We start from the raw sequence: 72,089 nt of genomic DNA on the forward strand, positions 1-72,089 counted from the left end.
AATTGGAAAAAGATCAAAAGCGGTCACCATGGCCGAAATTGTTATCGGAGAAACTTGGACAGGAGAAGTGAAAAATGGGAAGAGGAGAAATGGAATGTGTGAGAAATTCCCCGCTGAGGCATATATATAGGGGGTCTGAGCATTTATTACTTGCGGAAATCGAAGCGGATGCATCGGTAACCGAAGAATTAAATGCTTTGACTGAGGCAGCTCGGATAGAGGGGAAGATTCTAGAATGGGAAAGATTGGGAGAAGGGCTCGATATGAGAGATCGGAAAAGGGTCATAATAGATCGGAAGAAATAAGAGATCGGAATGCACGAAGAGGATAAGATAACTTCCAATAACTCTCCACACAATCAGAGCCGAGGTAGTTAAAGCGTTGCAGGCGTGATCAAATCTTCACCGCACGCCTCATTTGCATAATTGCCCACATTGCTGACAGACGCCAAAAACAGTTATGACAGTCCTGTACATCACAATCCCCACCGTTAATTATACTTGCAAGGACGAACTCGGAGCCCTTGGATCAAAAACAGATGACAGGTTCGACGCATTTTATTCCCAGCCCTCAGATCCATCTTGTAAGGTAGGATCCTGAGCCGTTGGATTGGGAAGAGAAAGGACGGATATTCTGGATAGGATCCCAGCCGTCCGTTTTGATTCCCTTTAATTTTCAGACGTCAGATTATGTCCTTTTAAATCCAAACCTTCCTTCTCCCCAAAGGGAGATCTTGACCCTTCATTAGTAGCACCCGTTCCCTATAAATACCTGTATGCAATACTGTAGAGGGGACGGACAAAAAAAGGTGGTGATTATAGTGGAAAGGCTCTGAAATTTAATTCAGTCTTGCTGCTTTGCCATTCTAAGCTTGCATAAAAATTGAGAAACTTCAGAAACTAGTTTTGTCGAGTGTCTCCATTGATAGAGTTTTCGAACCCTGAAATCCTTCATTTTCAGTTTGTTCATCACTCTGCCATACCATTTCTGTTCAGCCTTGTCTTCATCGCCCCATCATCTACTCATTCTTCTCTCAGCTTAACTTCATTCTGACCAGGTAGCCGTAGCTTCGACTTAACTGCATTTCAATCTGGTTCTCGCAATCTCAAAGTAAACATTGGTCCCAAAACCATCAGCCTTCAACGTAACAACATTTGTGATCTCCAAAGCCAGTTTGATAACCTCGACCTCACACAGGTAAGTATCTAGACTGTCACCTTTCCGAATGCTCTCGTTTTACATTCTCTGCTTTTATTCTCAAAATTCTCATTAAGTTTAGTTATACTAAAAATTTCCATGCGGATCCTTCAGGCCGATAATTACTCTCTTGAGTTTACTTTTTCTATTCTCCAGTTCACGTTATTTATTTGTTCTTAGTTTTTATTTCCTTCGAATATGGGTGTTTCGGTTACAAGTAACTTCTAGGTAATTTAGCAAAGTGTTGGTAGCAATATCCTAACATGATAGTGTCTCTTAAAATAAGAGAATGAATAGGGAATCAGGAGAAAAGTCATGAGATCGAGCTACTAAGCGAGTCTAGGAAATAGCATAATAAAGCGAGATCGAGATAGAACCCCAGACTAGAAACCATAAAAGATTGGATGTAGCCAGCCAAAGAGTTCGGACAAGAGAGTCATATACGAGATCGGTGAAAGGCTCGGTCTTAAACCGAATACTTTAAGAGGTCGGGGGAGAGTTCTTACCTGATCCTCATTCAAATAAAAAACACGGAGATCGGAGGAGAGTTCTTATCCGAGATCCTTCATTAAAACCTTAAACCAAATACTTTAAGAGGTCGGGGGAGAATTCTTACCCGATCCTCATTCAAATAAAAAACACGGAGATCGGAGGAGAGTTCTTATCCGAGATCCTTCATTAAAACCTTAAACCAAATACTTTAAGAGGTCGGGGGAGAGTTCTTACCCGATCCTCATTCAAACAAAAACGCGGAGATTAGAAGAGAGGTCTTATCCGAGATCCTTCATTTAAACCTTAAACCAAATACTTTAAGAGGTCGGGGGAGAGTTCTTACCCGATCCTCATTCAAACAAAAACGCGGAGCTCGGAGGAGAGTTTTTATCCGAGATCCTTCATTAAAACCTTAAGCCAAATACTCTAAGAGGTCGGGGGAGAGTTCTTATCCGATTCTCATTCAAATAAAAAATGCGGAGATTGGAGGAGAGTTCTCATCCGAGATCCTTCATTAAAACTTCAAGCCGAATACTTCAAGAGGTTGGGGGAGAGCTCTTACCTGATTCTCGCTTAAATTAAAACAGGGAGATCAGAGGAAAGTTCTTATCCGAAATCTCCCACTCAAAACTCTTAATAAAATATATCTAGAGATCGGGAGAAGTTCCCTGTCCGAGCTCTTTTAACAGAATTCAAACTAAATGATAAGACACAAGACCAATTCACTCAAACACTTATTCATTAAAGGGCCATCTCACGAACTTGTGTTCCTGGGCAACCCAAGATAAGTGAAATATCAAATATTCCTTTATTTTGCACAAAGGATTAACATTATCACTATCCCAACCCCCTAATTACCCCTTTTAATTTATAAAAGAGCATAACATTAAATCTGTTTACCTTCATTGAGAGACGAGGCAGGGTGCCTAACACCTTCCCCGCCCGTATATGGACCCCGAACCTAGAATCTCTGCTTTCGAAGTGGTTTCTTTTAATTTATTTTCACATATGGTTTTCTTTAATTTCCCTCAAAATTAAAGTGGCGACTCCTCACTCTTTCCCACTTCAGTGAAGAGCTTTCGTCCGGGCGACTGCAAAATACCTTGCGACAGCTTGGTGACTCCACTGGGGACTTTAATTTTTTTTACCCTGGTTTAGAGGTCCAAGAATAGATTTAGTTATGCGCTCATATAAATTGAATTCGTGATTAAGAGGGGGGTTTAATTTGCAAAATTCGAAATCTCGATATGTTGATTTGTTATTGTTCTAACCATTTTTGCTTGTCTTATTTCCCACAGCAACTTTCGTAAAAAAAAAAAAAAAAATGTAAGAATCCCCCATGAAGGGAAGAGGTAAATATGTCCCTTCACACACTGAGTATTGACACAATGTCCTTACACACTTCAGCCCTATACCCGGGCTTTCTCACCCTTTAGGAAAGTAGGAGGGAGTCATGTAGCGGTACCCGTGGGTTTTACCCCGTTAGTATCTGTGAAGGCTTCTGCTTAGATTGAAACTCATTCTATTTACTGTGATACCCGTAGAACTCTCCCGTTAGTATCATGGTGATGGAATAGGGCTCTACTATTTACAGTAGGGGCAATTTGGGAACCTGTGGCTTTTAGAAAATTAGACCTTGAGCTAAACTATCACAATAGCTGGAAGCCGTAGCAAGCTACCTCATAAGATAGAACTATTCGATTAGATAGCACTTACCCGGTACTAGGATTTTCCCTATTTTAGGACAAAAGAGACATAATTGCTCTCACCTTACTCTGTTTGTGTTTTCTCATGTTCTATTTTTAAGGACAATTTTGAATCATACCGTTAGGAGGATCTGCATATTTTCCTACTTTGATAAATGTGTAGGTATCACCCCGCTATCAGTATAATTCAAAATTGCCTAAATTTATCCTGCTAACAAGTTTTCTCCACAGGCATCACAGAATCAAGGTCTGTAAAAGAATAATCATCAATTTTAACGTGGCATCCTCGAGTCAGTCGGCGGAAGAAGTTCCTAGACCAGAACAGAATGCTAAACCATGGTCCGGACCGCCTCATAGTTCAGTGCCCCCGCAACGTGATGTCACCAGGGCAGATACTAGCATGTTACCTCCATTAGACCTAAACAAAGTCGAGGTCAGAATGACTGGTCTCGAGGGTCTATCTAGTAGTTGGAGGTCGCTTCTCGATCACGTCAAGGCAAAGTTCGAGGAAAAATACGGAAGGATTGCAACCTTGGTACGGGTTAAAATCCAAGTTCCGGCACTAAAGGCCATGCTGTCAATTCGGAATCCCAGGTATGGGGTGTTCTCTTTCAACGACATCGATACGACCCCCACTATGGAAGAATATCAGGCGCTGCTAGAAATTCCTTATGTGGCACAGAATCGGATCTACTTACACCTCGAGCATAGACAGACCTGGAAACGGTTCGCACATATGTTGGGGATTCCTTCAGAAGAAGCAAAGGCAAGAGAAACTATCAAAGGGAACACACACGGATGGTATTGGACCTACCTCAAGAAGCAGTTGGACCTGTACGTCCGGGATAAAAAATGGGAGCAAGCTTCATTAGCATTAGCTTTGGGGATCTATGGCCTGATCTTATTCCCCGGGCCTTTGGGAATTATAACTGCGATGTCACGAGATATTAGGCGAGAAAAGCAGAAGGTCAACCCAATACTGGCAATCCTTGCGGAGACTCTGTTGACTCTTACTTACTGTAAACAATAAGGCAGGGGATCCATTAAGTGTTGTTCTCAATTGTTGCACCTTTGGATCATCAGTCACATATGCCCTATAGAGACAAAGGGGTTGACTTAGCACCCAGACTAGCCTCTTATTGAGAAAATGACCAAATTAGTAATCAGCCCAAAGGACGAGCTGCAGTGGCAAGAGCGGATTCTAAGCTTCAGCAGTCACAACTACTGCTGGAGGAAATTATGGGCGCCAGGTCTACCTATTTTGTTCAGCACGGGGAGTAATTGTTCAGTATCTTTAATCGGAGTAACCGGATATACGAGTTACGTCCCAGCATTGGTAATGAGGCAGTTCGGCTCAACTCAGTCCGCATTCAGTATTGAAGAATACCATCAAGGTCACTTCTACCATGAGCTCGGTAGTGAGGAGGAATTGAAAGCAGCCCGTAAATCCTAGGAGAGCATCACTATGATGGAGAGATTGCCTAAAGGTCTGGGTGCCACGGAAGATTATCTTAAATGGAGGGCCAGCAGGAATCAAGGACACCCAGCTGCCGAGCCAACGGAACTCGAAGGTAACATCCCCCATCGGAACTTCCTTTCAGAAGAAGCTAACGCTCGCTTGGTCGACTCTCTACAAAAAGCAGATACCGAGAACCAGCAATTACAAGAATAGGTAAGGCAGTTGGAGGACCAACAGCAGGTCCTCAAGAGAGAGGTAAAAAGGCTCAGGACTGAAAAAGTAGGGTTTGAGGAGCAGGAAATGCAATGGGAAAGAGAAAAGATCTTTCTCCAAGACGCAATAAAGGAAGCAGGAGTTTGGAGTAACGAATTGCAAGAGAAAATGAAGTATCAAGAGATACTCATGGAAGATTATAAACAAGAGGGTAAAAAGAAGAAGCTCTAACTGAAGGAGCAAGCACAGCTTATCAATGATATTCTGAAAGAGTGTGTGAAAGAAAGAAAGGAAAAAGAAAGACAAGCTACTCTCCATCAATAGCTAAGAGAAAATGTAGACCAGCTGGAGAGAATGATAGCACAAGGGAAACAAGAGCTCTTGCCAGAATCGGAATATGCCTTGAAAACCTTCGACCCCGCCAGACAAGAAGAAAGACTTTATGAATATCTCAAAAAATGTCATTACATTATAAAGAATCTCCCTGAGCCTAGGCCAATGTAAAAGAATATTATGTATGAACTATTTGATCAATAAAATAGCTTTGGGCTATTGTTTAGCAAAATTGTGAATGAATAGTATGACTCCCGTAGGAGCTATCCTCGCTAGGGTTATGCGAAAAGTTGAATGCGCCATATGGACAAGTATCGTTGACACGCATTCAATCTAGTCATTCACCATAGGACTATCGAGCGATGCCATGATAAAATTAATGCAATTATTCTTCTGTAGATCCCATTCTTGGCTTTCAGATGCCACTATATCCTTTGTTCAAATTAGGACCTTTAATTTTTAATGAAATTTGAAATTCATTTAATGATTTTTCACACAGGAAATCAACATTGCTTCAAGCAAGCAAGCCTGACCAAACAAGCAATTCGACCAAGACGAGTATACTTAACAAGATCATGAATGAAGAAGCTAATGGAAGACCAGGAACAAGTCCAGAACCTACAGGGACAAGTTTTTGAATTAAGAGACCAAGTCTCAGAACTCATGAAACTGATGAGGGAGATGTCCCAAAATAAGCCTGCATTAGAGCCAAACTTGCCACTACCTCACCCACCTCTTATGACGGTTGATTCTCACCAAGCTTCAACCTCTTTTACTTTTCAACCACCTATTCCAGATCCGACAATCACTGTCAATCCGACCCCCTTAAATAATGACCTACCCTTCCCCTACTACCCGACTGTCCCAAATGCCGAGCCACACCCTTCAATCCCGATCCCTCCGGTTCATTCTGCCCCTCATTTCCCAACTGGGGGAATATCTCATGCAGTAGGAGGAGAAAGCAAAATAAGAGAGAATGAGAAGTTATCTGCTTTAGAAGAGAGATTAAGGGCAATAGAGGGACTGAATATGTACGGTTCAGTAGATGTATCGTCGCTGAGACTGGTACCAGATGTGGTAGTACCACCCAAATTCAAGGTCTCAAATTTTGACAAATACATCGGGAACTCAGACCCCCACATTCATCTGGCTACTTACATTGCCAAGATGTCCGCCCTGACAGAAGATGATAGACTCCTGGTCCACTTCTTCCATAAGAGTTTCTCAGAAGCAACCCTGAGATGGTGTATTCAGTTAGATAGGAGCAAACTGCGCTCCTGAAAAGATTTGGCCGACGCCTTTCTGAAACAGTACAAATTTAACTGTGACGGCGCCCCCACGAGGAGAGACCTCCAAAATCTGATGCAGAGAGAAAGGGAAGGCTTCAAGGAGTATGCCCAGAGGTGGAGAGAGAAAGCAGCGGAGGTCTATCCTCCGGTTACTGATAATGAACTCTGCTCTTTGTTCATTGAGACATTGAAGGCTCCGTATTTCAATCTGATGATTGGAAACACCTCCAACAGCTTCTCAGACATCATTCAAGCTGGCAAGAGGATTGAAACTAACCTCAGGTTAGGACGATTGTAGGAGTTAATTGAGAATCCTGCAAAGAAAACTGCCAGTTTTGGCAAAAAGAAAGAAGGTGATGTGCACTCCATCACCTGACAAACCCAACCTTCATTCCCTCAGAATAATTTTCGGCCATATTCTCCTTCTCATGGCCCGACAATTACAAACATTCCACCTCCTTTTCCAAGTTATCCTCATCAACGTCCACAGTATCCACCACAAACAGCTTACCAACCCCGACCACCTCCTCAACCTATTCAATCAAGACCACCCCAAAATAATCCTAGACCACAGAGAAACCCTGATCCACCTCTTCCCCTCCCACTCGTAAATATCACGATACCTCATCTGTATAAATCAAATAGTGCCAATTCCCCTTGATCCAATTCAGCTACCATACCCCAGGTGGTATAATGCCAGTGCCCGATGTGAGTATCATGGAGGGGCACTCGGATACTCAACTGACAACTGCGGGGCCCTTAGGGGAAGGGTACAGGCCCTGATTAGAAATGGGTGGTTGAAGATTGAAGGGGATGGCTCCCTCCCCAACGTCACTTCAAACCCTCTGCCCAATCATGGTACAAGCAGTGGTGTGAACATGATAAAGTCCAGGGATGAAAAGTCAACCGTGGAGATGGATCGACTGATTCCTCACTTTGAGGAAATTTTTGTTATGGCAGTGAGGGAAGGCTACCTTTTCCCTCAAGCATCAGGATCAGAAAGGGGTACGGGATGTCCTTACCATGGAGGAGCAGCTGATCATGAGCTGCGCAACTGTGAGGGATTCCGGCAAGAGGTCCAGAACTTACTGTCCCTTAAAATTTTGAGATGCCAAACGACGTCGAAAGTGAAAGGCGAAATAAATGTAGCCAGATTCAGCCAGAATGCCTCCACCTCCAATCCTAGATTAACCTTCTCTGCCACCAATCCACCAACACCACCACCACCAGTAACAGTCATTCGAACCCCGCCTCAGCTCCCTGTCACAAACACTCATGCTGTGCCTTGGAACTACAATTTCCAAGTCTTTACTCAAGAAGCATCTAACAGTACATCAGCTCCTAACCTTACCTATACTCCACCCTTGACAACTCCTAAACCGTGCTTCGTCCCCCACGAGCACTTCAGAATGACTTACACCGGACCCTTCGGCAATGTTACCCCCCAACCAAACCCCAAACCTGTCACAACCAGTAACTCCTCCCCACCTGAGCAAGAGATAGAATTTATAACTCGAAGTGGGAGATGTTACGGGAATGACGAGAAGGAAAAGAAAAGAGGGAAAGTAAAAATGGGAGAGCCACAAGAGAGCACGGAAGAGGAGGTTGAGAAAGTTGAGAGAGGAGAACCTGCTGGATCAAGTGGAGAAGAGGAATTGTTGCTTCAAATAATGAAGCAAAGTGAATATGATGTTGTTAAGCAACTGAGGAAGACGCCTGCTCGGATTTCATTATTGTCATTGATCTTGAGCTCTGAAGTCCATCGCCAAGCCCTACAGAAGATTCTGGATCAGGCATTTGTAAACCCCAATATCACACCTGGGCAATTCGAGAAAATAGTGAGACAAATTCAGGCATCCAGTTTCGTCACTTTCTCGGAAGAGGAGATAGACCCGGCTGGCTTAAAGCACACCAAGGCTTTACATGTGACAGTAAAATGCAAAGGTTGCATAGTTGCTAAGGTCCTAATTGACAATGGATCTGCGCTTAACGTCTTGCCCAATGCCACCTTGGCAAGGCTACCTGTCGGCCGATCAAACATACGTCAAAGTGCCATGGTGGTAAGAGCCTTTGACGGCACAAGGAGGGAGGTACTGGGAGACATTGACTTACGGCTTCAAATCAGGGCATGCACTGTCAACGTCACATTCCAAGTGATGGACATTGAACCTGCATACACCATGCTGCTAGGGAGGCCTTGGATCCATTCAGCAAATGCCGTACCTTCGACCTTGCATCAGAAAATTAAATACATCATGGATGGCAGAATCATCACTTTGAAGGGGGAGGAAGCCATGCTGGTTACCAAGCTGTAATCGCTTCCTTATGTGGAAGCAGCTGAAAAGTCCTTGGAAAGTTCTTTCCAGGCTCTAGAGTTGCAAGAAGCTATTCTGAGGGATGAAGGGGCTATAGCTATGGTTGCAAAGGTGATGCTTAAGAGCGGATATGAGATAGGCAAGCGGCTAGGCGCCACATTACAGGGGATTGTTAAACCCATACCGGCTATCTAGAAGATTGGCCGTTTCGGCCTGGGATTTGAGGAAGATGCTCTTATGGATGGGCGATTTTGGAGGAAAAACATGCTTCGGGATTAGAGATTTGACCAGAGAGTCGGGAAAATGAAGGTTGTCCCGAAAATCACAGATGTATTCACCAAACCAATCCTTGAGAATCCCGAGAAGGGTGAAGAATCACCCGAAGAACCATTTGTTGATGTCATACAACTGGACTCCCTATATGAAGCCCTAATCTCGCCAATTGATGAGGGGCAAGAACTGGATAATTAGGAAGTAGAGGACCTTCCTGTGCTTAATCTTGAGTAAAGTACATTTTGTTATCTTCACTTGATCATTTTGTCCATAGTGATAAGTGCAATATTGTAAATGGACCCTTTTCTTATGATTCAAATATTAATGAATTAATAGCGCATTTTGCATCCAATTCTCTTTTCCTTTTTCTCTTGAAATCCATTCTTATAATATATTCCACTTTCATTTCTTCAGGACCATTCATCAATTAACGCCTAATAATTTAATAGACTCAGAAATTCCTCTTGTTAATTTTGAAACTCCCATAACTGCCATTACTTCAAGTGATTCTGAAGAAGAACTTGCAGAAGAAAGGGGTGAAAGAGATGAACCTTCCCTAGTGCCTTGTGGGGACAAAACGCACACCATAAATCTAGGCACAGAAGAAATGAGAAGGGAACTTAAGGTTGTGGGGAGTGGAGAATTAGAAGATATGGTCAGTTTGCTCAAAGAATTCCTGGACATATTTTCATGGAGCTATGACGATATGACCGGCTTAGACCCTCACATAGTGACGCACAAAATTTCCCTAATCCCTGGGACAATTCCGGTAAAACAAAAGTTAAGAAGAATGAATCCCGACACCCTGCTCAAGGTTAGGGATGAAGTCAAAAAGTAGTATGATGCCGGATTTTTGGAAGTGGTCAAGTACCCTCAGTGGATAGCTAATGTGGTCCCGGTAATGAAGAAGGACAGGAGAGTCAAGGTGTGTGTTGATTACAGGGATCTCAATAAAGCAAGCTTGAAGGATGATTTCTCTTTCCCACACATAGACGTGCTAGTAGACAATGCTACAGGATTGGGTAGATGTTCGTGTATTGATGGGGCATCTGGATACAATCAAATCCCCATGGATGAAGGAGACAAAGAGAAAACTACTTTCATCACTCAGTGGGGGGTATTCTGTTATCAGGTCATGCCATTTGGGTTAAAGAATGCTGGGGCTACCTACCAACGCGCTATGGTCACGTTATTCCACGATATGATGCACAAAGAAGTGGAGGTGTATGTGGACGATATGATCATTAAATCCAGGGAGGAGGAAAGTCATGTACAAGTGCTGAGAAAAGTATTCGAGAGACTCAGAAAATATCAGCTGAAGTTGAACCCAGCCAAATGTGTGTTTGGAGCTAGATCTGGAAAGCTGTTGGGATTCATAGTGAGTGAGAAGGGAATAGAAGTAGATCCAGACAAAGTTCGAGCCATTCAAGAAATGCCATCCCCAAAAACAGAAAGGGATGTGCGCAGTTTCTTGGGGAAGCTAAACTACATTTCAAGATTTATTTCCAACCTCACTGCTAAGGATGAACCCATCTTTAAAATACTCAGAAAGAGCAATACCTCTCAATGGGATTCAGTTTGTCAAGAGGCTTTCGAGAAAATTAAGCAGTACCTGTCAAACCCGCCGATATTGGTTCCTCCGGTTGTGGGAAGGGCGTTGATTCTATACATGCCAGTCCAACAGAATTCAATGGGATGTGTTTTGGGGCAGCATGATGATACGGAACGAAAGGAGAGGGCCATTTATTACCTGAGAAAGAAATTCAATGATTGCGAGTCAAGGTACTCTTTCCTAGAGAAAATGTAACACCCTACCCCTCTGTAAGGCATAACATGATCCCGTAATATACCTAAAGAATTACCAACTTCGTCTATTGATAATCCATTAAATACACTACAAGGGATTTTAAAAACTTTTCTTACTTCTTTTACAGTGGTGAGCACTGTTTATAGGTGTTAAAAACTTTTTTGAACTGAAGTGAAATAGCTAACACATTTTAAGAATCAACAATTTCTGTAAAAATTTTGGCGGAGTACCATCTGTATTTTGAACAAAACAGTTCTTCAAAAACATGTAAAAAGCACTTCAATATATTTCTAAATCTCAACTCCAACAGTTAAACAACACAATATATTTCTCAAGTCAATTCCACAATAATTTTTCAGTATTTTCAAAGGATGAGATAAAAGAAATATAATACAAATTCTACAAGTCAAAATAACTCATACTTTACTTTACAACTTCAATGTACAATTTCAATTTACAACTGCTCAAAATCAAGAACAATATATACATACAGTGAACATACATTACAGTACAAAATGCAAAATGTGGTATACTCAATATACCCGATGATCTCTCGCTGAATGTACTAGCAGCCTAGTCTGCTACCCTGTCCGTCTGTCTACCTGCGATAGCAATGAAAAGCTATCGCTGAGACAATGTCTCAGTGGTGCACAACATTAACCAAATAAAATTTTAAATCACAAATGATAAGTCATATAAAGAGTGGATACTTAAAACCATAGTTAAACTCAAGACAATGAATGTCATAAGGAATTTAAACTCCATTTCACAATATCACAATAAATCTCAATAATCAAAACATAGTTAAATTCAAAAGACAGTGAATGTCAATAAGAATTTAAACTCCATTTCACAATCTCACAATACATATCAATAAATCACACACAGCTTAATCATGTTCCAAAGTTCAATTCATCCCAAAAGCCGATGGCTAATGAGGTATTCAATTCATCCCAAAAGCCGATGGCTAATGAGGAATAACATAGCTAGCTAGCAAAAATATGAGTACTCATTCAATTCGTCCTCAACAGGCACACACCTCAACACTTCAGCCAGAGAGGGAATTCAATTCATCCCACTAGACAAGCTAGCGAGGAATACAATCAATATATATGATAGCTGTGGTTTCAAACCATTTACAATGCTTTTCAATCAACAAGTATCCATCAAATATCATTCAAACAATTTTTCACAGTTTCAAACCATTTACAATGCTTTTCAATCAATAAGTATCCATTCAAACACATTTCCACAATTTAAAACAATAATGTACAAATAGTCATAATTCATTTCAATTGAAAAAAATTCAAAAGAAATAGCTGTTGTGCACAAACCTCTGATAACTGTCTCCTGGCCTTGACTCAGTGTTTCCTTCCCTTTCCCTGAGTCTTTGCTAATTGAGAAACACAATTTGAAGTGTTTCAGTACTCATTTAAACTGTCTCTAACGATAATGCTTGATAATTAATTCACTGAATTCTATTATTTGCTTAGTCAACCTAATATGTCGACCCTCGGTGCATTCTAGGTAATTTAGGTTTTAATATTACTAATATGTCACATTCAATAGTCTTTTAGGGTTGATACATGTTACCAAATTTATTTCCATGTATATTGCGTTTTCTTGCAATTTGTTGGATTCCGGGATACTAGTTTGACCTAGCTGGACGACCTAGTTCCCTCGATTTTCGGGTTTCGATCAAAACTACAAACTTGTAGGTCTATGTCTTATTGCACGTGGAGCAAAATTTCAGGCCATTCTGAGTTTACTAGACCAAGTTATGGTCATTTTACTATTGCTGGTCAAATTGCATCAAAATTGGTCACTTTAGGTCATTTTAGGTTCGGTCAATTTTTGGACCCGAACTTATGCAAGCTTTTTTACTTGCTTATGGTCATTTCTGGGCTTTGGTGTCTTCATAAGACTTGTAGATATGGGTCTTAACTATTCATGGTCAAAATTTCAAGTCAATTGGACCTGTTTTGAGTGAGTTATGTCTAAAATACTAACTGCTGCCCAAATGGTCAATTTTCAGGCCTTAATTGCACTAATCCGGATTTGGTCACTTTTCAAGTTACCTTCCAAGCAGAATTTTGGCAAGCTTCCTTCATGAAAGTTGGCACATTTTGTGCCTAGTTTCACCTCCAATTGGTCTCATACCAATTGGAGCCACACTCTTAAGGTTCTAGGCCTAAAACACAAACTGCCCTATTGCATTTTGTTCATACTCATCAAAGATCACCTTTAACATTTACCAAACTTCACCTTCATGCCAATTCTGGTTTGTACCCTAACCTAAACATATTTCACAACATATTATTGATCATTTTGGCAGCTTACAATCACATTCAACATACACCATAAAGTGCAAAATTTGTCAAACTCAATTACAACAATTTAATCACCTAATCATGCTCATTTACATGTCCACTATCATAACATATATCTTCACCACTAACTTACATACATATTTGGTAAACTTTAAGACCACAATTCATTAAACAACTTCATGAATTCCAGCATCCTTCAAAGAGTTAACAAGCTACCACATTTGTCAAGCCTCCATAATTACCTTCAAACTCAAATTTCCACTTGGTCCACCATTACGTATGCATGAAGTTAACTTACCAACACTTTAAATCACATTAGTCAACATTAATTCTTCACAATACATGTAATAATATTTCATTTAGTGTACAATTTCATGGCTATCCATTTAGGCATTCACGCATAGAATTTTAAATTCAATAAAATTTCCAACTCAAGTGCTCAACTTTAACATACACCAAAAATTAACCTACTAAAACTTTTATTCACTTTAATCAACATCAATACCCATCAATTGCATGTGAAAATAATTCAAACTCTTTAATTACCATGGCTGCCTAAACTAGTGCATGATAACAACTCACCAAAACCTCAAAATTTCTTCATCAATTTGTTCATCTCAAGCTTCCCATAAACTTTACTTAAGAAATAAATCAATTTAAACACTTACCTATTGTTGGGGCTTGTTAAATCTTCACTAAACTCCCTTGATTTTAGTATCTACTTCTTCCTTGTGAGGTGGGGATCAAAATTAGTGAAGTAACTTTGGTGTTTGGAGGTGAAAATGGAGGAGATTAGGAAGCTTCAAGCAAATCGGCCATGGAGGATTTTCAAGCTCTTCATTTCGGCATGGAAGGAGGAATGAAGATGATGAAGTGTTTAGTGGGTTTACACCTGCCCACTTAATGTTTAATTTAATCCATAGTGCTTCACTCACCTAAGATAATGATTTAATATGTTTTAAGTGTTAATTACCCAATTTGAACCCCATTTGTGGCTATTTACATTAAGTACCACTAATTCAACTTTTCATTATATTTTCCAAGTGTAATATCATGTGTTTTTAATGGACATTTAGGTCAAAAGACAATTCGGGGTGTCAAATGATCACAATGCCCCTGTTCGGGTTGCATTCCCGATTTTTCGGTAACACCGGGTTTTATCAGTTTTTCGATTAATCACTTTTCTTTGTACTAATTAATTAATTTTTATTTAATCTTTCTTATAGTATTTATAATTAAATATGTGTCTATTTAAGTCATAAAAATATTTTCAAGTGTTTCCATGATCGGGGCTAGTCAACGGTCCACGCCGTGACTTCCAGTCTTGATCACCCATCTTTAGGGTTCTCGCTCGCTTAACTTGGTTACATTTCTTTGCTATTATTTTTCCTTTGTTTTCTTGTATTTTCTTTTCTTGTATTTCATTATTTCATATCTCCTCACTCATATCGAAGTGTAGTTCTAGGAATCCTAGCTGTCCGAACAACACTGGTCACTGGAACAGTAGAACGCACTACCGAACATAGGGGTATTACAGAAAACTTATTGCGCTGTGGCCTGGATGGTGAATCGGCTTAAACACTACATGTTGAATCATAAGACATGGCTCATCTCCAGGATGGATCCTATCAAGTATGTATTCGAAAGCCCATTTTTGCCAGGAAGGATAGCTAAATGGCAGGTCATACTCTCTCAATATGACATTGTCTATATGACCTGGAAAGCAGTAAAAGGTAGTGTAATTATTGATCTCCTAGCAGAAAACCCTATCCAAGATTATGAAGCCTTAGATTTTGAATTCCCTGATGAGCATGTCAATAAGGTCGACGGCGAGGAAAAAGAACCAGCTGATGTATGGGAAATGTATTTTGTGGAGTCAATTTGTGCAGTAATGGGATTGGGCGGTCTTTGGTATCCTGACGGAAAACACTTCTCGATAGCTATCAAGTTAAGGTTTGACTGCACTAACAATATCGCGGAATACGAAGCCTATGTGATGGGTTTGCAGGCTACCATCGAAATGAAAGTCAAGAAGTTAGAGGTATATGGAGATTCAGCTTTGATCATTTATCAAGTCAAGGGAGAATGGCAAACCAAGGATCCGAAGTTAATCGCATATCAGAAGTACCTACTGGAATTGATCAAGAAATTTGAAGAAATTTCTTTCACTCACCTCAGTTGGGACAAGAATCAATTTGTGGATGCCTTAGCCACCCTGGCTATCATGGCTCAAATGAAGGAGGGGTAGACGACTCAGGTATTGCAGATCAAAGCAAGGGGTGAGCCAGCTTATTGTTTCATGGCTGAGGAAGAAATTGATAGCAAACCCTGGTACCATGATATCCAGGTCTACGTCAAAACCAGGGAATACCCTCCAGGGGCAAGCAGAAACGAAAGGAAAATGATTATGAGATTAGCTTTGGGGTACTTCCCCAGTGGTGAAATTCTGTACAAAAGGAGCTCTAATGGCGAACTGTTGAGATGCGTGGATGCAAAAGAAGCAAAGAGGATCCTTTTTGAGACTCATGAGGGGAATTGTGCAACCCATGCTAATGGACATATGATGGCCAAGCAAATCATGAGACAAGGATATACGGACTACTATGGAGAAAGATTATATCGAGTATGTTCGGAAATGTCATAAATGTCAAATCTATGCGGATCCGATAAATGTTCCGCCTCACCAATTGTTCAACCTCGTCTCACCTTGGCCTTTCGCAATGTGGGGTATCGACGTAATTGGTCCTATTAACCCCAAGGCATCTAATGGACATAGGTTTATCCTGGTAGCTATTAACTATTTTTCAAAATGGGTCGAAGCGACGTCATATGCCCACATCACGCAGAACACATTTCTCAAATTTCTCCGAAATAATATCATCTGCCGACATGGCCTCCCCAGCGAAATCATCACTGACAACGCCAAGAATTTGAACGGTCCGAAGGTCCAAAGTTTATGTGACCAATACAAGATCCGACATCTCAATTCTTCACCATACCGTCCCCAGATGAATGGAGCGGTGGAAGCCGGTAACAAAAATCTCAAGAGGATCATTTGGAAAATGACCATTACCTATAGAGATTGCCATAATATGCTTCCCTACGCTCTTCATGCATACCGGACCTCAGTAAGAACATCAACTGGGGCAACTCCATACTCACTGGTTTACGGGATGGAAGCTGTTTTTCCTATTGAATTAGAAATTCCTTCCCTAACGAGTCAGAATGGATCCAATCAAGGTTGGACCAATTGAATTTGCTGGACGAGAAAAGACTAGCAGCAGCGTGTCATGGGCAACTATACCAGAGAAGAATGGCTAGGGCATTCAACAAAGGCGTTCGCAAGTGTGAATTTCAACTAGGAGATGCGGTCACGAAAAGGTGCTCCCGAATCAAAACGATGCCCGGGGTAAATGGTCACCAACTTATGAAGGACCTTACGTGGTTAAAAAGGCGTTTTCTGGTGGTGCCCTGATCTTGACCCATATAAACGGAGAAGAATTTCCAAGACCCGTGTATGCCAACACTGTCAAAAGGTATTATGCCTAAAAAAAAAAAAAAGGGTAGGGGTGGAAACTCGAAAGGGCGCTCCTAGAAAAATGTGCGAAAGAAGGCGAAAACCCAGAAGGGCGCTCTCTGTAAAATGAGTGAATGGTGAAAACCCAAAAAGGCACCCTGAAAAAGCGATTAAAAAAAAACTAGGGGTGAAAACCCGAAAGGGCGCCCTTAGAACCAGAAAATGTGGAAATAAGGAGGGATACTGGACCAAGGAAAGAAATAAACCGCCACGGTATGAATGTTCGTCAATAGAGTACTTGAAATAATGGCAGTTAAGAGGCTTCGAAGTCAACTATAAGGAATCTGTGAGATCCATTCTTGTATCCCTTTTTCTTTAAAACTGTACCTTTATCTCTCAAGCCATAATAAAGTCATTCTTTCACTTCAATCTATCTTCTTCACACATTTGCATTTTAATTTAATATTTTGCTTACACTGAGATTTATCTTTCTCGTATACTCACACTCTAATGCAGTCTTTTATGCGCTATTAATCTGTTAAAATTTCGTCATAAGATTAGGATTTGGATAATGATAAACTCATGTACTTTGCTAAGAGATTTGCAGGAAAAAAAAAAACTAGGGGTGAAAACTCGGAAGGGCACTTCTAGTCAGATGGGCAGAGGGGAAAGTGAAAACCCGTAAGGGCGCTTTTCGCAAAATAAGAAGAAAGTCAAGGACTGAAAGGGCATCCTGGGAAGTGGGTAAGAAATGGAAAGTGATAGGTTAAGTCTTGCGACTCGTCTTCCATTAATCATTTATCTTCGGGATCCTGTTAAGTACACTTCGTCGCGGAAGAACTTCTTGTGTCAGGTTAGGCTTGCTTTGTAAGCATTTTAATTTTCAACATTTAAATTCCTGTCATCAACCTCTGGTTTCTTGATCCAAGTTGATTTTAATTTTCGTGCATTTCCAAGTTGATTTTTAGCATTTTAATTTCCTGTCATCAACCTCTGGTTCCTTGATCCAAGTTGATTTTGATTTTCAGCATTTTAATTTCCTGTCATTAACCTCTGGTTCCTTGATCCAAGTTGATTTTAATTTTGGCATTTTAAATTCCTGTCATCAACCTCTGGTTCCTTGATCTAAGTTGATTTTAATTTTCAGCATTTTAAATTTTTTGTCATCAACCTCTGGTTCCTTGATCTAAGTTGATTTTAATTTTCGCATTTAATTTCCTGTCATCAACCACTGGTAACTTTATCAAAGTTGATTTTATTTTTCACATTTTAATTTTCATTATCAACCTCTGGCTCCTCGATCCAATTTCATTTTAATTTTAGCATTTTAAATTCCCGTCATCAACCTCTGGTTCCTTGATCCAAGTTGATTTTAATTTTACCATTTTAAATTTCTGTCATCAACCTCTGGTTCCTTGATCCAAGTTGATTTTAATTTTCGTGCATTTAAATTTCCGAGTTGATTTTAATTTTAGCATTTTAAATTCCTGTCATCAACCTCTGGTTCCTTGATCCAAGTTGATTTTAATTTCATGCATTTAAATTTCCGAGTTGATTTTAATTTTCGCATTTAAATTCCTGTCATCAACCTCTGGTTCCTTGATCCAAGTTGATTTTAATTTTAGCATTTTAAATTCCTGTCATCAACCTCTGGTTCCTTGATCCAAGTTGATTTTAACTTTAGCATTTTGAATTCCTGTCATCAACCTCTGGTTCCTTGATCCAAGTTAATTTTAATTTTTGTGTATTTAAATTTCCGAGTTGATTTTAATTTTAGCATTTTAAATTCCTGTCATTAACCTCTGGTTCCTTGATCCAAGTTGATTTTAATTTTAGCATTTTAAATTCCTGTCATCAACCTCTGGTTCCTTGATCCAAATTGATTTTAATTTTCGTGCATTCAAATTTCCAAGTTGATTTTAATTTTAGCATTTTAAATTCCCGTCATCAACCTCTGGTTCCTTGATCCAAGTTGATTTTAATTTTAGCATTTTAAATTCCCGTCATCAACCTCTGGTGCCTTGATTCAAGTTGATTTTAATTTTAGCATTTTAAATTCCTGTCATCAACCTCTGGTTCCTTGATCCAAGTTGATTTTAATTTTCGTGCATTTAAATTTCCAAGTTGATTTTAATTTTCTGAGTTGATTTTTAATTTAAATCCCTATCATCAACGTCTGGTTCTTTGATCCAAGTTGATCTTAGTCTCCAACTTTAACTTCAAAGTCAGATTTTGAGTTTCGATATTTTAATTTTCGATACCCAATCCCCCAAAATATGGGTATGAATATTTACATAATTCCTATACGGAAAAATTTTATTCCCTTCAATAGAAATTATGTAAAGAGGGGCAGTTGTCGACACCATATTTTGGCCGTTCATCGAAGTCAATGAAATTTGAAAATCGACCCCAATGACATTCTTGATTTACAAGTAACTTGATTAGAAATAAGCGATCCGCATCTAGTCAAATGCTTTTCGATCTCTCAACAAAGGAGATCACACCAATATCAGGTCCCCATGCCATCCAATCTCATTTCTGATCTCTTGTCAAAGGAAACCAAACTAAATATCAGGTCTCCGTGCTATCCAGTCTTATTTACGATCTCTCCTTTATAAATATTGTGGAAAATCCTTTAATAAAGTTAAGGTTTGATCAGATTTAATGGTGTTTAGATCTTAAGTGTTCAAATCAAGTTTCCAATTTTAATGATCTAAAGTTCTATCAGGTGTTTAGTCTCGGCTTAGTCAGATCTCATGGTTACAATGTTCTTGACTTCTTACACTTAGATTAATAATCATTTATTAAGTTTGATGTCCTAATACGTTCAAACAATCAAGCACTCATACAATTTGGATACTTTGATCTCATCAAGAAATTGAACAAAAGGGATTTCATTTCATATCAAAATAAAGGTTACAAGTCATTGGTGGAGGGTCACCTGACTTGTTCTCAGTACATTGACATTTTGCTCGGTCTCTCTCTCTCTCTCGGTTTCCTCCTCACTCTCCTCTTCGTCTTGAGGAGCGGATCCACCATCCATGAGAAGTCTTCTCGGGTAACGCCTCTTAAGCTCGGGAGAAGATCGTGGGCATTCACATAGGCACCGGCTTCCTGCGTCACTGACCTCTTCTTCTTTCGCTCGATCTCTTGATGGTGAGCAATGTCGTGATTCGAAGTGCCGAGCTTCCCCAAGTTCACGAGCTTGATCGGCCAACTTATCCTCATAGGATTTCATCAGACCCGATTTGACAATGTAGTCATGGGCGGATGAAAGTTGGGCTTGCGGCGAAAGCTGCGTCTGAACTGCTTTTAGAATTTCTTGCCTCGGAAGACAAGCCTTTTCACGATTATATCTGGTTCACGGGCTCTCTACGCTCAAACTCATTGTCTGGGCCAGGAGATCGTCAATGCTACTCGGGGTCAGCTTGTTCCGATCCTCCTAGAGGTAGATGGAAGCTCCCAGAACCTTGGCCAAGCCCAGATTCTCCCGAGCTGATCGGTTCTTCTTTAAGGAATGAATGAGGACACAGGCACCTCAAGGCAGGGTCCTCACGAGGTTGGGAAGGCCTACCTTCCGCACTAGAAGGCGGTGGAGGTGGTGGCTCTTCTTGTCGAGGGGAGAAGGAGCTACTTCTACTCGAGGCAGGTTGCCTTGAAGGTCGGGCGAGTCTCCGGCACTTCTCATGAATCCCACCTGGCGTGCGTGATGCGCGGCGATTTCATTTCTCGTACCTTGAGAGACTTCTCTTTTCGCTTGCGGCTCTCCTGCGCCTTCGCCTCCGGCCATTTACGCACGGAAAAATAGTTCTTGAGATTACCTAAGCGGGAGACTAAAGATTTAGGTTATACGATCCGGTCCGAAGTCGAGCGCATTTCATAATTTTTATTCGCGATCATCCGCATCAGCCACCATCTCAGTTCAGCCATAACAGCATATAGGCATGAATACTTTAGAGTGGCCACCTGAACTTTTAATTCCATTACCATGGCACCCTCGTCCCTGCTCAGGGCGATCTTCTTTGGAATTGATGGGCCTAGATCTTTGCCATTTACATGGGAAACCCTCAAAACGTTGAAATCTTGCTCCTCAACATAAAGAAGTGATTCTTCAAAATTTTCAGTGAAGAGGTGAGATCGATAAAAAGCCCACAGTGTGGTTTGGCTTGGAAGAATCAATACTCGTCGTCCTTTCGACGAGTAAGTCTATCTGACTCAAGAAAACCTTTCTTTAGGCTCGAGCTTCTTAGCTCGGCATAAGCCTCTGAAAGCCACGAATTCGCCATGAGTGCGGATGTACTTGGGCTATACATACGTGGTGGAACTTGAGCGTCATTGAAGAAGTTGTCAAGAGGAAGCCGAGCTCGACTTTTAATTGCTCTTCATATATTATGATCGCGTCATTTTCTTCAAAGAAGTGAGCGGCTCGAGATCGCCATGGCATCGATAAGCTCGTATGAGTCGGTCCAAGGTGTACTCTTGACTTATCATTGCGGTCGTTTCTTGGAGGATCGACGGCAACTCATCCACGGAAGACTTTCTCTCCTAGAGGAATGTGTTCATCTTGATTATGCAGCTTGACCACGGGCTGAAGCGAGTTCGTAGGAGGCTCGGGCACCCACTCGACCTAATCACCTCGACTTCATCCAATGACCACGAGACATGGGCGGAAGGGCGGCTCAGCGCTCTCGACCCTCGGCCGCTCATTTTCAAAGAAATGAAAGAAGTTTAACTAAGAGAAAGATCAAAACCCTTACAGAAATGTGATCGACGTCGGAAAAACATGAAGAAATGAGAGAATTTTGGAATCACTGCAAAGTCTTGAAAATGACATAAGGGAGCAAGCGATTAACCTTCCCTATTTATACTGTCGAGCATTCAATGCTCACGATGTCCCAAGCGACGCATCGGTTAGCGGAATCCACCGCTTCACGACACGTCGCGAGAAGGTTCAAGAAACACCATAAATAAAATACAAGGAGATCGGTGGCTAAGATCGTGGATTCGACGGATGTTGAGTTCTGATTTGCTAAGGGTGATTTAGTTAGGAACGGATCGGATATGCACAGCAGAGATCGGAAAATAACCAATGCAATAATAAAATGATAATTGTCAAAATAAAATTTCATTTCTAAAAGATCAGATTACATCATTTGGGCGATCTCAAGAGATCGGATTACATCATTAAGAGCCTCTAAAGGTTAGATTATATCATTTGGGCGATCTCTAGAGATCGGCACTACATCCTACCTCGCAGGGACCTATGTCAAAGCCTAGTCTCATGGCTGAATCAAAAGACGTGTAATCAGAAAGCCAGCCGTAGGCATCGGATAGATGTACAGCTTAGACGGAGTGACTATGACTCTCATGATGATGAGGAGTCATCGTAAATGTCATCGATCGAGAACATGATCGCGCTTGATGTGATGAGGAGCCAAATGAACTTCAAAAGGCGGTCACCGATATTTAGAGAAATTAGCGGTCCTCGCGAAATCGGTTCACCGATTATATCGATAGACCGATTCGAGATCAAGACGATCAACATTTTTTATCTTGATCGGTAAATTAGTCCGATTCTTTCACTGTCATCAGATGTGGTTCTCATGATTCTCCGATCACCGGAATCATAAACTTTCAGTCGAGGAACAAAGAGAACAATTGGAAAAGATCAAAGCGGTCACCATGGCGGGTAATTCTGGAGAAACTTGGGCGGAGAAGTGAAAAATGGAAAGAGGAGAAATGGAATGTGGGAGAAATTCCATTGAGGCATATATATAGTGCGAGCATTTATTACTTGCAAACCGCGGATGCATCGAATCGAAGAATTAAATGCTTTGACTGAGGCAGCTCGGATAGAGGGGAAGATTCTATAATGGTAAAGATCGGGAGAAGGACCCGATATGAGAGATAAGAAAAGGGTCATAATAGATTGGAAGAAATAAGAGATCGCAATGCATGAAGAGGATAAGATAACTTACAATAACTCTCCACAGATTCAGAGCCGAGGTAGTTAAAACGTTGCAGGCGTGATCAAATCTTTACAAGACGCCTCATTTGCGAGAATCGCCCACATTCTTGTGACGCCAAAAGCAGTTATGGCGATCTGTACATCACAATCCCCACGGTTGATTATACTTGCAAGGATGAACTCGAGCCCTTGGATAAAAACAAGCAGCAGTCCGGCGCCTTTTATTCTCGGCCCTCGATCCATCTTGTAAGGCGAGGATCTGGCCGTTGGCTTGGGAAGAGAAAGGATGGATATTGGATAGGATCCCAATCCCATGCTTTGATTCCCTTTAATTTTGACGTCGGATTATGTCCTTTTAAATCCAAACCTTCTCTCCCAAAGGGAGATCTTGACCCTTCATTAGCGACACGCTCCTATAAATACCTGCATGCAATACTGTAGAGGGGACGGACAAAAAAAGGTAGTGATTATAGTGGAAAGGTTCTGAAATTTAATTCAGTCTTGCTGCTTTGCCATTCTAAACTTGCATAAAAATTGAGAAATTTCAGAAACTAGTTTTCTCGAGTGTCTCCATTGATATAGTTTTTGAACCCTGAAATCCTTCATTTTCAGTTTGTTCATCACTCTGTCATACCATTTCCGTTCAGCCTTGTCTTCATTGCCCCATCATCTACTCATTCTTCTCTCACGACTTCATTTTGACGTAGCGGTAGCTTCGACTTGCGCATTTCAACTGGTTCTCGCAATCTCAAAGTAAACATTGGTCCCGAAACCATGAGCCTTCAACGTAACAACATTTGTGATCTCCAAAGCCAGTTTGATAACCTTGACCTCACACAGGTAAGTATCTAGACTGTCACCTTTTCAAATGCTCTCGTTTTACGTTCTCTGCTTTTATTCTAAAAATTCTCATTAAGTTCAGTTATACTAAAAATTTCCATGCGATCCTTGGTGATAATTACTCTCTTGAGTTTACTTTTTCTATTCTCAGTTCACGTTATTTATTTGTTCTTAGTTTTTATTTCCTTAGAATATGGGTGTTTCGGTTACAAGTAACTTCTAGGTAATTTAGCAAAGTATTGGTAGCAATATCATAACGTGATAGTGTCTCTTGAAATAAGAGAATGAATAGGGAATCAGGAGAAAAGTCATGAGATCGAGCTACTAAGCGAGTCTAGGAAATAGCATAATAAAACGGGGATCGAGATAGAACCCGGACTAGTAACCGTAAAAGATCGATGTAGCCACCAAAGAGTTCGGACAAGTGAGTCATATCTGAGATCGGTGAAAGGCTCTGTCTTAAATCGAATACTTTAAGAGGTCGAGGGAGAGTTCTTACCTGATCCCCATTCAAATAAAAAACACGGAGATCGGAGGAGAGTTCTTATCCGAGATCCTTCATTAAAACCTTAAACCAAATACTTTAAGAGGTCGGGGGAGAGTTCTTTACTGATCCTCATTCAAATAAAAACGCGAGATCGGAGGAGACTTCTTATCCGAGATCCTTCATTTAAAACTTAAACCAAATACTTTAAGAGGTCAGGGAGAGTTCTTACGATCCTCATTCAAACAAAGCGGAGCTCGGAGGAGAGTTCTTATCAGAGATCCTTCATCAAAACCTTAAAACAAATACTCTAAGAGGTGGGGAGAGTTCTTATCAGATCCTCATTCAAATAAAAATCGGAGATCGGAGGAGAGTTCTCATATGAGATCCTTCATTAAAACTTCAAGCCGAATACTTCAAGAGGTTGGGGAGAGCTCTTACGATTCTCACTTAAATTAAAGCAGGAGATCGGAGGAGAGTTCTTATCAAAATCTTCCACTCAAAACTCTTAATAAATATATCTAGAGATCGGGAGAAGTTCCTAGAGCTCTCTTAACAAAATTCAAACTAAATGACAAGACCACAAGACCAATTCACTCAAACACTTATTCATTAAAGGGCCATCTCACGAACTTGTGTTCTGGGCAACCCAAGATAAGTGAAATATCAAATATTCCTTTATTTTGCACAAAGGATTAACATTATCACTATCCCAACCCCTAATTACCCTTTTAATTTATAAAAGAGCATAACATTAAATCTTTACGTTCATTGAGGATGAGGCGGGTGCCTAACACCTTCCCCACCCGTATATGGACCGAACCTAGAATCTCTTTCGAAGTGGTGTCTTTTAATTTATTTTCACAAATGATTTTCTTTAATTTCCCTCAAAATTAAAGTGGCGACTCCTCACTCTTTCCCACTTCGGTGAAGAGTTTTCGTCCAGGCGACCGCAAAATACCTTGCGACAATTGTTAACATGCTTTCCTTTTTTGTTTTAGAGTAATTTGCCATCCATTTCTAAAATTAACTAAAGTATGGTAAAAACTAATGAAAGTGCTGTGTTATTAATAAAACATAAACTCGATTATTAAGACATACTTCCATGGAACAATCATCAGCACAAGTCTCTCAATTTTCCTATTTCCTCTGAAGATTGGAATTAATGGGTGACATATTTTCATGGTTCATCACAAATGAAAGCTCTTGGCTGTGGCACTTGAAAGGATCGTTTAATTAACATTCCTGGCTGTTCCATGTTTCTACAATCACAATAGCATCCAATTGACTGTTCCTTCAGATGCTATATACGCCAAACTACGAACCAGCCATGGCTAAAAATAACTCTTCAATGACATAGTGCATAACTCCTCCCAACTCCAAGGTAATAGCACCAATAACAAACAAATTTGAAAATCATCACATTCTGAATGCAATGTCAGCATTCATCCAACAGAAAATGCAAACTCGGATTTTCAGGTAGATTTGGAGTATATCATTACAGAGAAGTTCAGGTAAAAATTATTTTTTAAAATTGGCTGTGGGGGAGCGGGGGGTAAAACTACATAGAAATTGATTGCATAACTAGAAAAACATGTTTGAAGTGAGAACTAGTAGAATGCCCCAAGACACCTACTCTGTTGCCTGCACAGGTTGAGAAGCTTCAGTTTGTTTCAGCGTTTCCAAAGCAGAGATCCTTGTATCCAGGGACTCATGAAGGCCTTTCACCTGATCAAAGGCACAATAATACAAAATAAATTCCATATTAATACTTCTCCATGCACACAAAAGACCATCCAGGTCTTCTGACCCGCTAAAATACCTAACACTATAGCCCTAAGAATGTCGGAACCCCTGAAGGACAGATCAAGGTCCTTGAGAAACATGGTTCAGGTTATGTCAACAGTATGGCATGCTCATAATTCAATTGATCAATGGAAAATCCTGTTCACTAAAGATAACAATAATGTTCTCATAGTTGTTAAAAAAGAAAAAACTAACAAAATTAACGTTTAAACAATAACGGGCTTCCCTTCTCAGTCAATTATCTCACTTTTCATGTAGCATGGAGACATTAAATACTTATATGCAGTATATATTTGGGGGCAAGGCTTAAAAACTGCCATCTGGATCAAAATGTTATATGAATGTTAAACATATAAGGACATGCATTTAAAATTGTAGCATCCACTAGACAGCAGACACGGTTAAAAAAAAAAATAGCAAATAACATTTGGGTACTAATCTAAATGTGCAGCATATAATTCTCATCAAAGAATGCCAGCACTCCATCCTACTAAAGATGTCATATAACTTTGAATGAGCAACATCAAGAGATAAACACTCACATGATTATGGATGGATATATAAGAAATAAAAGAGATGCAACTTTGGATCTGTCACCCTAAATAAATAAAGCTACCTTGTAAAATTATGCAATGGGATTACAGTTATACTGTTCTGTGAGTCTTCCATGCTCTTCTTTTCAACAAGTGTTGCTGCTTGTTTTAAATGCAATCTCAATAATGAAAAAAGATTGACCATGGAAAGAGGCAAATTTTCTTACACAACCACTAGGAAAGCAATAAAACTGGTCCACATTTTCATTGCTAACCTCACAAGCACAAAGAAACCGGTATTGCTAAATTCGTCCCGGTCACAATGCCACATTCAAATTGATTTGTCAAAGATAAAGTATACTCATGTGTCTTTGCCTATAACTAACTCTAAAAATTTTATGATGAAAAAGAATTAGAGACAAACCAAATTGTCCCATAAAAGATTCAGGGTTACATTTGTAGTAATTAAACCAAGCAAAAGATGGATTATAACTATAAGAATTTTTGTAAGCCGCGGTAAGGAACACCATGGGACATTTAAGTCAGAAAACAAGATTGCAGCAAGAAGAAGAACCGCAACTTAGGTGTATGAACTCCACAGAAAAAAAGGGGGAAAAATAAACTTAAAAATCATTGGCAAGCATCCCAAACGCAAATAACGCAAAGCAGGATTTGAGCATAGATATTTCACATTTAATTTAACTTGAAAGCTATGGATTTTCTATTCAGACCTAAAAAGCAAAGAAGATCAAGCAATGTGGCTTACAAAAATTCCACAAAACAGTCCATTTTAGTTGAGGCTTCTCAAATCTCCACATTCCTTCACCAAATCCATCAAATTCCTCCAATCCAAATAATAAAGAGCTCCCCAACCTAAAGCCAAGCCTCTCATTTCAGCTGGCTAGACGTGCATAAGGCAAGGATCACTCCAAATAGGAATAACTCAAATGTCTATACCATACTATTAGGGGAAAAATTAATTAAAAAAGAAAAAGAAAAACTACCATTATAATTCTGGGTTTACCTTAACTTGTTGAATCAATACAAATGAAGCCTTCTAGCGAATTAAATGGCTCTCCAGAAATTGAAAATCCATAGATAACCCAACAAAATTGACAAGTTAATTTCAGATTACAAGGCAAAATTACTGTCTTTTGTTCTCAAACGCGAAACTAAAAACAAAAATCCTAAAACCCCACATCTTAAATATCAATCTATTAATGTTTTCAATGCAAGATGTTTGAGGCTTCAAAAAATGCAGAGAGAACATGGATTTTTCCGTTTTTCTTCTTGGGTACTAACCTGTTGAGAAATGGATTCATGGGCAACCTTGTAATCCTTATAAAGAACGTAGAATCCCAGAAGCGACGCCGTCGCTGCTCCGGCGAAGAATGACGCCAATCTCACCCTCAATACGTAACCCATCTCTCTCGACACTCCCTCTGTCTCTGTCTCTCTTCTCTTCGATTAAGAAATGGTTAAGCTTCCGCATGGTTTCACTATTACTTTACTTCTTCCAAATACGACGTCGCACAAGTTCAAAAATGTGTAATAGCTCCTGACAAACGGTGTCGTTCTACCTTTCTTTCATTTGTTTCCTTAACTGAAACGGTGTCGTTTTAAACCATCTGGCATGCATTTCTGATCTTTTGTTAACTTGCGCCAGTCTTGCTAGTATCGCATATAGTCACAGTGTACTTGTCTCTATCTGATTCTATCTATCCATACGTTTCTTTTCCTCTCTGTGTAGTCTTTCTTCTTCCTCATCTGCAGAACAGAGAAGGGTAGGGTTAGGGTTTTAGTGGGTTTTGAGTTTTAGTTTGTGAAGGTTAAGAATGCAACAGACACCACAGCCAGAGATGATGAACCCTTCACTCAACATTACAACTGAGCAGATTCAAAAGGTAACATTCACGTTTCTCATTTGCTGTGTAATGGGTTTTATCTTATACACATAGAGAGATTTTGTGTTTGGTTATATTGTATAATGGGTTTCGCTTTTGCATGCATTGTAGTGGGATCCTTTATTGTGTTTAGATTTTGTTTTTAAATCAGTGGACTTTTTATTTTTTTAACCTTGATTATCTTCTGATTGGAACTTTCAATGCCTTTAATCCACTAAATTCCTGATTCTTTGTTGTTGAACGTTTAGATTTTTTTTTTTTAAAGGAATAACTTTTATTGTAATCCAATTTGCAAAGGAAAAAAAATCTGTTTAGACTTGTGAAAAACAAATATCAATTATGTTCTTCTGATTAAGGGTTTGTTTGATTGAAATGGAGCATCTGAATCTGATGGTAATACTCTTTGAATATTGTTAAAATGTAGGAAGCAAGTTTTGCCTAGGAAGGAAGGATCCCATCGATACAATATATCTTATTCATTTGTTATTGGGCTTGCTTCTCAACAGTTGGAAGTGGGTATTAATTTAATTGTGAGGTTTGCCCTAATTAGATATGAAGAGGAATGGGTCTCAATTACATTTTACTAATATGTCACACCACTGCTTACAAGCTGTTGGTGTTTGCCAAATTGTTTTGCTTTTTGAATAGCTTGAATTATGAACTGGCTTTATCATGAAAACAGTGATTCAGTTCTAAAAGCTAAAATTTTCTCTTAGTATGATTTTGTTAATTCATTTATTCAAGAAAGTAGTTGATTTTGAACGCTTTGAACAGTACCACTCTAATATTGGAGAGAATGTAAATCACAATTTTTTTGAGAAGTGTATATCACAAATTTGATTATTACTTTAAGATGATGATGTTTTATTTATGATTTATGCAGTACCTGGACGAGAATAAGCAGTTAATTATGGCTATACTGGAGAATCAAAATATGGGAAAGTTTGCTGAATGTGCTTCGTGAGTGACGAACCAACTAGAATGCTCACTTTTCTTTGTTTCCATTATGGTACCCAATGGTGTGATTTGCATAATGACTTTATTTTATGTGAAGTTGATGTTTCTAGTTTTGTTTCCATTATTAAAAATGTTTGTTAGTTTATTTTTAATATTTCTCTTGTTTTCCATCACCTCTGATATTTTTCATCATCTTCTCCTTTGTGCATGAGAAAAAAATTCCCTAATCATATGAACCTTTCAATACGTGCTTTAATTAACTTAGCAAGTGATTTGCATGACTTATCCATCAAGCATGAGGAACTTCATACAACAGATCAGTCACTAGTTAGTGTTCATCCTATATGCTTCCTGATTTAGTCACTTCTCTCTCTCTCTCTCTCTCTCTCTCTCTCTATGTATAGGGGGAATAATCAGGGATTGTATTCCAAAAATGGCATATTGTAGATTGTGCAAGAACATGCGTTAAACTCATTAGTTCAGTGATTGTTTGCAGTAGTCTCGTATTTTGAAGATATTATTATGTTGGGTTTGAAATTATGACTTGCTTATGATATGATATGAGCAAAAGTGCTTATTTGAGATATTCAATTTAGGTATTATATCAATATTCATTTAGTTGTTCCAAAACAAAAATACTAAGGGGAAGAGTAGTTGAATGAATAATATGTAAGAGACGGCAATTCTACAGAATCTGTCAGCTGCAAGCTCATGAAATTAAGCATGCTAACACTCTTTCTTGCTTAGAAAGATCTAAAGTCCATTTTAAAATCAGAAAAATATTGTTAGCATTTATTCTGCAATTTCATTGTACCTTTACATGGTTTTTGGCCATATGACATTGCACAATGATTCAGTTATCAAGCCCAGCTACAGCAGAACCTGATGTACCTAGCTAGAATAGCTGATGCCCAACCACAAGGGACACCAATGCCTTCACAGGTGAAAATGCTGACACATGTACCCCAAAAACTCTTTTTTCTTTCTTTTTGATGTTGGAACATTTGCTTATGTTGAAAATTGCAGACATCCCCTCAGTCCACAGTGCAACAAGAGCATTACATGCAACCATCTCAAGTTGCAATGTCTCAGCAACCAATATATTTCACTCCAAAACTACCTTTCCAGATTAATGATCAGCAGCAGCTGCCACTGCACCTCCAGCAGCAGCACCTCACCCAGCGGCAAATGAGAGAGACCCAGCATGAATAATGGATGTACTGACGCGTGAAAACAGATGATACCAACTCATGTAGCCATTTAGGCCATTGTCCTTGAATGTTTATAGTTTTGTAGGACTTAAAGTACTGATACATCTTTGTAGGCTAGTTGTTTTCTGTTCATGCGAAAAGGCAGCTTATTTTTACCCCTAATGTCCAAGCATGATCTCACTGGAGACATGCTTAAGCTGCTATACTGTAAGCAACAAACCTAAATATCGTTGCCGTCCATAATCCTACTTTTCTGGACAAGGCATTAGTTTTCTATGTGCTTTTTCAATTATTTTTTTTTTATTAAAAAGAAAAAGAAAAATCCAAGTTCTTGCCTGTGCAAGTCAATTTTTTGTTCATCCAATAATTAGAAAATAAAATATTAATTCAAATAGTGAAAATTATATTTGTTTTTGTAATTAAAATAGTTTTATTGCCTTTATAAGTATAAATTATTTTAAATCATTAAATAGATTAAAATCGTTATTAATACATAAAATTGATAAAATCAAAAGAAAAGGATACATTTGCAGAAAACGCAATTTCTTTTTCATTTAAGCATAATAATTTTGTTCAATAAACATAAATATTTTGTATTTATGATAAATTAAGTCTAAATGAGAAAAATCATACGAAATGCTATTTGCTAGGCGCTTCAAGGAAAAAGAATAAGAAAAGCTACGCCAGTTCAGAAGAAAATCACTTCCATTAAATTTAAAAAAAAAAAAAGAAAAAAAGAAAAAAGAGCTATCAGATGCACAGATGCAATTTTGCGCATGAATATCACTGCAGAGAGTCCAATGTTCCATTTTGGATCACAAAACACACTCAACAAATGTTTTCTTTTTCCCAAAAAAACATTAAATTAAAAGGGAATCAACTGAGCAGTCCAATAGATAATTTCTATAAGCAAAAGCTGACTGGCGATTTCGATCAGCAATAAACACATTCCATCGCGGATTATCCCTATATATGCTCCATCACAACCCCTGTTAACATCCATTTTATATTTATCTATATGATTCCACATTTCCTCCTGCCGCACAAATTACACAGTTGATTAGTTCTAATCGATTGAGCTGAGAAATCCATAACCAGAAACAAAAAAAAAGAAAAAAAAAAAAAAAAAAGCAGCTACTAGCAGCAGACGCATTTACAGCTACCCTAAATGATGAATGACGCAAAAATTGGAAAATATGTTTAATTATTGATTAGATAACGAGAAATATAATGAAAATGCCAAATTCAAGCGTGCAAGTAATTTAATAAACTTACTATCTTCCAGATGTTAATGCAGCTCCAGTTGTCCTGCAATAATTCAATAGCGTTAAGCTCAATAATCCCTTTAGCCACTGCTACATGAAACTACATGCCCATTCAATAACAGTTCCAGTATTTGGAAAGAATGAAACCATACCTGCCCTGCTGCTTTCCAGCAAAATTCAAGTTAGACCTCCCATGCATTGACCCCTTGCTCTGGTTGCTAGATATGCTTGATCTATCAAAATCTGCTCCATTCATTTCCTGAGAATCTTTCGATTTACTCAAAATTTTTACATTTGAGATACCCCCAGCAGTATCAAAACTAACACCATTAGGCTGTTTTGAATCAATTGATGGAACTTTCTTGAGTCGGTGAGACTGTGCCATTGGAGTAACAGCCACAGAAGGAAAAAATGATGAGTATGGAGGAGATGCTGCTGCTGCTGCTGCTGCTGCAACTTTAGCAACCGCTGCTGTAGCAGCTATCATTTCTTGAGCTCCTTCTCGAAGTTGAATGTAGTCGCCCTCAATAAAAAATAACTGAAATCACATGGAATTCTCAGATATGACAATGAGAAAATCTATGTAACATACAATTGCAAATTCCAGAAACTCACTTCTGGGTGACCAGCCACAAACTCATCAAGCTTTCCATACTTTTTCTTGTAATCATGCCAATGTAAAGGTGCAAGCATCTTGCCCAGCCTATTAGGTAGCTGTATTTAGACACCAAGTAACTACTTCAATTCTTGAAGGATATGAAAAGGGTTAGGATGGACAATTTATTATTTACAGACACAAACCGTTGAATTGATCCGAATTCTACCGCCAGCTGGAATTGTGCGAACCATGCAAGCCAACAGAGATCTTTCATCAAGAAGGGCAGTCTCTGAAGTTTTCCCTACGGTCACCATATTTGTCTGCCCAGTTGAGATCAATGATTCAGATAATACTACAGTACCATTATTGATAGTGCCTTCACTGGCATTAACTGAATGCATTGATGTTTCGGACAATGATGCACTGACAGAACTTTGTTGTTCGTCTGTCAAAACTTGGCCATCTAATCCCTGATCACTAAAGCTCAAAACATTTTGCTCCTGCAACATTTCAAGTTCATCCTGAGTTAGGTCTCCGAGCAACTCACAAGCTGCTTTCTAATTAGACAAGCAACCAATGGTATCAGAAAAGCAGAAGGATATTGAGCAAACCTTTGCTTCACTGTTTTGATCAAGAGAATTCAGTCTTAAGGAATCACTAAATTGGGAAGAAATCTGTTGCAAGCTCTGCTCAGGTTGGGAGGAAACCACGTAACTTCTATCCATCGACTCAAGGACCTGCAAAAGAAAGCATTTTAGTATACCCCGTCAATGATGATTGCAAAAATATATCACAGGTAGATAGCAACATGTAAATATGCAAAACCTGTGCTTCCCCAGTAGACGATGAAATTACAGGATCAGGCTCCGTCCCTTGACTGTTGTGAATGTCCAGATAACCAGGATGAAATCCTTGTCCATTAACAGACACTTCATACTCATACTTTGCATCTGATCTCATAAGGTTGTGATCAGTTTGGGATGAAGTCAGTTGATTCGGTGTAGATAATTGAGCACCCTCTGATGCAGCCTGAGAAAGATGAGAAACGAAAAATATTCTTAACATTACCACAGATGGACAACTTACTTGAGATTGCATATTCATCAGATAAGAAATGGAAAAGAATACATATTATGATACCACAAAGTCATATATAAAAGGTGGACACAAAGGATATTTCAATCTGGTAATACCTGCTGGTTCTGCCACTGTGGAAGGGATGACATTGCTGGTATCGAGTTAAAATGCCCAACATGAGATTGAGGAACATGTGATGGCATAGAATGAGGAATCCTGTTGATGCAGAATGAATGGATGCAGTGCAGTCACCTGTCCAGGCGGAAGGTAGGTAGGCATCCCAAGTAAAGACGACGGTGCAATGGGGACTCCGCAACATGGTTGGTCTAATGAAGAACACAACAATATTGGAAATCATTAATACAGCATTAGAATAGGGATTTTCTTTGCTACTCAAAAATTAGTCTATCAAATAATAAAACAATGCTTTTCACTTGTCCATGTAATATTGTTTGCTGATCGTCCAGGACTTAAGCAAACAAGCATTACAAGAAGCCACTCAGAATATGCTAAGTTGTCACCTAACAAATTTCTTGATTGGATTCTCCACTTAATAATTTCAGTTTGTATTTTCTACTTAAGAAACAATAAAATGCCCCTACATATTCTTTTTAACCAAAAGGTCACCAGAAACAATAGCTACATCCTAAGAACCACCCTATGGAAAAGTAGGATACTTTAATGTGATAAATTAGTAACATTTCTTACGTTTCCTAATCACTTTGTCCCTCTATTATTTAAAATTTAGATAAGCCATTATCCAAATTTATATTGCCCATCTCCTACCTCCTCCCTCCCACAACCCCTCTCTCTCCCTCCCTCTCTCTCTCTTCACACTTGCATTCCTCATATTTGACCAATTAACTCCCTGCATGTCTTTCTATTTATCTACGGCCCATCTCTCTCTATCTCCAAACTTGCAACCCTCATATTTTGATCAAATTAACCCCTTCATATCTATCATCCATCTATCAATTGGTTTACAAAAAGAACGTGCAAACACAAAAGTGTCGGAAACAAGGCGTTAGTTTAACAGATTTAAAGAAGTTAACACCACTACAACAACTAAGCCTTAACCCCAAACTAGTTGGGATCGGCTATATGGATCCTTTTTCGCCATTCAACTTTATTTGAGACCAATTCCACATTAATATTAAAAAATTATAAATATTTTGATACTACTTCCCTATAACGTCATTTTAGGTCTCCCCCTTTTTTTCTCACTCCTTCTACCACTAATTTATCACATGTATATACTGAAGCATTTGATTTTCTACATGGGACATAATAAGTTAACACCATGACTCATTAATTATTTCCCATCATCCACACTCACAACCATGCCATAATTCATAACTTGTAGAACTCTTCCAACCCATCACCAATCTCTTCCTAAAGCTGTGTTGCATGTACACTAGATTAACCATTAGTTCCACTTCTTGTATACCAGATAGCCTACTCAACTCAACTAAGCCTTTATCCCAAAAATTTAGAGTCGGCTATATGGATTCGTTTTCTCCACTCTAAACGATTTTGGGTTAAATCCTCATAAATGTGTAATGTTTCTAGGTCATGTTGTACTACTCTCTTCCAAGTCAATTTAGGTCTACCTCTTTTTTTCTTTCTATCCTCTAACCTAATATGCTCTACTTGTCTAACTGCAGTCTCCGTATGTCTACGCTTCACATGACCAAACCACCTCAATCTCCCTTCTCTCAACTTATCTTCAATTGGCATCACTCCTACCTTTTCTCTAACACTCTCATTACGGACTTTATCTAATCTAGTATGGCCACTCATCCACCATAACATTCTCATCTCTGCAACTCTTATCATAGACTCATACGACTCTTTCAGTGCCAACACTCACTACCAAATAACATAGCTGGTCGTATGGTCAGATAAAGAAAATTTTCCTTTCATCTTATTAGGAATCTTACGATCACATAAAACTCCCGTGGCACGTCTCCACTTCAACCATCCGGCTTTAATCCTATAACTAACATCCTCCTCACATCCCCCATCTACTTGAAGGACTGAGCCTAGATATTTAAAGTGATTACTTTGGGACAGTACCACTCCATTCAAACTAACTCCTTCCCTATCACCAGATTGGCCTTCACTGAACTTGCAATGCATGAAGCATGTATAATAAAGCAAAAACAACTAAGTTTACAATTTAAACTATGTCTACCTCACATTAAGCTATCCAAAAATCTCATTAAAGTATATTAAATCACTAAGGCTCCGTTTGTTTCACGAAAAATAAAACTTGTTTGTGGAGAATATTTTCCAAGATAACATTTTTTGAGAAAATAACTTATCTTCTATTGTTTGGTCACAATCCTAAAAAATGTCTTAGTGTTCCCTTTGATCAGTAAAATATTTTCCATTAACCAATTTTCCTAAATAACCCAAGTGCCAAAACATGCAACAAATTTTTTCTAATAAATATTTTGTCAAACAAACAAAGCTTAAAACATAATAAAATTCAAATACTCTAATATACAAGTAATATTTGTGCAATCACCCATTCATATACATAAGTATAGAAGTTCTAGACTTGTTATCCATAAAAACTTGAAACATGAGGCACCATGTGACACTTGCCTGAGAATAAGCCTCATGCACAATGTGACCGTACTTAAAACTATCAAAGGTTTGAGCTAAAACAGAAATGAGGAAACTAATCTCCATGTTTAAAAAGCCCAACCAAACTTATAATATTTCACGAAGCAACAACAATTACATATTCATTTCTATGGCTTAGCTTATGGGTTGGAGGCAACTAATATGAGTGAATGGTCTAAGAAGGTAAGGCAACTATTTTATTTTTTTTTTTTTTTTTTTTTTGGGGGGAGGGGGGGAGAGAGAGAGAGAGAGAGAGAGAGAGAGAGAGACATGTAGTAATGCAATTTGCTTGAGTGAAGATAAAATAACAAGATTTGATATTGTTCACAAGCCCCGACATACAATAAGTGATGGCAAATCATGGGAAGGTTAATTTATGCTCAAATGAGGAACAACCATGAACCTCATTAAAAGCAATTATGGAAGACTTAAAAACCAATGTCACAAGGCATAACAAGAAGAAATTAAACTAGAAAAACTACTCTAAAATTATTCATTATTGAAAAATAGCAAGTGGCACAAAATTTTATAATGAGCAATTAACCGCTAGACATAAAATAAGTGTCATTAGACAAATCCTTTGGAATATTCATTACCATTATAGTTATTACCACAGATGATTTGAACTTAGTGAACCCAACACAAGAACAAGTGAGAACCCCACCCACTCCAACAGCTAAGCAAAACCACATGAGGTCAGTGATTTGTTGCAATGTGGGGAACATAACTTTAATGTAGAGTGTACTTAAGGTACTGTTGCAATTGAATTTGGAAGTTCCCCACCAAAAGTTTTCTCCTTCAATGGTCAATAAGACACCCAAAGCATCCAAAGTACAATCTTCCTGGAAGACAACTAAAGCGTCTTTTGGCCTGCAGTCCAAGCCCAGCCCCAGTCATTCAATCAACTGGACTAATATTGGTGATGCTCTTTTTGTCACTTTATCTGGTTTTCGTATCAATTATTGTAACACCTCACTAATCTTATCCACCATTCTCTCTCTCTCTCTCTCTCTCTCTCTCTCTCTGACATTTGCCAAAATCCACAAATTAAATAGCACCCATAACAAATTTATTAAGAGGCTAAAGTTATAGTTGAGCAACACAACATGCATGGCAAGGCAACCAGCGAATAAAAAAATCTATGGAATGCATTGAAATGTTGCCAATATATCATAATCATGTTTAGTAGAAGAGGAGAGCTATTCACAGTGTATATCCATAATAAATGGCAATGATTATTAAAATTTTCACAGAAGCTCATACTGACATTGATATCAGATACTTCTTTTCAGTGATAAAATAACCACAATGAAAAGCAATCCTACCTGGTTTGAAGCATTATCTGCATTCCCATTTGAAGTGGTCCATTGTCAGCACTTGTTGCACCATTTGCATTAACATCTAATTGGTTTACATTGCTTTGACCAAACTTTGATATATCCTTTGAGCTTGTCTGGGATATGCGCGACTCTTCAGGGTAGGTTCCACTCCTTTCTTTTGCATCAGCTAGCTCAAGATGAAGCTGTTGTACAGTATGCAAATGAAGTCTCTCCATTTCTGCTAACTGACATCAATAACCCAAAGGGGCAAATAAATCAAACTTTGGCAAGAAGACTAGCAGCATCACATTGTTTATCAAGTAGCAAGTACTAATCAGATCTATACTGCATGAGTTTAAGTATACCAAGGATTAAAACAAATATCAGAAGCAAAATGAAGAAACTGATTTGCCAGCCAAGAAAAAGATGAAACCGTTGCCACTTATAGACATACAGATTGAAGCAAGCATACAGGGCACACAAATGTAATATAAAGCCAACATCTGATTAATGCCAAAAGAATCCATTGCAAATCAACCTGTCTTTGACAACCGAGCCATAGTTGATTATATTGCTCTGTGCGTTCTCGTAATTCAACTTGTAATGAGTGGTTTGTAGTAGATTGCAAGGCATCCATCTCCTGAACGCGTGCAATCCATACTTTCAATTGTTCATCCTTCAAAAATATGGCCTCCTGATTAGCTCTATGCTGAAAGATGAGATCAATATCAGACCTCCTGATTCTCACATTGATAAATAATTTAATTGATCAGCAATTTGATAAAGGAAGAATCTAAGAAGAATACAAATTGCTATTCTATTAGTTAAAATTTTCAATAAACACCACAAATTATACTCTTAATGGAGAACCAGATATGTAAACTTCCAATCAATAGACCTGTTCCTGCAATTCAAGAATCTGCCTCTCTTTATCTTGAACAAGTTCTTGAAGGTCACGTATTTGCTGTATATGCTGTGCCCTTTCAGCTTCAGAATGATCCCGCTCTCTTCTGCAGAAAAAACAGTCCCAGTTGATTCATACAAGATTAAAACAAGTTTATTACCAGATTGGCTATTAACGATCCCTATTCGCTGCCTTTGTGACCATATGAAAGTAATGCAGTAACAAAATAATGGGGGCCTCCATAATCCATATGTGAGAATTTAGAAAATTGAAATTTTATTGTGTAGCTTTGAACCAAGTAGACAGAATAAAAATAAAAATAAAATGCAACCAACGATAGAAGACATAAAAGCATAAAATAACAGCGCCTAAATATAGAGATGCATGGCCTTCTTGGGAACCTTTGTTTTGGCCATATTGTTTCTATATTAGGATCTCTAACAGAAGATGGGGATTGCATCAATCATAAAAAATGAAGTAGTGTTACTTTAATAGAAACAACTTGAAGTTGGAATTCCACTTACGCATACCTAAATGTTGCCAATTCTTTATTTTGCTCTCTGAGAAGATCTTCCTTGGCCCAGGCCTGCAAAAAATAAGACAAGAGACAATAGTGCACATAGTTCACCAAAAACACTTTCTCTAAAATCACAACAAACCCATGAACAAACCGCTTCATTATCCAATTTAATGGCATGCAATTCTCTATCTTTCTCTTCCATTCTGCTTTCTAATTCATGTATGGCTTGTTCCCTTTCAAGAAGTTGTTCCTGCAAAAAAAAAAAAAAAAACACAACTGTAGGGTGAATGTCATATGAAACAGAAACAATCAAGTTGTCACAAAATTTCATGCATAATGTACCTCATTGGCATGATGCTACAAAATTACATGCAGCAAACCATACAGATTTAGTGGATATGGAGCCAAATTCACACATCTGATCTAAGGGTTTATGTCAATACACCATTATTACTTTAATTTAATACCTTATTATTACTTTAATTTAATACCTTTCTCCTCAAGTAAAAATTACTCCAATTAACTCCACAAAATGACAGGTTTTAATTGCTCAATACAATTTTGTATGAACATACAACTTGGAAATTGAAACTCAAAAAGTTTCAACCTTATGTTTTGCAGCAGCATCTTCATACTCTTTGATTTGAGCATCAAATCTGTTCCGCATTTCCATGATCTCAGATCTTGAGATCAGCTGAGCTTTAAGTTCAATCTCCATATGTTGTAACTCTTCTCTTTGCCTGGTAATACTATGAATTCGCTGCTGCATAATGTCATTGTCCAAACTACCATCCACATTGATCGAACAGAAGTCAACATCAGCAGGGGCTCTTCCATGCTGCACCTTGATAAACATAAAAATCAAGTTCACTTTCCATTACCATCAAACCAAAATCCTGTTGAAAGCAACAATATATTACCTCATATATTGTTCTCTCATCCGATTGCCCCAAATTTGGCCGTTCCAATTCCTGTAATTAACCAGTCATTAAGTTAATGACCAAGAAATCAACACATGTTACACATCCTAACATTGTTATTAGTTACCCAGAAAATGCCAAAAAAAATAAAGAAATCGAACTAAAGATTTGAATATCAATTTTATTGGCTAGTTGATCATAAATACAAAAGGAGAACATTCACTAAAATGAATTTAAAACATTACGTAGCAAAATTAGTAAAGTACCACCTCATCACCGGCGTTCCGAACGGAATGGTGGTCGGAAACGACACGCCACTCCTTCCTAGACGATGGCATCGACAGAGAAGCACCGCGTGGGGCGACGACACCGGTCGCAGCCTCCATTAAATCGACAGAAGTCTACGATAATGCTCCAATTCTCCTCCAGTATCTAAGCACGCAGCAGAAAAAAGAAAAAACCCTAGGTTGTATGAAAAGATCAAACGAAACCCTAAAATTATAGAAATTTACAATAAAAGGACCAATGGAGAGAAATAGAAATTAAAATGGGATATAGAAGGAGGCATAGACAGTACCGTAGGTGAAAATTTGGGGGTTTTGTATAATTGGAGGGTTTTGCAGGGGCTGGGAGTGTAAATGGTGAAAAGTTGACGATAGAGAGAGAGAAAATGAGAGATGATTGGGAGAGAAATTTCGATGCATGGGAGGCTCCCGCCATTTATAGGGCAACTTCATCTCTAAGACATGATAGTTTCACGCGCTGTACTTCCGCGTTTATCTCACATTTTCTGTTTTCAGTTTCGCTTGCTCGCCGGTCCTGGGTCAAACTTAAGTCTTTCTTCTTGAGCTTGATTTTGTTTTGGAAAGTACCAAATACATGATTTGATTATTATTTACAGGCACCATTGCTAAAATAGTACCTTAATAATAGATCATGAAAATTTACCTTTTTAATTTTAAAAATTAAAAAAATATTTTTATTATAATCAATCAAATGATATAATTATTTTTATATTTAATATTTAATTTAATAATTATTTTTATTAAATATTTTTACTTTAATTCATTATATAAATAATTAATTATTAATAACTAATATCTAATGATTAATTATTAATAAAATAATTAATAATTATTAAAATAGTCCTACTAAAATAATTAATAGCTATTAAAATAATTAATATTATTTAATAAAGTTATTAATAAAAATATATTTATTTATATAGATTGTTAATTAAAATATATAAATCTAAACATACTTGAAAATTATTTGAATAATAATAATTATTATATTTGAGATCAATTTGATTAAATTATAATGAATTTTAATTGAGTTTAGAGTTAATATGAGTATTGTAAATATCAATCTATTCAGATACGTGATTTTTATAGATATTTACTTATTGTAATTTAATATGTTTTTTAATAAATTAATTTTTAATTGATGAAGAAAATATTTATTTGAAATAAAAAAAAACTTATTTAAAAAATTATTATGCTATTTTAAAAGTGTTATGATTAAGGAGTTCCCAAAACGTAGCAAACACCGCAATAACAAGGTAAGACTAACCGTGGTAGAGGTCTTTCATTTATGTCCTCATTCTCGCTTAACTTCGATACTCGCGAGCCACATGCAACGACCACAATTTATCTCACAAAAAAATAATAATTTATATTTTTTTATTTAATTTTTCTTCGCCATAAAGCTTCTAATCACGGTTAGAGTATCACTTCTTGACACTAGATTCTTACAATATGAACATGTTATAATTAAGACGTGTCTCACTACTTTACATGTTGAGAATATAGTATTAATATTTTTCTCAAACTATAATCTCTCATTGAGAGATCCTCATCTTAGCACAGTTCTAAAGTCTAATTCACAGACGCAACACAAGTAACATCATCTATGATGACTGTAAATCTAGATTTAAATATTTTTTTTATTTTGTATAATGAAAATTTTATTTTTTAATAAAATAATTTCTATAATAGTTCACAATAAAATAAAAAATTCACATGTGTTGAAAATATGGATAACCTTCTTTTAATTGTGAACTGAATTACGGACATATCAATGACACATATGATTTCAATATAAAATAATTGTATACCGGTATGGCCTATCTTCTTAAACAAAATGATTGGTAAAAAAAAAAAAAAAACTTCTAAAATAAAATGATTGGTGGAAAAAAAAAATTTAATTTTCTATTGGATTCTCTAACTCTAATATCATGCGCTTCGTTTGAATCTCTACCCGTTTAACTTTTGTGAAATTAAAAAAGAACTTAACCACTTGACAAAATTTGAAAAGAAATTTGTGTATTAAAAAATAAATTTATGCTTGAAAAGTAAATTAATCATTACAAAAATATAAATATTATATTAAAAAGATAAATTGAGCGCTCTATCGAAAATTAAATATATGTATTAAAAAAATAAATTAATTATTTTACAAAAAAATAATTTAATCACTTAAAAAATATAAATATGTGCCTGAAAAGTAAATGATAATCGTAGAAAATTAAATTATTATTTTATAAAGTAAATTGTGCCATGAAAATCAAATGAAATGATTGTTTAAACAGTAAATATGTGCAGGAATTGTAAACTAACATGGGAAAACTAAAAGTAAATTCATAAAAATTAAAATATTGGCAAGAAAGCTATAAATTGTATTGAAAATAAAAAAAGATTAATCACACGAATTAATGTTTACACAAAACATATAAATTACTTGCTTAAATTAAAAATAAAATACTAAAATTGAAATTGATACTACACTGAAACATAAAAAATTACTTGAAAAATATATAAAAATTATTGAAACTAGAGAAAATTTAAACTGTGTCTATCAAATATTGATCAATTTATTATTATTTTTTGAAACTTAGCACGTCAATTTATAGATAATAGCATGTTTGGTAACCAAGTTTGATTGTTATCACTTCCGCCACTTGCCACACTTTTATCTCCACTAACCCACTTCCTGAAATCTCCTATAACCACCAACAACCATCCATTATCTCTTATAACCATCTACTAACATCACTTTGTCACTTTCTCACAACTCCATTTCATACTCATTTTATTCGGTAGATATTTTAGACATTAAATATTTGTAATTATTAATAAATAATATCTATCTATATGAATAATTATTTAATTGATTTAACTGTACATAATTAATATCCACTGATGCTAATCTTCTACCAGCTTAAATTATGGGGCAAGTTACATTAAATAGATAATTTAATTTAATATTTTAAATGCATAAATCAACTGTAGCTTAAAAAAATTAAATAAAATTATAGTGTAAACATACTAAAAAAAATTATTTTCTCATAAAATATTTTTCGCATTTAAGTTATTTCTTGAGATACAAACAAACCAGAGAAACAAAATTGAGAAGGCTTTTTTTTTTTTTTTTTGGTTAGATTTTGACATGGATTGGCAGATATGGCCGGTCCGATTTTGATCAAAATAAAACTGATTAAAATTAAATTATAATCGATTAAATTTAAATTTAACATTTATTTCATGAAAAAAAAATTCGTGATAATATTTTTTTATATTTTGTAATATTTTGGGTACTTATGAAAGTGAATAACAAAAAATATTTTATTGATTAAAGAAAAATTAAGTCGTTTTTAAGTATTTTTAAAAGAATGAATCATTTTTCAATTTATAAAATTTAATAATCTCATTAAAATGTGAAAATATTTATACATGCATAATATAAATACATACTATAACTTAATTTTATAACTTTTTTTCTTTCAGGGGAGAGAGGGGATCGAACCAAGGATATAACTCCAGGTTCATAATGTCCTTACCATTGGCCTAAAGCTAAGCAGGCTTTTAACGCTATAATTAAACAATAAAAATATATTTTTCATATATAACTCATTTTTCACAAAACAAATGAAATTCATTGAAATTGTATTAAATTAATTCAACTTCAATTTGGATTAAAAATCAGATTTTTTTTTTTACTTTTTAATTTAATTATAAGATTTGTCAAACTAGATAATGTTGAAGGCATGCCAATTTGGACATTGTTGTACCAAAGCATTTTCTAGGCTTTCGAATGTGAATATGTGATTATCGATCGCAATACGGCTAGAATAATTAGTCAAATATTGGGATTCCTTTCATTTCAGCAAACAATGGATGAGGATGACCCACCCATCCTCTACCACCAGCGATGACTTCAAAGAGGAATGTGGCCACCTTCAACGGCAATCTCTGTGTCGTTTCTTGCTTAAAAGATCCCAAGCGATTGGGGTTTCCCTTGGCCAGTCAATGTGCGTTATTCCTTGTAACGCTAGCTTTATTTCCTTCTCAAGCTTAGCGAAGCGAACCAGCCCGCGTCTTCAAATATTTCTCTCATCTTCTGCTTCTCTCTTCTCTATGGCTATTGATTTTTTCGCCGGTACAAATACTTGGATTGTAAAATGTGTCTAAGCTAAATTCTTCACCGTCCGATGATCTTACTTTTTTTAATTTACTCGATCAAACTAACTAACTAATTAACTAACATTACCACCACCTCCGTCTCCATATCCGACGATGGGCCTTTGCTGTAGCAAAAACGTATCCGCAGTCAAAAATGATGGAATCACACCCGCCACCCACTTTAAACCGCCGTCGTCTTCACCTCCAACTGAACGTCCGGTGGAGACACCGTCTTCCACTGATTGTAACCCATTCGCGGCTAGCCCATTCCAAAGTCCTCTTCCGGCTGGAGTTCCGCCGTCTCCTTCCGAGGCGGGTACTCCAGGAAGAAAGTTCAGGTGGCCTTTGCCGCCTCCGTCTCCGGCTAAGCCGATCATGGCGATTATGAGGCGGCGAGGGCAGACTAAGCCGCCCAAGGAGGTGCCAATACCAGAGGATGGAGAGGGAGGTGAGGGCGAGAGGCAGCTGGATAAGAGTTTTGGCTACGCGAATAATTTTCCGGCCAAGTTCGAGTTGGGGAGGGAGGTTGGGCGAGGGCATTTTGGTTACACTTGCTGGGCTATGGGAAAGAGAGGGGAGCTCAGGGGACAGCCAGTCGCCGTCAAGATCATTTCCAAAGCCAAGGTGCATGTGCTACTATTTGCTATTACTACACCTTTTCCCCCTAGTTTGCGGAATTGAACGAGCTAGTCAATGGAGTGTTACGTAGTTTCTAGTTAATTTCAATGATTTCTAGCCAAAATGATTGACCTTACATTGGGATTTATTTTCTAACACTACCACTAAAAATTCCTGTTTTTGTTAAATTCTCAAGAATATTGAGAAGTTTCGCTTGTTGCAACTTGTTGGAAATTGACGTTGGTGACAAATCGTCGAAGGGTTGTCTTGTAGAGTATTAAAGCACATGGCTTGTGGTGGAGCTTTCCATAATTGTTGGGTAGTGTTACTGTAATTTATTCTGCTGAAGATAATGCGCACTACCCGAATGCAGAGTTTGCTGAAACTGTATAACTCAGCATAGTGGATTCCACAGAGAATGACAAATGACAGGAATACCTAATAATTCATTCCTAAGTAATATTAGTTTTTAAAGAAAGCTAAAAAAATCACCAATTATTATGGACACTTAGATACTTCCGTGTTGATTGGGGAAATTGTTACATGTGAGACAATTATTATGATGATATTTAGGCTCCATTTATTTTATGGAAATAAATTATCAGGATTTTTTTTGCTGTTTTTGAGAAAATTAACTTGTAATTTTTTTTTTGACAAAAATGAATTATATTTTCTTGTTTGATTGGAATATTGAAGTCAATGGTAAATTATTTTTTTGGTGTTCGATATATACAAAAAAATAATTTTCTATTGAACAATTTTATACACTTCAAACGCTAGTCCATGAAACAAATGAAACCTGAGATCAGAATGCGGGTATAGAATTTTCTATCTCTATTGAATGTTTTTTGTGAAGAAAATGTTGTTACTCCTCTAATGCAGTCCAAAAATTTTAATAAGGTTGCTTGTGAACTTGTAACTTCATTCCTAAGATATAAGGGAAATGTGATGGCTGTTGAATAGAATGCACTAATTGATATCATATCTGCTTGCCAGAATGATGCAGTGTCCTACAAGCATGGACTGACATTTTAATGCAAAATGCTTTTTGGCAATGCTGATTATGTTGTTGAAGTTTGCATCGTACTGTGATAAAGCTTCCAAGTATTCTTTATCTTAGTGGAGCTAACTGTATTTTTTTACTGCCTCATTAATACCAGTAATTGGCTATCTCAATAAGTGGATTGCCATGAGTTTCACTTTATGGTGTTTTGGTAATTAAATGAGTGTGAAATGCAGATGACAACAGCAATATCCATTGAAGATGTTCGTCGGGAGATAAAAATAATGAAAGCTCTATCGGGGCATAAGCATATGATCAAATTTCATGATGCTTTTGAGGATGCCAATAATGTCTACATGGTCATGGAGTATGTATATATTTATTGGACTTATTTTTATCAGTAACTTCTTGTGTTCTTTTCCTCATTTTAACATCTTAGAATGGTTTTGTTTAGATTTTTGTTGTTATTTTATATTTTCTACAGATGAAGTTGATAGTGATAATGAGCTCTCCATTATATGCTTGCTTTCTACATCATAAGAAAACATGAAAATATATTCTGAAGTATTACAAATCTTGTTATTTGCAGATTGTGCGAAGGTGGAGAACTACTAGACAGAATTTTATCAAGGTAATACAGGAATATGTAGCGTCACCTCCCTGAGAACAGGAATATATTTATTCTCTAATACTGGCGTGATTTATCATTTAACTGTTGAATTGTGTGTTTGATACTAATCTCGGTGACTTACTTGTTGTAGAGGTGGAAGATACACAGAGGAAGATGCTAAATCTATTGTTGTGCAAATCCTAAGTGTAGTTGCCTTTTGTCATCTTCAAGGTGTTGTGCACCGGGATCTTAAGCCTGAGGTATAGCAGAATAAACATGTGCACACATATGTATGCTCGTACATAATCATATTCACATATGTGCAAGAAATTATATGTTATGGAATGATAAAGCCAGATTTATGTCTTCTTCAAGTTGCCATGATTGTGTCTCCAACTTTGATTCTAGCTTTTAACAAGTAACCTGTGCCTACTTGCAGAATTTCCTTTTTACCACAAGAGATGACGATGCTCCCATGAAGATTATTGATTTTGGGTTATCAGATTTTATTAGGCCAGGTAATGTGTGTTATTCATAAGCCTGTTTTTGGGTCTGGTGGTTATGAATAATGTGATGTCTAAAAATCCCATTAAACCAGTTAGATTTTCATCTTTTATATGGGTTGACCAAGTACTTCATACGCTGTATATGGTTTTACTCTGGCTTATCATTATGACATTCAAATGTATGTTGAATTTGATCATTGGATAATGAGGTTGAATTTTCTTTAGAATATTGTTGTCATATATTGTGCTTGTGGCATAATATATGCACAGTACGCACATGCATTTGGACACACATATGTAGATATATTTGTTAAAACATGGATTTTTGTTTCTGATATGCACATTTGCTAACTGAAGAATTTTTAACAACCAGGTTTTAGAACTCCATGATGCCAAAACGTTTCAATATTAGCCTTATTATTTACTCTCTTTGTCTAGATTTAGCCATCAGTTGGCTGATGGTTAACCCTTGCAGTCTACCATTCATGCGAACACACAAAAAGATTTGGTTGTTGCTTTAGGGAAACAAGGAAATGATAATTTTTTTAGTCCAATTTCTATTGAAAATTTGCAACAATTCATTTTTAATTATGTACTCCTTGACATTCAATTTTCTTTAATTCATGATTGCTGTATATTCAACTGTATGTTTGTGAACAATATATTCAGCTATTTTATATGTGCAGATCAACGTCTCAATGATATTGTTGGCAGTGCATATTATGTTGCACCAGAAGTGCTCCATAGATCATACAGTGTTGAAGCTGATATGTGGAGTATTGGTGTCATAACATATATATTGTTATGTGGAAGTAGACCTTTTTGGGCTCAGACTGAATCAGGAATTTTTCATTCTGTGTTAAGAGCTGATCCTAATTTTGATGACTCACCTTGGCCTGTGGTATCGGCAGAAGCTAAAGCTTTTGTGAAAAGGCTTCTGAGCAAGGACCACAGGAAGAGAATGACTGCTGCCCAAGCTTTGAGTAAGTTACTTATAAATATTTCAGATACATCATTTCTTCAACATTCAACTATTGAAAGTTTGAATGCTCTCTCCCTCTCTCTCTCTCTCTCTCTCTCTCTCTCTCTGGAATTTACAAATAAATAAAATGGTACATCCTATTTGCTGATGATGATACTTTATAGCTGTTGTTGGTGATGATAATTACATGTATATCTGCAGCTCACCCATGGTTGCGAGATGAAAATCGACCTGTGCCTTTGGATATTTTGATATACAAGTCGGTTAAGTCATATGTTCGTGCCACACCATTGAAGCGTGCAAAGATCAAGGTATACACAAATATACTTGTAAAAATAGGTGTCTTTTCCCACCCTTCCAAAATAGAAAGGGAAAAGAAATGAAATTCATCGTGACAATCTACTTCATTGGCTGATATGTGCAAAGTATTAATTAATAGATATGGGTTGGCGTACCTTTTTTGGGCATTCATTCATTGAGCAAAATGATGGATATGGTGATTGAGACTAGTTAGCTTTCCACATGATAATAATTATGTAGGACTGAGGATAATCCTCTGTAATATTATTCTTTGATATTTTTATTATGGTTGCAGGCTCTTTCAAAAGCTATTCCAGAAGATGAGTTTTTCTATCTCAAGGCTCAATTTAGTCTTTTGGAACCAAAAGATGGATTTCTTTCTCTTAATAGTTTTAAAGCGGTTAGTGAATATAATTTTTTGAACATTTATTTTTCTCTACAAATTTTCTAAAGAACTGCCTATCATTTGTCATGTGATATAACATCTCTTGACCTTCAAATGTGTGGTAAATAAGTGCAGGTGTTAACGAGACATTTTACTGATGCCATGAAGGAGTCAAGGGTTATTGACATTTTCAATGTGGTGAGGTTTCTTGATCTATCTTATGGATAGGATATCTTTAGCAATGTAATTTGACAAATTTGGTACTCAATTGCGAACCAAAAAAGGAAAAAAAGAAGTGATAATTCCATAATTCAGCATTTCAGTTTGGATTATCTTTAGTACATAATTCTTTCCTTATTAAGCTCTTGTGAGTGTTCCTGTTCTTTGTGGTGTTGAACAAGTCAGTTTAATTGTCACTTAAGGGGAACATTTAACCAACCTGTTTCTTTTGAAGGAGTTAACTTTTCTATTATTGTTTATTCTTTGTGAAGATAGGAATACAAAGTACAAATAGAAGATATACATTATAATCAATTACAATGCCAAACTATATTTGTATAATGCAAAGTAATCAAATAAACAACCAGATAACCTCTTGATTCCCTATATCTTATCCTTGAATAATGCATCCTTTGCCACACCACAAGACCAAGGCCTTAATAGTAGTTGCTTCAACTCTTCACTATACCTTAAGTTCCAGTATTAGAGAAGGATATTTGGAAATGGATGACACTTGGACACTTAAAAATAGTGAGAATATCTGTAAAAATATACCCTACTCAATATACTTGCATGTGAGTCCAAGAAACATTGGCAGTTAGATTAGATTGTTGACTATTCTCAGACTTCTAGATATTGTCCTAATATTTTTCACCATCACTCAATTAGCTGCTCTAATAACTTTAATTGCTTTGCTGCTTGAAGTTGGCATGTAATATGAGATAATGGAGATCTTATCTTTTTTTGTTTTGGAGGACCATAAAACATACTTGTATTTACCTTTACTATTCTCTTGTTTCCTCTGCTGATGGCTTTGATATCAAATTGGATGATTTAAGAGCTGCAAATGATATGATTTGCATGAGGCATTGTGATACTTTAGCCCCTAAAAGTTAATGCTATTTTCAGATGGAACCGCTCTCCTATGAAAAAATGGGGTTTGAGGAGTTCTGTGCTGCTTCAATAAATACATATCAACTTGAGGTCCTTGAAGACTGGGAAGATATTGCACATACAGCGTTTGAGTACTTTGAAGAAGAAGGAAACCGGGTCATTTCAGTGCAGGAATTGGCTCTGGTATGTGCATCTACTGTTTGGAAATTAACCTATGGTTAAGTTCAGTTTCTAATAACCTCATCATGATGATCTGTGTAGGAAATGAATTTGGGCCCTACAGCCCATTCTTTAGTCAATGATTGGATTAGAAGTTCTGATGGAAAATTGAGCTTCCTTGGATATATCAAATTTTTACATGGTGTGACTCTTCGTAGTTGTAATACAAGACAACGATAGCATAGTCAGAGATACAGAATAGTGGACAATATCTTTTTATTTTTTGGGTTAATGTTACAATTTTTTTCCCTTCCAAAATCTGATTAGCAGTGTAAAATGGAAGGTCTAGACGGTATACATTGTTGAGAGTCTGATATTCACCTCAATATGTTGACTTTTTATGTTAATATGTCAGCTTGATCATTGAACACATGTGAAAGAAGATCACCATAACCTTATTTGTAAAGATGAATGTGTATACTTTACATGTTCAAATCTTCAATACAAAATGCAAGTTAGATTCTTGATTTCTTTCTAGCTTAATTTCTGCTCAAAGTTGTTATATATGAATATTCTAATAATTTTATGGCCTATAATTTATCCAAAGCTTGGCTTTGACTTGCTGGATATTAATTTAATGGAGTTTGTTGAATCTGCAATCTCAGAAGATCATGATTGGGGGTTTTAATGTATCATAATTTTTTGAACTCTCATCTCATAGATGGCATTTGAACTTGAAAACCCTTTGCTCGTCACTCTCTTTACACTCTGTTTGGAAGGAGTTTGAGGAGGTATTTTTTAAAGATAATGGAAGGTATGGTGTGATAATATACTCAATCCACCAAAAAAGTAGGAATTTCTAGAGTTTTGAAACCACAAAAAAAATCTAAACACTCCTAGAAAATTTTGCTCCCAAACAAGTCTCTCATATACACATTATTTTAAAAATCAATGCCTTATTTCCAAAAACTCTCTGAGTGGTAAGGTGTGAACTAAACTTGACCAGTGGCCGGTTTGGTTGGTTTCAGGTTAAAACCATCAGTTTTGATCCCTGAAACCAGATCGTAGAGTCCTTTGAGTTTTGATTTTGATTTTAATTTGATGAGCCAAATCAGCTTGATTTAAGAGATTAAAAAAAAATCAATTTCAGTTCTATTTGGACCCCATGAAGTTTCGGTCCCATTTTAGTTAGGTTTGAATCAACTTCTTAGTGATTTGAGCTCCATAGTGGACTATGGCCGGGTCTAGTGTGAGCAGACTATTCCAATTACGGTTGATTGGCAGGTCATTGTATAATTGTTTAATGGTTGAGTCATACAGCAAAAGTAGTTAGTTTCATTTAAAGATGGGACTTTGCAGCCGCAGTTTGAAAGAAAGTAAGATTGTTTCCACTAGCCAAGTTGATAATATCATACGTATGAATCCATTAGTCAAAGCAATTTTCTATTGTGTTTTGGTAATGTGGATGAGAAGCACGCTTAATTAATACCAGTTAATTTCCCTTGCAAATTGCCCTTTCAGGATAGGGGAAGATGTGTATATATATACACCTGTTTGAATAATGAAATTTGAATAACTGTTTTTTTTTAAAATTTTTTTTTTATTTTTTTTTATTTATTTATAATATATATTATTGTAATGATGTTGAGAGATTCAAGGATGGTCCCCTTAACAGCCCAATTTGCATACCCATTGCCATGTCCAACGCCTTGATACATGGTGTTCCCTCATAGAGGTTTACACTATTCAATTCATCTGATAGTAAATTATAAGTCTAATTTACTTTATTTTATAATTAATATTAGAAATAGCAACGGTTGGATTAGTGGCGGATCGCTCTCCCGTCCCATTCCATAAGAGTTTGGAGTCACCATGGAAATTTTTTCATCAGAGAATAGAGTGGGATGTGGCAAATTTTTTTTGAAATTTGTTTTAATTTTTTATTTTAATTTATTATTATATAATATAAATTTATTTATTAAAAATAAATTAGAAATTAAAAATATAAGGTTTAAATATAACTTTAATAATATTTATTTTTTAATTATAATATTTAAATACATAAAATATATAAATAAATTATTTTTTAATAAAAAATAGTAACATATTATTATGTGAGACGGATTATGGAGATTCAGGATGGAGAGAAGGTTTTTCCGTATCTGCTCTGCTTAATATCAAGATTATAGCAAAATTAAAAAAAATTAATTGAGTTCAAAGCAGATCGAATCAAGTTCAGAAAGAATTATTATTTTAATTAAGATTTATTTTTCAAATAAATAACAATCTATTTTTCCCTTGACCATCACTCAATATTAATATTATTATGAGAAAACCTTCTTAATTTTAATAATATAATTTTTATTAAAAATTATTTTAACCATTTCAAAATTAAATCAACTCTAATTATCACAAACTAATTGTTAATTGAAATTCGAAAAATGAACCATTAATCTGGACTTGAATAAAACTGAATGGTCAATAATTGAGATCCTTTTGTCAAATTTAAGTATTTTTTTTTATAAATCAAAATTATTAATTTCAATTAAAAACTCAAAATCCAACCAAAGAGAGAGTCAAGAATGTGAGGGACACATTTTCTCAAACAATATGATTACTTTTAATGGTGAGGACCCCGTGTGGTTCTTGTGGCTTTTGCCTTTCACATTTAAGATCTAATCAAAACCAAAATCTAATGAGAATTTTACATTTTTCCTTTTATCAAATTAAATTATTTAATGTGTATTTGATATTATGTAATTGAAATAGTATAATCAAATAAGATTTCAGAAGCAAAATAAAATAAATAATCATAATATTATATTATATACATTGTGAATTTAAAATTGATTGAAAATGTATGTTATTTATTAGGTAGATTATTAGATAAAATCAGACTTATATATATATATATATATATATATATATATATATATATATATATATATATATATAGAGTAAGGTATTTTAGACTAATTTATTATGATTGTTACTATCTGCTCTAATAACGAATCATTCCTTTAATTGAATAATAAAATGAATAATTAAATAAAATATATGAATTCTTTTTTTGGCCCCTTTCTAAATGATCATAGCCATTATGAGATATCACTATAAAAGAGCTAGAATTCTGACCTTTAAAGCCCTACATACCCTATATTTGAAGGATTTGTGAATCCTTCCTAGTCCCAAGGGATGGAAGAAGCTAAGGTATTTTAAAAATTTTTTTTTAAAAGATTTTTTTCATATGTAAATTATTTTCGGCAAAATAGAGTTCAAAGTTAAGGTTTTTTTTTTTCTCAAGTACTTTTTTTTATATATAAAAAATTATAGTGCATAAAAAATATATAATCTTGAAGTACTCTTATTGTAAAATTAAATCTTAGATTGATAAAGAATGCAATTTCATCCTTATCAACTGAATTAGACTCACGTCTTTTAATAAAATGAGCAATTAATAAATATAATTTTTTTTTAAATTTCCCTTTAAGGGCTCAAAATTTTGAATATAATGTATAGCCTATCTAACAACAATGAAATTAATAACAAGATAAAATGAGATTAGAGTAGAACTAAACCACTCCACTTCGCATGGTTAATTAAAATTCATAGAAATCGATGTGGAAAATGAAGATCTAATAAATGAAAGCATTTTATTAATTACTTAAATTAAGAAGAAAGTTTCCAAGAATTTAGGAAGAAACTATTTTAAGTCCACCAAACAAGAACCACTTTGTTGGTGTAGCTAAAACATCCACACCCCCACCTAACCATATATAGCCTTCCCCATTCACCCAACACACAAAAAAAAAAAAAAAAAAAAAAAAAAAAAAAAATATATATATATATATATATATATATATATATATATATAATTTATTTATTAATTTTTTTATAAAATAAAAATTCAATAAATTCATTCTAATCAAAATTTCTCTGAGACAGAATAGAATTAAATAACGCCCAAAAAATCTAAAATTGAGGCAATCCCTGTACTCGTGATGGTTCATAACAGTTCATATCATTACCTCTAGAGTAAGGAAACCCTTTGCCTCCTTCCATGTTCCAAACGTGTTCTACACGTTCACAGCTTCACACACTACTTTATTATGTTCGCATTACAAGAAAGTTGGAGAACAAGTAAACACAATGATAATCTTTTCTTTTCTTTTCTTTTCTTTTTCCCATTCAATCATTCTTCGTTATCATTTACAATATAATATTAAAAGAAAAAATTTAACAAACAATTTAAAAAAAAAAAAAAGAAGAATAAAGGGATGAATTAACAGCAAACTTTACACAATCACATGATAAACATCAAATCCTAAAGCATAAAAGATGGTGATGGTGGTGGTGGTGGATGTTTTCCCTGTCGATCATGCCTTGAACGTTGCGAAACTCCTCGACATGACAAGGAATAGTGATGGGGCCTTTTTGATCAAATCCATACTCTTCTTCAGCTTCTTTGAGGAGCTGAATGAAAAGTGGATGATTTATGTAAATCACAGGGATAACAAACCTCTGTTGCTCCTCACCTTGTCCCACCAAGATCGCCAAGCACCCTTTTGGAATATCTTTCAAATCTTTCTTGCTTCCTCCGTGGTGATGATGATGATGATTATGAAAGTGAAGAAGATGTGGCAAATTAGCATTGGAATTCAAGTGATGGTTGTTTCTATCTCCAGTACTCCCCATATCTACAACTATCAATACAAAACAAGAAAATCAAGAATCAAGAAACAAGAAAATCAAGAAAAGGTGGGTTTTGTTGTGAAATATTAGAGAAGAAGAGGGAAAGGCCAAGGGTCAGAGGCAGAAATGGCTAGAGAGAAGAGGGCAAAGGAAGAATCTGTGAGAGAAGTGGGTATATTGCTCATTTTATTAGAAGATAAACAAACACAAACAACATAAGCACAAGAAGAAGATCAAGAAATGAAAGAATGAGAGATCGTTGGGTCGAGGAAATTGGGGTATATATAGGGAGATTTCAGAGGTTGGATCTAAGCTGGGTTTGCTTAGTTAAAACTCAAAAGGAGGTTTTGGTTTTGGTTTTGGTTTTGGTTTTGTCCTTGTCCCAGAAGAAACAGTCATATCTTGGCTCGGCTTCTTTATATATATATATATATATAAATTAATTCATTAATTGAATTTTTTGATTGGTTTAGTATTTAATTACTTATTCAGAATTGGCTGAGATATATAGTAAAATAAGATAAGCTTTCTATTTTTATTAATATTTATTTTCAATTTTGGATTAAATGGAAATTTTTTTTATATCTTGGAAGTGGTTATTACCATAATTAGTGAAGATTAATGTAAATGAGAATTTCAACATTATTTATCATTAAAAAAAAGAAAATTCTTGGTCAAATTAATAAATATGTGAATGGATTTATATGTTATTTTTTTATAATTTTTAATAAAATGTGTTTTTTTTTTTTAATTTAAGAGAAGAATCCAAATATCAAATTTGCGAACTGAATATCCAATTTTGACAAAATTATATATATTTATTTTTTAGTATTTATTGTCAGAGATATTTTAGATTTATTTTCACATATCAAAATTAAATTTTTTATTTCTATATTGATTTTATATATTTAAAATAAATAAATTTATAATAATTTTTAGCAAAATTAATTTATGATTTTCATCATTTAAATTAATTTAATTGAATATTTTAATGATATTATATTTCTCTAAATATATATTAACAATAATCTTGATTAAAGAGAATAATTAAAAAATTTAGAACTTATATTTAATTATATATAATTAATCCATTCAAATTGATGGATTTTTAATTATTTATTTAGGGTATTTAATTATTTATTTTATTAGAAAAATTCAATATCACACATTTGAAAAAAAAAAAAAGAAATTTATGAGCAAATTTGGAAGAAGATAAAGATGAATTAATCGTTGATAAAAAAAAAAATTGAATTGCTCAAAGTAAAATCGCACGAGGAAATTACGATTCAAAGTTTGCTTATCGGTTAAGACACGTGGATGACGAGTGGTAAAACGCTCGTACACGTGGGCGGACGTGGGTCCCATGAGTGATTAACCTGACCGATAATAAGGAGCTGTCACGATGACGCTTCACACGGTCGATCAATAGAAAAAGCAGTCACAATTTTTAAGAAAATAAAAATCGGTAATATTAATTAAACAATCTAAATGGGGAATCAAAGAGGAAAATTGTAAATCAAGATCAGGGCAAGAGAGAGAAAAGATGAGGTGGTATACCGATTTTGCCCTTAAATTTTGTTTGTAATTGCGGATGGGACCCATGGCTTGGCTGGCCGAGTCGAGGTCCGATTCAAGGGCGGATCTTGTGGCACACGAGAAATGAAATGAAATGAAAATGTGAGGAACGTGTTTCCACTCTTGTTTGAGCTGTTCAAGTCATGGAATTCCCATTTTTTTGGATATAATAAGGTAAAGGTTGGGATTTGAATTCCTTAATGCTGTGTGGATTTTGAATTATCAATTAATTGATCATGATTTATTTATTATGAAAGTTTAATATATTAAATAATAATTAATAAATTACATAATAAGAAAGAATATTTTTTATTATAAAATAATTAATTTAGTATTGAATAAATGATATACTTAAAATTAAAATCTTCTAACTTTCTGCATCATATATATGATAAGTACTTTACCCTTTTAGTTAATAAAATTTATTTTTTAATTAGTGAATAATATATATTTTTATATATATAAATAGTGGTACAATATTTATAATAAAATTGAAATAGGGCAAGACTTCCTGTAATGAAAGAATGAAGCTTGCTTAGAAATTCAAATGTCACTTGCCAATGGGACCATAACAATACTTTCCAGAAAGAAATTTTGTAGAGAATCTCCTTCCATAATTTAACGTTACATTTTGGGGTCCAATGGATTCCTACAAATTAGCTTTTTTTTTTTTTCAAATTAAATTAGAAAATGAAAAGGAGTGGGTCCCATATGTTTTGTTTTTTTTTTTTTCAAATAGCCCAAGGAATTCCCATTCAAAACGACACACCATCATGACACGACTTAGCATCAGTATGCCACTTATTTCCTACTAACTATAGCAAACTATTTCTCTCATGGAATCTCTTCCAAGTTTTCTTGAGAGAAGAAAAGTTTAAGCTAACTAATCAACCCATATGTGTCCTTAAGATCCTGAAATATCAATTTAGATTATTGATTGCTTTATAATGAAGCTTACTTTAAGCTTTTAATAATAATAATAATAATAATAATAATAATAATAATAATAATAGTGAACATTTCAATTGTTTTATTGATGTGAGGTTTTTGGGTGGTCGGTGGTAATCTTTGTTTTTATTTTTTTTGTCCTTCTTCATAATTTTTAGATTCATATTCTTTTGAAATGATTTGTATTTATCATTAGTCTATTCTTATTAATGAATATAAGTTTTGTCACCTTATTTAAAAGAATTTGATGTCTTCTTTTCTATAATGATTTGTTATTTTCTCATGTTATTTTCTTCATTATAGGATTTTTTTTATATCATCGAATTAGGTATTTTATTTTATTATTTAAGTAAAAGTGAAATAATAGAAAATATAAATTTTATCTTCACGAGAATATCAAAATTTGATGATTTTCAAATTAGATTTATAAAAATACTGTAAAGTCGAATGATGATAGATTATTATTGAATAGTGTATTTTCCACTAAACGGTCAAATTAAATTGTAACACCCCTGATTTTTTATATATTATTATTGAGCTTCGTGTAGGTATCCTCAATTCGCGGAAATTCGACAGTTGTCCGGATCTGTGAATTTCCGCGAACAGACGATTCTGGAAAAGTCTCCGAATTGGACCGAGGTTTTGGCTAGCCCCCCATTGTCAGACGTCTCGAGCGCGTTCCCGAAGTCGGAATCGGCAAAGGTAAACCCGAACCTTGCTTTTTCATAATTTTCTAGTGCTTAAATAGGATTAAAAATCCATAAAATATTTGTGGTAGCTTAGAAAATTATGATTCTTCTTGCAATAGCTTAGTAATATTGCCAAGGACCGCGAGGCAAAGTTTTGGAATTTTTAGAGCTGATTTGGGCAGTTTTTGCAAAAATGATCAATAATAAGGACTAAATTGAAATTTTGCGTATTGTGATGGATGACTGATTTGATGGGCCCAGGAGGGGCTGTGTGATATGATTGAACTGTGGATATATGGATTGTGAATATAGAAGTGTGTTTTGAGCCATTTTGCAGGTTGGGTAGGTCCTAGGTATAGTGGAGACTCACGGATTTTCTACGACTTAGGACGTATTGGTCTTTTTCTTTGTTTGTATTGAGTCAAATTTATTAAATGATTGTAATAAAATTGTCAGGTGAGCCGGGACAGCCTTCTTCCTCTGCCCAGCCGCCTCAGTGACCATCGTCAAGTCTGTGAGTAGAATATTAATTTTAATTGTAATTTCGATATTATTATATGTTCAAGCATGCCCATGCATCACTTATATGCATATATTTATGTAGTTAAACTCTAGGCACGATTTATGTTGCATTCATAACTGTTGATGTGCCATGGATGTTGTTGTGGTAATTTGGAGCAGTGTGCGTGCGTGTGATGTGGTGTGGACTATGGATAGGACGGGGTAGTCACGGCTTGAGTAATTCGCTGGGACCCGATCCTTCGAGGGGTAGTCACGGCTTGAGTAATTCGCTGGGACCCTCGATTTGGTTATTAAGTGGAAGTCCGAGCTTGAGTAATTCGCTGGCACCAGGTTGGATTTAAGAGAGCTGTATAGGGGATCAGCTCCCATATGTTATGATTGATACTACAGGGTGTGTGAGTGCTCCAAATTACCTTTTTGATGCTATGATGTGAATTTATTGCTGATGTTGCATTTCATTCTACAGGGTGCATTAGTTTTAGATAGTTATAGGGATTATGGTTAAAATTGATATTTTACTCTCTGAGTCGAACGCTCACTCCTGTTCAAAAATTTTTACAGGCCACAGGAGGATATTTCTTTGAGGTTAACTCGCTTTCTCGCAGTCAATTATTAATGTTTGTGTAAACTGGTTAAATCTTAGAATTTCCGCATGTGTTAGAAATGTTTATTTGATTTGGGTCTGTAAACTAAATTATTATTTTGGGACCTGTAAACTTAATATGCTATGCATGTTTGATGGATTGGATGAGGGAGCTGAGCTCCCATTTATTTTTATGTTGATGAGTATGTGGAGGGTGAGCTGAGCTCCCCAAATGACTATATATTGTGTTTACAGGTCGGGTGAGTCAAAAACTCCCCGTTGGAAAGTCCATTTTATGGCCGGACTCTGTCCGTTTGTTTTCTTGAAATTGGGCCCAATGGGCCTTAGAATTAAGTAAATGAACAGTTAGGCTTACTACGGGCCTCGGGGGCTTTAGGCTGGCCCAGGTCCTAGTGCCGGTTCGGCCCATAGGTTGGGTCGTGACAAATGTGGTATCAGAGCTTAGGCTCTAGATTCATGGGAAATAATATAATTGGGAGTGTAAAAGGAGTCTTGTTAGGATGTTACATGCGGAGTATAGGATTCTGTTTCGTCTTTTTCTGTAATTCTTTATTTCTAGATTCTGCGTTATACCTCGGGAAATATAAAAGTTCCTCATTTAGCGTCTTGATTTTCGTGGAGTACATAGAAATGTGAAATAGAGTTAGCAGACAGGTTGAGGTCTATCATGAGGATACGTACTCCAAGAAATGCTATGTTTTTATCAGTATGGGTTTAAATGGTGTGCCCATTTCGTGCAAGGCACGAGTACATAAAGGTGAGTCTTGAAAGTCTGATTTGCCCTAGATAAGGATGAGGATACCACTGCTGGCAGTCATCAGTGGATGACCCAGTCAGAGTAAGTTTATGATAATAGAATATTCAAGAGAGATAAGAGATTAAGAGACCTAGTTGGTCAGGACGTATCGTAGTAACTATACAATGTTCTCGATGTCTGCTCTGTAGTCAGATTCTGATCGACATGAGATTATTGTGTAGAGGCTGCGTACTTCCTGTAGTGCTTATGATGGGGATGTTGCAGCGGTCTGCTTTGGTACTGATAATACGACGAGTTCTATATCTGCAGAGGAGTTGGAAACTCTTGATTAGGGGTCTATAGTTAGAATATTGAAAGGTCACAGTTGGGTGATAACTAGAGTCAGTGACTCAGTTACCCTAGCATGAGCTAGAGTTACAGTAAAAGTTGCCATCAGACCAGAGGTTTCGGACTAGTTGCAAAGTAAAGGTGACACCTATAGAGTGAGACCGTCTAGTCTTCGGTATGGAATTTTGGATGGTTTTTGCAGAACGATAGACGTTTTGCTTAGAACTTAGTGAGAATAGTATACCTTGTGTGTATCAGTATGGAATAAAGTACAACCCTACTACCTAGAGAAGGTCGAAACTATGAATTGATGATTTATAGAGCTATGATATGATAAAGGAGACATTAATTTGACATGGTTTTGGGCAAGGTGGTAAATGTAGTACCTTTGTTGCAGCAAGTTAGGGTATAGTCCTATCTTTTCAGAAGGAATTGAAGGTTATTACTAATAATGGTGACCAACAAAATAGTGCCCCAGATGGGACTGTAGAGTGTGGTAGAGAGTAGTTGGCTCGGGTATCCTGCAGAGGATACAAGTTTCATTATAGGAATCATATATAATCAGATCACAATGGATGTAAATCCTTTGAATTGGATGACAGGTTTGGGTGCCCGGAATCTTAAGTTTTGGCTAGTTGAGTAAACATGGAAAATAATAATAATAATAATAATAATAATAATAATAATAATAATAATAATAAAATTACTGCAAAATTAGTTCTCGAGGTAGTAAGGGTATTATGTAAGCTAAAGGATAAGAATAGAGATCATACAATAAAAGTATGATCAGAATTTGTCGAGTTCCTTTCTAATTTCAAATTATTCAAAACAATAGTATAATCTAATTATAATAGTGTTAAGAGTAATAAATTAGCGAAGATAAATCATGAAGGCCAATGGATAAAGAAAGTGCAGAATGAAAGTTTGGACAATTGATTGCGGATGCAATATAATCTAAATGCTAGTGGAAGTACTAGCTAGAGTGGTCAAAGGACCAAACCGAGTAGCATGACATATGATAACGCGATAGAGACTCTGAAAGATATAGTTAGCAAGTACAGCTATTATGTTAGGAAAAAGAATGGAACCAGGGATAGAATAGTCAAGTTCTATTTTGGGTAAGACAAAGGAAATAAATGAAAGGACAACCTAAAGAGCGCATAAGATATAGGATAGGCTAAGTGTTATTCTTGGCAAGGAGAATGACAAGGATGGAAAACCCAAAATGGGACCACATTAGTGAGAAAAGTGATGGAGGTATGGAATACAATAATAATGAGTAAATGTTAGGTGTGCGATGGTATTGCGGACTACCTAAATAGGTAGAGAAAGAGAAGTTAGTAAGCAGTAAGTTGAATAAAAGTCAGTCTAAGGGATCAAATAGGTATGATGAGAGGAAAAGAATGATAGATAATGACACATAGGTTTTAGGTTAGACTTTTGAGATAGTGAGAAGGTAGTTAGAGGTTCGTTATGAATGTCAGGCAAACATTTTTAGTGTGATCAATGTAATCACTTTGCAAAGGACTTAATAACGACAGAGCAAATGAGGGGTAGAATAAAAAGTGACAAGTATGGATGGTAATAAATCACTAGAAAGTTTAAGGATCAATTTAATGACCATAGATAAGGGTGGAATTAGTGTTTGAAGAATCTATTAGCGAGAGAAATCTTTCAGGATTCAACAAGGGTTAAGGGCACAATATAAACGATGATAGATATGAATCATAGGTCGAGTATAAGTAAAGTTAATAAATTATAAAATATTATGTCAGGAAGGACGATGGTATAGTAAAGGGTTCATGCAGATGATACCTTATAGGTAGAGCACAATTGTGCTAGGAGATGATGAAATTTGAAGAGAAAAACTAAGAAACATAGGTTAAACATTATTATATGGACAATCGGGCGTAGTTGAATATAGAGGATATTTTTCTTTCTTTTCAAGTTTAGCTCGTGTTTTTGATTCCAGAGCGTTATATAAGGAGCAGAGACTGAGGCAAGGAGACCTAGTTATTTGAGATTTTGATAGGCACCAATTCATATACAATTTCCTGATATGAGAATGACAGTAAGTGCATACCTAGTGTTAAGTATGAAAGGACGATCAGAGTAATGACAGGAGTTAAATTGAGTAAGCTACTAAGGCTTGCAACTGTTTTAAACTATGAGCTAGAGGAAATACTAATTGTGGATGAGTTTTAATAGATGAAATTATTGCTAATGGGTAATTTGAGGTTGAAGTTTGGAAAGTTGTGGGCAGTATATGTGATTATATTAAAGAGAATAAACACGTGAAGTATCTTATTTAGAATTAAGGCATGATACACATTTCCCACAGCCGTGTTAGTTCAGGTGGAACTTATAGTTTCTGGAGCTCCTATCCATCCAGGATGAGCAATTTTCTACTAAGGCTGGTAGGGAATGATAATGTTCTGATAGTTAAGTTGGAAAAGGGGTTACAAAAACGAATTTTCTATGGTTAATTATAAGTGTTACAAAAGGTGAAGAATGTGCTGGCAGGAGTAAGCCGTAAGGTTAGAATTTTCGAAGTAATGGAACTAGTAATCAAGATAAGACTAAGAAATAAAAAGAAAGTTAAAGTTGATGATGGGATAGACATCTTTGAAGGAAAAGGTGTAAGGATGAGATAGGACTAAAATTAAGGAATAAGTACAGCAGGTTGAAAAGATACCAACAATACCAAAAATAGGAAAAGGGAAGTGGATAAGATGCAAAGGACAGGAAGAGAGCTCGATAGAGTCAGTTATAATGACGAGGATAAGGAGTGTCTAACCACTGCCCCTGTGTTAACACTACCTATGAGCGGTGAATGATACACCGTGTACTGTGACGCCTCTAGAGTTGGCCTAGGGTGTGTTTTGATGCGGAATGGAAAGGTAGTGGCTTATGCTTCAAGGCAGCTGAAGAGGCATGAACAGAACTACCCCACCCATGATTTGGAAATGGTGGCTGTAATCTTTACACTAAAGATCTGGAGACACTACCTGTATGGTGAAGTGTGCGAGATATACACCGACCACAAGAGTTTGAAGTACATCTTCCAGCAGAGGGATTTAAACTTGAGACAGAGGAGATGGATGGAGCTTCTGAAAGACTATGATTGCACCATCCAGTACCACCCTGGGAAGGCCAATGTTGTGGCAGATGCTTTGAGCAGGAAATCTTCTGGCAGTTTGGCGCACATTTCAGCAGAGAAGAGACCGTTGATTCAGGAAGTACATGAGTTGATGGATCAAGGTTTAATCCTAGATCTTTCGATTTAGGTATTGTTGGCTCACTTTTCGGAGGCGGACTTGAGGGACAGAGTTAGAGTTTCCCAAAGACAGACCAACAAGCGATGAAGATTATAGAAAGAGTACAGAAGGTGAAGGTGGTGAGTTTGGATTTGCCAATGATGGCGCCCTAGTGCAAGGTTCTAGGATATGTGTGCCCGATGTGGACAACCTCAGAATGAAATCATGCGAGAGGCACACTACACACTGTTGAGTGTCCACCCAGGTTCCACCAAGATGTACCATGATGTGAAAGATAGCTATTGGTGGAATGGCATGAAGAGAGACATAATGCACTTTGTGTCCAAGTGCTTGACTTGTCGAAGGTGAAGTTTGAACACCAGAGACCGTCGTGAAGCCGCAAGAGCTCCCTATCCCAGAATGGAAGTGGGAAATGATCACTATGGATTTTGTGACTAGGTTGCCTCGTACCACGCGAGGATATGATTCGATATGGGTAATTGTAGACCGCTTGACCAAATCAACTCACTTCTTACTCAGAAGACTACATACTGCGGGCACAAAGATGCGGCTCTACATTCGAGAAATAGTCGATTGCATGGAGTTCCAGCTTCCATAATATCCGGAGGGCCGATTCACTTCTGCTTTGGAGAAAGTTGCAGAGGCACTTGGCACACAGCTGAACTTCAAGATGCCTTTCCACCCTCGCATGCACTGACAAATGCGAAAGGACAATCCATGATGTAATGCACTGTATGTAACAATTATGGACATTGAGCAGTTGTACTTAACAAAGAAAAGACACAAATTCACAATTGAAAACATAATTCAAAAACTTGCTCTGATACCACTAAAACATGTCACACCTTACCCCTCTGTAAGGTATAACATGATCCCGTAGAATACCTAATGAACTACCGAACTTCACCTACCGATAACTCATTAAGTACCCTACAAGGGATTTTAAAACAATTTTCTTATTTTTGATAAGTGGTGAGCATTTTCTAATAGGCATTTAAAACATTTAGTTAAAATTAAAACTAGTTAATATTTTTGGTCCATTTTAGTTTTCCGCAAATTCTATAGAAATTTTGACAGAGTTTCCTCTGTATTTTGAGAAAACCGTTCTTCAAATACCTATAAAAAGCACTTCTAAAAGTTTTTCTCAACCACTACTTCGGTTTCACAATCAAACTCAATCAATTTCTCAAAATTCACAAGTTCAATAGTTCTCAAAATCATCAATCAATATCATACATATTTCATTAAAAACAAAATAATTTATACACAACCTTACAAATTTATATCAAAAGAAACACAAACTAAACTTTATTACAAACTTCATACAAATTTGTGTACAAGCTGCTCAAGACCCATTTTTACATGTCCATACATTGTCACGACCCAACCTATGGGCCGGACCGGCACTAGGACCTGGGCCAGCCTAAAGCCCCCGAGGCCCGTAGTAAGCCTAACTGTTCATTAACCCAACTCTAAGGCCCATTGGGCCCAAATTCAAGAAAACAAACGGACAGAGTCCTGCCATAAAATGGACTTTCCAACGGGGAGTTTTCGACTCACCCGACCTGTAAACACAATAAACCATCCATTGGGGAGCTCAGCTCACCCTCCACATACTCATCAACATAATAATAAATGGGAGCTCAGCTCCCTCATCCAATCCATCAAAACAGACTTAAAATATTAAGTTTACAGGTCCAACATGAATATAATATTACAGACCAAATTCAAATAATTATCGCTAACACATGCGGAAATTCTAGGAGTAAATAAAATTACACAAATATCGATAAACAACTCGCAAGTATAAAAGCAGGTTAACCTGAATAAATATCCTCCCGTGGCTGTAAAATTTTTGAACAGAGTGAGCGCTCACTCGAGAGTAAAATATCAATCTTAACTATAATCTCTATAACTATCTCAACTAATGCACTCGTAGAGTGAAATGCAACATAAACAACATTTTCACATCATAACATCAAAAGGTAATTTGGAGCACTCACACACACCTGTAGTATCAATCATAACATATGGGAGCCGATCCCTATACACTCTCTTAAATTCAACTCGTGCCAATTACTCAAGCTCGGACTTCCACTTAATAACCAAATCGAGAGTCCCAGAATTACTCAAGCCGTGACTACCCCTCGAACGGGTCCCAACAATTACTCAAGCCGTGACTACCCTGGCCCCATCCATAGTCCACACCACATCACACGCACGCCAACGCACGACACCGCTCCAAATTACCACAACAACATCCATGGCATATTAACGCTATGAATGCAAGATAAATCGGTCCTAGAGTTTAACTAAATAAATATATTCATATAAGTGATGCATGGGCATGCTGAACATATAATAATATCGAAATTACAATTAAAATTAATATTTTACTCACAGACTTGACGACAAATTACAATGGTAGCTGGGCGGAGGAAGAAGGCTGTCCCGACTCACCTGACAATCATATTACATTTATTTAATACAATCTGACTCAATACAAACAAAGAAAAAGACCAATTACGTCCTAAGTCGTGCCGAAAATCCGGCGTAGTCTCCCTATACCTAAGACCTACCCAACCCGCAAAAGGGTTCAAAACACACTTCTATACTCACAATCCATATATCAACAGTTCAATCATATCACACAGCCCTCCCGCCCATCAAATCAATCATCCATCACAATACGCAAAATTTCAATTTAGTCCTTATTATTAATCATTTTTGCAAAATCGCCCAAACAAGCTCTAAAAATTATAAAACTTTGCCCCTGGTCCTTAGCAATATTACTAAGCTATTGCAAAAGAATCGTAATTTTCTAAGCTACCACGAATATTTTATGGATTTTTAATCCTATTTAAGCATTAGAAAATTACGTAAAAGAAAGGTTCGGGTTTACCTTTGCCGATTCCGACTTGAACGCGGATGCCCGACAATGGTGGGGTAGCCAAAACCTCGATCCAATTCGAGACTTTTCCAGTCGGTCTGTTCGCCGGAAATTCACGCATCCGGACAACCGCCGAATTTACGCGAATTGAGGATAACTAAACAAAGCCCAATAATAATATATAAAAATCGTGGGTGTTACATTCTTCCTCTTACGTAAAATTCGCCCTCGAATTTTACACAAGGCGTAATAAAGCACATGATTATACATTGAATGATATGGTACTTGCTACGCATGTCCCGCTCTAACTCCCAGTGCACTCTTCCACTAATCGACTCCTCCACAAAACCTTAACCATAGGGATCTGTTTTGATCTCAGCTGTCTCACTTGGTAGTCCACTATGGCTACAGGCTGCTCCTCAAATGTCAAGTTCTCTTTTAGCTCTATCACATCCGGCTGTAGTACATGAGAAGGATCGGGAATGTATTTCCTGAGCATGGAGATGTGAAACACGGGATGAACGTGAGAGAGGTTGGGTGGTAGCTCCAACCAGAGGCAATCGCTCCAACTCTATCAAGAACCTCAAAAGGTCCAATATACCGAGGTGCCAACTTGCCCTTCTTTCCAAATCTCATGACTCCTTCATTGGAGAAACCTTCAGAATACATAGTCGCCATCGCAAACTCCACATCCTCCGTCTGGGTCCGCATAACTTTTCGCCATCGAAAGTCAAGCTGATCGTTCCCTGATTAAAGGAACTATCTCTGAAGTGTACTGCACTAAGTTTACATCATGCACCTTCGCTTCCCCCATTTCTGTCCAACACAGAGGAGACCTACACTTTCTTCCATATAGTGCCTCATAGGGCGCCATTCCTATGCTGGAGTGATAACTGTTGTTGTAGGCAAACTCCACCAAAGCTAGCTGATCATCCCATTGACCTCCAAAATCCAAAACACTCATGCGAAGCATGTCTTCCAGTGTTTGGATTGTCCTTTCGGACTGTCCGTCTGTCTGTCTGAGGGTGGAAAGCCGTACTAAAGTTCAACTGTGTGCCAAGTGCCTCCTGCAACTTTCTCCAAAACCGAGAAGTGAACTGGGGCCCTCTGTCAGATATTATGGAAGCCGGAACTCCATGCAATCTGACTATTTCTCGAATGTAGAGCCGGACATACTGTGCCACAGAGTATGTAGTCTTTACAGGTAAGAAGTGAGCTGATTTGGTCAAGCGGTCTACAATTACCCATATCGAATCATATCCTCGCGTGGTACGAGGCAACCCAGTCACAAAATCCATAGTGATCATTTCCCACTTCCATTCTGGGATAGGGAGCTCTTGCAACTTCCCTGACGGTCTCTAGTGTTCAAACTTCACCTTCTGACAAGTCAAGCACTTGGACACAAAGTCTGCTATGTCTCTCTTCATGCCATTCCACCAATAGCTATCTTTCACATCATGGTACATCTTGGTGGAACCTGGGTGACATCATGCTGTGTAGTGTGCCTCTCGCATGATTTCATTCCCGAGGTTGTCCACATCGGGCACACATATCCTAGAACATTTCTCTAGGGCGCCATCATTGGCAAATCCAACTCACCACCTTCACCTTGTCATTCTTTCTATAATCTTCATCAATTGTTGGTCTCGTGGCCGGGAAACTCTAACTCGTCCTCAAGTCCGCCTCACCAAAAGTGAGCCAACAATACCCTCATCCGAAAGATCTAGGTAATCATCTCTCACGAAATGTGCGCCAAACCGCTGTAAGATTTTCTCGCTTAAAGCATCTGCTACTACATTGGCCTTCCTGTGGTGGTACCGATGGGGCAATCATAGTCTTCCGTAAGCTCCATCCTTCTCCTCTGTCTCAAGTTTAAATCCTCTGTTGGAAGATGTACTTCAAACTCTTATGGTCGGTGTATATCTCGCACACTTCACCATACAGTAGTGTCTCCAGATTTTTAGTGCAAAGACTACACCGCCATTTCCAAATCATGGGTGGGATAGTTCTCGCTCATGCCTCTTCACCGCCTTGAAGCATAAGCCACTACTTTTCCATTCCGCATCAAAACACACCCTAGGCCAACTCTAGAGGCATCACAAAGACACTGTGTATCCTTCACCGCTCATAGGTAGTGTTAACACAGGGCAATGGTTAGACACTCCTTATCCTCATCATTATAACCGACTCTATCGAGCTCTCTTCCCGTCCCTTTGCATCTTATCCACTTCCCTTTTCCTATTTTTGGTATTGTTGGTATCATTTCAACTCTTTGTACTTATTCCTTAATTTTAGTCCTATCTCATCCTTACACCTTTTCCTTCAAAGATGTCTATCCCATCATCAACTTTAACTTTCTTTTTATTTCTTAGTCTTATCTTGAATACTAGTTTCATTACTTCAAGAATTCTAACCCTATGATTTACTCCTACCAAAGACATTCTTCACCTTATGTAACACTTATAATTACCCATAGAAAATTTTTTTTTTGTATCCCCTTTTTCCAACTTAACTATCGTAACATTATCATTCCCTATCACCTTAGTAGGAAATTGCTTATCCCGGATGAATATGAGCCCCATAAACTATAAGTTCCATCCGAACTAACACTACCAGAGGAAATATGTGTCATGCCTTAATTCCAAACAAGATACTTCACGTGTTCATTCTCCTTAATATAATCATATATCGCCCATAGCTTTCTAAACTTCAACCTCAAATTACCCATCAAGAACAATTTCATCTATTGAAACTCAACAATAAATAGTACTTCCTCCATAACATAGTTTAAAACAGTAGCAAGCCTTAGTAGCTAACTCAATTTAACTCTGTCATTACTCTGCTCGTCCTTTCATACTTAATACTAGGTATGCACTTACTGTCATTCTCATATCAGAAATTATGTATGAATTTGTGCCTACTAAACTCTCAATAACTAGGTCTCATTGACTCGCTTTTGTTCCTTATATAACCTTCTAGAACCAAAAGCACAAGCTAAACTTGAAAAGAAACAAAATATCCTCTTATATTCAACTACACCCGATTGTCATATTATAACGTTTCACCTAAGTTTCTTGGTCTTTATCTCCAAATTTCATCATCTCCTAGCACAATTATGCTCTACCTATAAGTTATCATATGCATAAACCCTTTACCGTACCATTTTCCTTCTGGACATAATATTTTATAATTTATTAACTTTACTTATACTCGACCTATGATTCATATCTATCATCGCTTTTATTGTGCCCTTAACTTTTGTTGATTCTGAAAGATTTCTCTCACTAATAAATTCTTCCAACACTAATTCCACCCTTATCTAGGGTCATTAATTTAATCCCTTAGATCGACTTTTATTCAACTTATCGCTTACTAACTTCTCTTTCTCTACCTATTTAGGTAGTCAGCAATACCATCGCACACCTTCTAACATTTACTCATTATTATTGTATTCCATACCTCCATCACTTTTCTCACTAATGTGATCCCATTTTGGGTTTTCCATCCTTGTCATTCTCCTTGCCAAGAATAACACTTAGCCTATCCTATATCTTAACTTTGTTCCTTTTATTATGCGCTCTTTAGGTTGTCCTTTCATTTATTTCCTTTGTCTTACCCAAAATAGAACTTGACTATTCTATCCCTGGTTCCATTCTTCTTCCTAACATAATAGCCAGACTTGCTAACTATATCTTCAGAGTCTCTATCGCGTTATCATATGTCCTGCTACTCAGATTTGGTCCTTTGACCACTCTAGCTAGTACTTCCACTAGCATTTAGATTATATTGCATCCGCAATCAATTGCCCAAACTTTCATTCCGCACTTTCTTTATCCATTGGCCTTCTGTGATTTATCTTCGTTAATTTATTACTCTTAACACTATTATAATTAGATTATACTATTGTTTTGAATAATTTGAAATTAGAAAGGAACTTAGCAAATTACAGTCATACTTTTATTGTATGATCTCTATTCTTATCCTTTAGCTTACATAATACCCTTACTACCTCGAGAACCGATTCTCATAGTAATTTTATTTATTATTATTATTATTATTATTATTATTATTATTATTATTATTATTATTATTATTATTATTATTATTTTCCATGTTTACTCAATTCCAAAACTTAAGATTTCGGGCACCCAAACCCGTCATCCAATTCAAAGGATTTACATCCATCGTGATCTGATTATATATGATTCCTATAATGTAACTTGTATACTCTCCATGATACCAGAGCCAACTACTCTCTACCACACTCTACTCCCATCCGGGACACTATTCCATAAGTCATCATTATCGAATAACCTTCGATCCATTCGAAAGATAGGACTATATCCTAACTTGTTGCAACAAAGGTACTACATCTACCACCTTGCCAGAACCATGTCAAGTTAATGACTCTTTTATCATATCATAGCTCTATAAATCATCAATTCATAGTTTCGACCTTCTCTAGGTAGTAGAGTTGTACTTTATTCCATACTGATACACACAAGGTATACTATTCTCACTCTATAAGTGTCACCTTTACTTTGCAACTAGTCCGAAACCTCTGGTCTGATGGCAACTCTTGATGAAACTCTAGCTCATGCTGGGGTAACTGAGTCACTGACTCTAGTTATCACCCAACTGTGACCTTTCAATATTCTAACTCTAAACTCTTAGCCAGGAGTTCCCAACTCCTCTGCAAATATAGAACTCGCTCGCATAATGTACCAAAACAAGCCATCTCAAACACCCTCATTATGGAGCACCACGGATGCACGCATTCTACACAATAATCTCATGTCAGATCTGTAATCAGCTTACAGAGCAGACATCGAGAATATTGTATAGTTACTACGATACGTCCTGACAGACTAGGTCTCCTAATTTCTTATCTCTCCTGAATCTTCTATTATCACAAACTTATTCTGACTGGGTCATCTACTGATGACTGCCAGTAGTGGTATCCTCATCCTTATCTAGGGCAACTGTACTTTTAAGACTCACTTTTATGTACTCGTGTCTTACACGAAATGGGCACACCATTTAAACCCATACTGACAAAAATATAATATTTCTTGGAGTACGTATCCTCATGATAGATCTCACATGTCTACAAACTCTATTTCACATTTCTGTGTACTCCACGAAAATCAAGACACTAACTGAGAAAATCTTATATTTCTCGAGGTATAACGTAGAAACTAGAAACAAAGAATTACAGGAAAAGACGAAATGTAATCTTATACTCTGCATGTGACTCCTAGTAGACTCTTCCCAACACTTAGATAATTTTTCCCTATGAATCTGAAGCCTAAGCTCTGATACCACATTTGTCACGACCCAACCTATGGGCCGGACCGGCACTAGGACCTGGGCCAGCCTAAAGCCCCCGAGGCCCGTAGTAAGCCTAACTGTTCATTAACCCAACTCTAAGGCCCATTGGGCCCAAATTCAAGAAAACAAACGGACAGAGTCCGGCCATAAAATGGACTTTCCAACGGGGAGTTTTCGACTCACCCGACCTGTAAACACAATAAACCATCCATTGGGGAGCTCACTCACCCTCCACATACTCATCAACATAATAATAAATGGGAGCTCGGCTCCTCATCCAATCCATCAAAACAGACTTAAAATATTAAGTTTACAGTCCAACATGAATATAATATTACAGATCAAATTCAAATAATTCCGCTAACACATGCGAAATTCTAGGAGTAAATAAAATTACACAAATATCGATAAACAACTGCGAAATATAAAAGCGTGTTAACCTGAATAAATATCCTCCTGTGGCTGTAAAAAT

At 36.6% G+C, this 72,089-nt stretch overlaps 5 protein-coding genes across 5 annotated transcripts; 2 read left to right on the forward strand and 3 right to left on the reverse strand.

The window, feature by feature from the left end:
- Positions 1–25,436: 25,436 nt before the first annotated feature.
- On the reverse strand, positions 25,437–28,054 carry LOC131176544 (uncharacterized). The gene is made up of 2 exons (XM_058141590.1): positions 27,865–28,054; positions 25,437–25,951 (listed from the first exon to the last, which is right to left on the reverse strand). The coding sequence occupies exons 1-2, from the start codon at positions 27,985–27,987 to the stop codon at positions 25,856–25,858; spliced, it is 219 nt and encodes a 72-aa protein (XP_057997573.1). The 5' UTR covers positions 27,988–28,054; the 3' UTR covers positions 25,437–25,855.
- Positions 28,055–28,290: 236 nt separating this feature from the next.
- Positions 28,291–30,910, forward strand: LOC131176543 (GRF1-interacting factor 3-like). The gene is made up of 4 exons (XM_058141589.1): positions 28,291–28,466; positions 29,350–29,426; positions 30,281–30,365; positions 30,450–30,910. Exons 1-4 carry the CDS (start codon positions 28,398–28,400, stop codon positions 30,633–30,635), a joined length of 417 nt encoding a protein of 138 aa, XP_057997572.1. The 5' UTR covers positions 28,291–28,397; the 3' UTR covers positions 30,636–30,910.
- A 479-nt stretch (positions 30,911–31,389) lies between these two features.
- LOC131176542 (uncharacterized) lies at positions 31,390–40,626 on the reverse strand. The gene is made up of 18 exons (XM_058141588.1): positions 40,446–40,626; positions 40,135–40,300; positions 39,869–39,919; positions 39,556–39,792; positions 39,100–39,198; positions 38,959–39,014; positions 38,423–38,534; positions 38,063–38,233; positions 37,531–37,769; positions 36,817–37,075; positions 33,691–33,816; positions 33,323–33,526; positions 33,109–33,234; positions 32,701–32,997; positions 32,515–32,613; positions 32,052–32,437; positions 31,910–31,942; positions 31,390–31,670 (listed from the first exon to the last, which is right to left on the reverse strand). Coding segments are annotated over exons 2-18 (2,616 nt in total). The 5' UTR covers positions 40,255–40,300; positions 40,446–40,626; the 3' UTR covers positions 31,390–31,669.
- A 3,336-nt stretch (positions 40,627–43,962) lies between these two features.
- LOC131169114 (CDPK-related kinase 4-like) lies at positions 43,963–50,532 on the forward strand. Its single transcript, XM_058141599.1, has 11 exons — positions 43,963–44,952; positions 46,186–46,316; positions 46,539–46,580; positions 46,711–46,819; positions 46,999–47,077; positions 47,752–48,048; positions 48,249–48,358; positions 48,643–48,747; positions 48,868–48,930; positions 49,861–50,028; positions 50,107–50,532. The coding sequence occupies exons 1-11, from the start codon at positions 44,443–44,445 to the stop codon at positions 50,242–50,244; spliced, it is 1,752 nt and encodes a 583-aa protein (XP_057997582.1). The 5' UTR covers positions 43,963–44,442; the 3' UTR covers positions 50,245–50,532.
- Positions 50,533–54,145: 3,613 nt separating this feature from the next.
- LOC110644823 (auxin-responsive protein SAUR32) lies at positions 54,146–55,103 on the reverse strand. Its single transcript, XM_021797782.2, has one exon. It carries the CDS (start codon positions 54,697–54,699, stop codon positions 54,322–54,324), a length of 378 nt encoding a protein of 125 aa, XP_021653474.2. The 5' UTR covers positions 54,700–55,103; the 3' UTR covers positions 54,146–54,321.
- Between the last annotated feature and the right edge of the window lie 16,986 nt (positions 55,104–72,089).

The sequence above is a fragment of the Hevea brasiliensis genome, unplaced genomic scaffold, assembly GCF_030052815.1.
Source record: "Hevea brasiliensis isolate MT/VB/25A 57/8 unplaced genomic scaffold, ASM3005281v1 Scaf16, whole genome shotgun sequence".
Classification (NCBI taxonomy): domain Eukaryota; kingdom Viridiplantae; phylum Streptophyta; class Magnoliopsida; order Malpighiales; family Euphorbiaceae; genus Hevea; species Hevea brasiliensis.

Coding starts and splice junctions, on each gene's coding strand:
- LOC131176544 (XM_058141590.1), bottom strand. CDS start 27,987: ATGGGTTACGTATTGAGGGTGAGATTGGCGTCATTCTTCGCCGGAGCA. Junction 25,952..27,864: donor ATGAATCCATTTCTCAACAG/GTTAGTACCCAA, acceptor GCCTTTGATCAG/GTGAAAGGCCTTCATGAGTC.
- LOC131176543 (XM_058141589.1), top strand. CDS start 28,398: ATGCAACAGACACCACAGCCAGAGATGATGAACCCTTCACTCAACATT. Junction 28,467..29,349: donor CAACTGAGCAGATTCAAAAG/GTAACATTCACG, acceptor TGATTTATGCAG/TACCTGGACGAGAATAAGCA. Junction 30,366..30,449: donor GGACACCAATGCCTTCACAG/GTGAAAATGCTG, acceptor TGAAAATTGCAG/ACATCCCCTCAGTCCACAGT.
- LOC131176542 (XM_058141588.1), bottom strand. CDS start 40,254: ATGGAGGCTGCGACCGGTGTCGTCGCCCCACGCGGTGCTTCTCTGTCG. Junction 38,535..38,958: donor AAAGAATTGGCAACATTTAG/GTATGCGTAAGT, acceptor TTTTTTCTGCAG/AAGAGAGCGGGATCATTCTG. Junction 32,998..33,108: donor ATCAAAACAGTGAAGCAAAG/GTTTGCTCAATA, acceptor GAAATGTTGCAG/GAGCAAAATGTTTTGAGCTT.
- LOC110644823 (XM_021797782.2), bottom strand. CDS start 54,699: ATGGGGAGTACTGGAGATAGAAACAACCATCACTTGAATTCCAATGCT.
- LOC131169114 (XM_058141599.1), top strand. CDS start 44,443: ATGGGCCTTTGCTGTAGCAAAAACGTATCCGCAGTCAAAAATGATGGA. Junction 44,953..46,185: donor AGATCATTTCCAAAGCCAAG/GTGCATGTGCTA, acceptor TGTGAAATGCAG/ATGACAACAGCAATATCCAT. Junction 46,317..46,538: donor AATGTCTACATGGTCATGGA/GTATGTATATAT, acceptor TGTTATTTGCAG/ATTGTGCGAAGGTGGAGAAC.